Source organism: Martes martes, assembly GCF_963455335.1.
Source record: "Martes martes genome assembly, chromosome: 6".
NCBI lineage: Eukaryota > Metazoa > Chordata > Mammalia > Carnivora > Mustelidae > Martes > Martes martes.
In genome coordinates this window covers 122,908,114-122,980,202 of record NC_137893.1, presented here as the reverse complement: position 1 = coordinate 122,980,202, position 72,089 = coordinate 122,908,114, and the positions used below count along the sequence as shown (strand labels likewise).

Sequence of the window (72,089 nt, the reverse complement as noted above, 5' to 3'; positions counted from 1 at the left end):
CAATTCTTTTTGTGTTGTTGCTTTTTAACGTTTTATTTTGAAATCATGTAGCTTTGCAAAAAAAAGTTGCTAAAATAATGTAAAGAATTCTCATATACATTTCATCCAGTTTCCCAAATGGTAATACTTTATTACTTGTTTTAGCATTCTATCTCTATATATAGTTTTTTTCTGAACCAAGTGAGAGAACATTGCATACATTGCCCTCCTTCCCCACTAAATTCTTCAGTGTGTGTTTACTACAATTAAAACAAAGACATTCTCTACATAACCACAGCATAATTATCCACATCAGGAACTAATATCTTATAATCTTAACTCTAGACAATATTCCAATTTCAGCAATGATCTCACTAATGTTCTTTACAGAAAGGAAGAAAATCATTTTTTCTGGCCCAGAGTACAATCGAGGATCTCATAGGCATTATCACCTGTCTTAAGCCTTTTCTAAACTCGGGGACAGTTTGGTATGTCTTTTGTCTTCATGACTTTGACATTTTTGTAGAATGTCCCTATTCCCATCATTATTATTATTAGCTGAAGTTCAAAAAGCCATGTCATTTCACTTGTAAATGTTTCTCACAGTAATACGTACTTTCCCCCTTGATCCCTCAGCATTAGGGGCAAACTGCTTCCTACTTGTGAATTTCTTATATTCTCTGGGTGCAGAAGTATGGGTCTGAGATGTGGCTTTGTCCACTTCTCAGGGCTTGAGATCCCAGCAAGCCGGGCCTGCCCTCCTCACACAGCACACAACTGGACTTTAACTTGCTCTGTTCTCAATAACATACTCCATTATTGCTCATCTCTAATGATCCCCAGGGAGATGAAATACAAGACTGGTGTTTTAAAAGTCTTTTCCCCTTCCCCTCTCTCATTTCCCCCACTTTGTCTGCTTCAGTTTGGGCTCCCAGTTAGTCAGCTAGAAATTCTAAGGAAACCAAAAGCTGGACAAGAAAGCACCTGACATGGCTTGCAAGAGTGGTCCTCACCATGGCTCTGTCAACTGAGGGGCCAGGAGTTAATTATGGTGACTGAACAGAGTTGGTGGTGAAGCATTTGATTTACCCACATAAAATAATAGTGCAGGTTACAGAGGAGCTGGAGGGGATCTCTGCCTGCTGCAAAGGAGAGGATGAAGTCTTCCTTCCCGGGCTCAGTGAAAGAGAAATACAAGTGTATTTTTTAAAGTTAGATAACCAGTAAGAGAACTACAAATAGAGGGGCAACAATAGGAGAAAGTGAGTGAGCATAGGACAGGTTTAAGAAAAGAAATCCTCAGGTCCAGTCCACTGGGGAAGTCAGTAAAACACTGCTTAACATTAATAACCCAGAAAATAGTGGTGCTTGAATGTTACAGAGGGACATGGAGGTATTTGCCAGGAGGATACGTGAAAGAATGCCAAATATAGCTTCTGGGAAGCAGGCCTGGGGGGAGAAGATGTACCAGGACTGTTTCTTTCCATTGTAGGCCTTCTCTTATTCTTTGATAATTTACCATGCATAAATTATGTTGAAAATTAAAAAAAAAAAAAAGACCAGTGAACTAAGAATTAGAGAAACTGAATTCTTGTCTTGGTCTTACCAGTTACTAGCAATCAGCTATTATCTTGGCAATAGTTTTCTGCCTCATGGATAATGACTACTTGCCTCGCCTACCCTCTCAGAGTCCATTGTAGGGGTCAAGGAAGATAAAGTGCATTTAGGTGTTTTGTCAGCTGTGTGTTGTAGGTAGTAGCAATAGTAGTAGTAGTATTGCAATATTGTCATTATTAGAAGAGGGAGAACAAACATGTGAAAAACAGTCCAAAAATAAAAATAAATAAATAAGGTCACTAATGAGAACCATGCAATACCATTTAAACAGAGGGAGTAGGTTTACAAGGGAAAATCTGAAGCACCCCAAGATAAGGTGGAGGTGATGGTCTCAGAGAAGACTATCCCACCCTTGGGTGGGATAGTCTTGGGGAAAGCAAAGCCTCAATATGTGTATATAATCACTCCAACGGGCATGCCTTTGACCTATCATTCCACTTGTGAAAATGTATTCTTTTGGAAATAAATATTGATATACAAGAAAATATCTAACAGAGCCAATGTAAATGTTAAATAGAGAACTAAGTAATGAAATATGGTACTTAATATCACCATAACATTTTAGGAATACTGTAGCAAAATGGAAAATGTTTATTATATTAGAAGCAGACAATAAAATTACAGTTATGATTTATACTACAATTCCAACTATGCAAAAATGCATGAATATGGACAATGAAGGGAAAGGTATAAAGAAAGTTAAAATATTTATTGTGTTAGAAAGTATATAATGGGAGATTGTGTTCTAAATTTTCATTCATTTCTCTGTTCAAAAACCATTTAAGGGGCACCTGGGTGGCTCAGTGGGTTAAAGCCTCTGCCTTCAGCTCAGGTCATGATCCCGGGGTCCTGGGATCGAGTTCTGCATCGGGCTCTCTGCTCAGCAGGGAGCTTGCTTCCTCCTCTCTCTCTCTCTCTCTCTCTCTCTCTGCCTGCCTCTCTGCCTACTTGTCTGTCAAATAAATAAATAAAATCTTAAAAAAAAAATTTAAATCCCCATGCTGTACCAAGCACTATGTGGGCCAACAGAAACAGCCCTGCACTTCTGGGTCTCAGGGTTTAGTAATGCAGTTTTTAAAATTATTATTATTCAACAGAGACACAGCAAGAAAGGGAACACAAGCAGAGGGAGTGGGAGAGGGAGAAGCAGGCTCCCACCGAGCAGGGATCCCAATGTGGGGCTCGATCCCAGGATGGTGGGACCATGACCCGAGCAGAAGGCAGACGCCCAATGACTGAGACACCCAGGCACCCCTAGTAACACAGTTTTAATGCCACTGTAATTGTGCTAAGAACTGCAAGAGAAAGGATGAGGATGCCATGGCATTTTCTTCACAAAAACTTTTTAAAAAGAGGAATAGTCTTTGCTATGGAGTGAATTTGCCACCCCCCAAAAAAAATTTATATGGTGAAGCCTTAACCCCCAATGTGATTGCATTAGGAGATAGGGTCTTTGGCAGGTGATCAGGTCATTGGGGCCTTCATGAGTGGGATTAGTGCCCTTCAAAGACGTTTTTGAGGATACATTTGAAGACAGTGGGAAAAGAGCTGTCTACAAAACAGGGAGCGGGACCAGATACCAGGTCAGCTGGCACCTTGGTCTTAAACTACCAGCATCTAGAAATGTGATAAATAAATATTTAATGTTTAAACCCTCCAGTCTGTGGTAATTGTGTTATAGTAGCTCAAATGGACTAAGACAATTTCTGATGAGGGAACATGAAGACAAGATTGGCTGTCCTTGCAATTAGGAGGTGACAGTGGGGATGAAGGCTGGAAGAGACACATTTAGAATAGAGTATTTCACAAATAATGCAGTGAAATTATGAACCTTATTTTCCCAAGAGTTCTGAAATATGAATATACAAATACACTTTCGAGGTACCTGTGCGGCTCAGTCAGTTGAGTCTGCCTTTGGCTCAGGTCATGATCCCAGGGTCCTGGAATCGAGCCCCACGTTGGGCTCTCTGTTCAGTGGAGAGTCTACTTCTCACTCTGCCTGCTGCTCCCTCTCCTTGTACACATTCTCTTTCCCTCTCTGTCAAATAAACAAATAAAATTTTTAAAAATAAAAAACAAAATAGGTTCTCAAAACTTTAGATACAAGATATAAAAAAATTTTTAAAATGACATAAAAAATTAAAAAAAAGAAAAAGAAAATAAAACATGGAAAATTTCAGTAAGTTATGTACATTCAGAAGCAAAAGCACTACAATTAAAGAAGTACTATAGGAACCAATATCAAGCAAGGTTTTGTTTTTTTCTTTAAAGATAGAGTTGAAGCACGATTGTTTATATTCTGTTTACCAGAGACTAAAAAGTCGATTATCTCTTTGCTCTTGAGATAAATAATAAAATCGAATGAAAGGTCACACTTCAAAACAAACAAACAAACAAACAAAAACAAAAACAAAAAAAAAAAACTTTAGATATACTTACCCAATAATAGACTCATCCATGATGACTGAGGGAGGGCCTGTTGTCCCCAGATCCTGACACTGAGACAAGAATCATGAGCAAGTGTCTGGGAGGTGATGTAGGATGGGTAGTGGAGAGTGAGGCAGGGGAGGGAGGAGGTCAGTTGTGGAGGTAGGTGTTGGACACTGAAAGTAGTTGGCAGTATCAGAATCCACCCTCTCAATGAAGGCAAGGAAGTTAGGGCATCTGTTCTCCACTCCCACATGCTGTGGCCTGGGGGTTCCCTTTCTGCCTTCCTGCATACAGGTGGATCTTAGGTCAGAAGCTGATGGGGAGCACATGGATGATATGGGCAGGACCCCATAGCTAAGAGGAGAGTGCCTGAGCTTGAATGGGGACAGAACAAAGGGTGGTCCTACATCTTTGGGAATTAGGCCAGACCTTTGCCTAGTGGAGTCGTAAGCTGGGAGGCTGCCTGCTTGGGGCAGCACCCTAGGTCCACAGGCAGGAGTACTTCTCACTGGTATTTTTCAGCTGGTAGTAGTGGTAGGGGTTAGAGTTTCCCTGAAGTAAATTCCATCTTATTCCATGCATTGACTTCATCATGCACTGTTTGCGGATGGATACATCTGGAAAGATCTGCAATAACCTGCCCCAAGGGAGTCACTAAGAGGAAAATCAGAAACACCTGCTCCTGCCTGCTAAACCCATTGCCTGTCCTCAGACCTGGGCCTCTCCCAGAAGGCAGCCAGGCACACATGGCCCATACCTCCTTAGTCTACTCTGAACCTGCCTCCCACCTGCACTCCAAACATTTGCAAACAGGATGTGACTAGTGGGCCACACCATTTGGAGAGGCTGGTTCTGCCACCAGAATAGTGGATGCTGGACAATGAAGAGGTCATTCTTGAGAGGAGAGGATTGAAAGAGATTGGAGGAAAGGATTTATGGCAGGCCAGAGTATGTCTCAGGAAGTCCTTCAGTCTTGGGCAAAGTGGGATAGGTCATCCTGCACAGCTGAGAAATCCTAGTTGTGGAATATTCTAGTATGGACATGGTATTGTCAGAGAATGAAAGCCTTCCCAGGGCCCTTTCCTGTAATTCAGGGGATTTGAGAAATCTTCCCTCCCAAGTAGCACTTCCACCAAACTTTCACCTGTTAGAAAGTTCTAGAACATGGCTAATCTTGTCCTCAATTTCTCTGATTACTTGAATATAAGCTACCTGAGAAGGTCACTTAGCATTTATACTTCCCATTTTTCCTATTGCATAACCACAACCTGGGAGCAAGTAAAGAAACAAAGGAAACGTCATATTAAAGGGGGAAGAAAAGGAATATGAATGTTGAAATAGTTAATTATGCCTATGACAAATGCAGTGATGGGGGCCATAAACACATGAAAAGAGTGACTGACTAGTTCTGATTGGCCTGGGACCTTCCCATTTTTACAACAGAAATTCCTGGATTACCTGGATGGCACAGTCAGTGAAGCGTTTGACTATTGGTTTTGGTTCAGGTCATGAACTCAGGATCTTGAGATCAAGCCCCAAGTTAGACTCCGTGCTTGGTGCAGAGTCTGCTTGAGAACCCCTCTCCCTCTACCCCTCCCACTCATCTCTCTTTCTCTCTCACTCTCTCTCCGAAATAAATAAATAAATCTTAAAACAAAACAAACAAAATAGAAATTCCTGAGTCCCAGAACCTCCTCAGTCAGTCCTGGGCAATCTGGGGTGTTGGCCACCCTACATCTATGAGAGATCCTTGTGGTGGCATGTCTTGGTGTGGAGGAAGTACTAACAAAGAATGGAAATCAAACCAACAGATTCATTTCAAGCATCAGAGGGAAGGACAGCAAATGCATCCCCTACCTGTTGCACGAAGGGCAGGCAGGTCTGGACTAACTATCACTCAGCCCTGTCTGCCCTCCTCAAACCCCCCTGTTTGATGGACTCATTTAATCTCCTCCCTAAGCATATAAGAGGTAAAACAGAAAACAAAAAACAAAACAAACAAACAAAAAAACACATGTTTGGAGCTCAGCTGGGCAGCTCTCTGCAGCTTGAGGACAGGAGCAGGACATGGGTTGCTTGGCTGGAAGGGCAGTAGGATCAGAGGAAGGAATCCCAAGGAAGCTGGCAGCAGAACTTGGCTATGATGGCCACTGGTGCAACAGGTGGAAGAAGCCCTTGTCCACACACAAGTTTCCAGGATCCCCTTGGTTAGGGAAAGGAGACTATGGCTACTGCATATTAGCTCTTAAAAGGCCTACCTGGAGGTAAAATGTGTCACTTGTTCTCACACCTCATCCATCAAACTAAGGAATATGGTTGTGCTAATCTGTAAAGATAACAAGGGAGTACAGTCTTACCTGGTGCTTGCAAGGTGAAGAACCAGAGCATTTGTCAACAGCCTGAATGATATCCATGAGAGGAAATTAATTTTGTCTTCAGCAGTGTGAGGGCAATGCTTCCAAACCATAAATGGCAGGATGTCCATAGCCTTACCAGCAACCCAGCTTCTCAAGGCACCTGCAGAAGGAAGCCTGCTCCCCATGACTGGGGATGTGCCCAGACTGGTAGTTTGAAAGAATGTGCTATAATCTGAACTGCACCTATGTTTTGATACAAGATTCCTCTTGTGAACCTCAAGGGATAGAAATAAATACATGCGGTAAAAGTAAAAGTGCTTTGCTGGGTGAAATGTTTGGGACAAATTTTAGATACGTCATTATTACCCAAGTCACAGTTTACAGGTTAAAAAGTGCTAATTATTACAGAAGATTTTGATCTCAACTACACTGCATGGCGGCTATATTGAGTCCATCTTGTTATAACTGTCTTTTCAGAAGAACTGCTCCAAACAGTCTTTCCTTGAGTTTCTTTCAGTTTCCACAACCAACTTTGGCAGGGAGTGGTTTTGTTACACCCCTATCAGCAGATAAATAGAGCTCTCCTGGGAAATTAAATTTCCTATGTTTTCTAATATTGCATGATGCTCTTTTTGGCCATATTTTTGGAAAATGAATATGCACTAGAATCTGATTTTCAATGCAACTAGATCAACAGAATGTATTTGGTGTATTTATATCAGGAAATATTAAGGTTATGTTTTTTCTGGTAAACCCAGATGAATCTAAACAATGCAAACTGATAGATTTTTAATATAATCTTCAATTGGTTTTCATGATGTATTTATGTTAAATAAAAGGTTTTTCAGGGGTGTGTGTGTGTGTGTGCTTAAGATTTTATTTATTTATTTGAGAGAGAGAGTGAGTGAGTGAGTGAGAGAGAGCGAGCATGAGCAACCGGAAGGCAGGGGGAGAAGGAGATCCCTCGCTGAGCAAGGAGCCAGAAACAGGGCTCATTCACAGGACCCTGGAATCATGACCTGAGCCGAAGGCAGATGCTTAACAGACTGAGCCACCCAGGTGCCCTGAGGAATTGCATGCTTCTAAAATTAACTTATTTCTCAGTGAGATGACAGGGATTTATTTCAAAACAATCCTGGGGTTGGGAGTCAGTGGGATGCTCACAAATGGAACAAGACTGGCCATGATTAGAGAATTATTGGAGCTGGTAATGAGTTCATAGGCTCACTGTGCTATCCTCTCTATGGCAATATATGCTTGAAATATAATAAATGATTTAAAAGTCATCGTATTGACACTTTGAGCAGATAGGTTCGTTTAAGGCAATTCCTGGTGCCACTGTCGGTAATGTAAAGTGATTAATGAAGTCTAATACCAAGGGACCAAAAATAGTTTTCATGTTTTTTTAATGGTTGAAAAAAATAATCAAATCCTGTGGCCTGAGCTGAAGTTTGCTGACTTTTTATATAATATCACATAGAGACAAATCTAAGACAAAAATGAAGGTATGAGTCATCTCCAGTCAGCATAGCAGCCCCATTCTGGTGCCCAGTCTCATAAAACATAGAAAATTTAACATCCACTAATAAAGTTCAGTTGGAGCCATGCTCTCTCAATTTCATGTATATTTGTCGTTGCTTTCACACTCCAAAAGTGCCCTTGAGTACCTGTGACAGAGACCTACATAATATCCTCAGTTTTCCGTCTTGGCCTGCAAAACCTAAAATATTTACTATCTGGAATGTTATAGAAAATATTTGCCACCCCATATGCAATATACAATATCATGGCATGTATATTATAATATATATTATGATATATATATATCATAGCTACTTATTTATTTGTTTCTTTATTATCTATATCCCCAACTACATTGCAAGTACCTTGATGGCAATTGTCTGGTTGTTTAATACTCTTTTTTTCTGCAGAGAGGACAAAAAAGTGCAAGAAGACCTTGGGCTTTGGGGCCAGACTGCCTGGAGTTGAATCTGAGTTCCTCTTTAAAAACTGTTTGAACTTAGGTAATTTATCTGACCTCTCTGTGACCATCTGTAAAATAGGATGATCATCCCATCTGTAAAATGGGATGATGATAGTACCTCCACAGAGTTGTTTTCATGAACTGATAAGTTAATACCTGTAAATAATTGCTTTTTATATGTTGCTATGTTTATTATCCTCAAAGCAGCCTGAATTCACATCAGCAGAGCGCTGACAACAGCAGAGTGCAATCAGTATCCCTTTAGTTAACTTTCCTAGATCTACTTTCCAAAGCCAATCTGTCCAAAAGGAATATTGAACTTTCTAATTCTTGCTGGGTTCAAGCTGCTGGAGATTTCATATAACGGGATTCTCCTGACATCACGAAAGAATGGCAACCACTGGCTGCTGGGGCTCCCTGGGACAAAAATGCAGGGGTCCCTCTCTGGACACAACTCTGGGGAGGTCCATGCAGTGTGTTTGTTTTCACCACTGTCTCCTGCTAATGTTCCTTCCTACAAAATGTGACTAAGGACACATGTCTTTGATGAAGCCTGCCCTGAAAATGTCTGCAGACTAGTGTACTGACTCTGGGCTCCTGCTGGCACTGCACACACCCCTCCTTTCCATGAACTCTATTTGGTTAAAATCACATCTTACATCTGTCTGTCTCTAACTTGAAGAAAATAAAATCCTTGTGTGTTACAGGAAAAGTGCCTGGTTCCCCCCAAAATTCATATGCTGAAACCCTAATCCCCAAGCTGATGGTGTGAGGAGGTGGGGCCTTTGATTGGGTCATGAGGTCTCTACCCTCATGTAATTAGTGTCCCTGTAAAAGAGACCCCAGAGAGCACCCTCTACCCTTCTACCATGTAAGGACACAGCAAGAAGACAGCAGGAAGCTCACACTAGGCAATGTCTCCAAGAAAAGAAGCAGAGCTAAAATAAAAATAAAGCAATGATTGGGGTCTCAGAATTACAATTATGAACACAGATTTGGACAGCAACCCACATAGTGACCCCTTGGGGAATAAAAGTTAAGGGTTTTTAAAGACACAGGGGAGTACTAGTATATATTATTTATAAAGAATTTGTTGGGTTTTGTTTTGCTCTGTTTTGTTTTTCTTCAAATTTTTACTTAAATTCCAGTTAACATACAGTGCAATATTGGTTTCAGGAGTAGAATTGACTGACTCATCCCTTACATACAACACCCTGCGCTCATAATAACAAGTGCCCTCTTTAATACTCATCATCCATCTAACCCATCCCCCTGCCCACCTCCCATCTAGAAACCCTCAATTTTTCTCTACCTTTAAGAGTTTGTTATGGTTTGTTTCCCTCTCTCTTTTTATCCCCCTCCCATGTGTTCATTTGCATTATTTCTTAAATTCCACATGTGAGTGAAGTCATACGGTATTTGTTTTTCTCTGGCTGACTTATTTTGCTTAGCATAATACACCCTAGCTCCATCCATGTCATTGCAAATGACAAGATTTCATTCTTTCTAACGGCTGAGTAACATTCCATTGTATATATACACCACATCTTCTTTATCTATTCATCAGTTGATGGACATTTAGGATCTTTCCATAGTCAGGCTATTGTTGATAATACTGCTATAAACATCAGGGTGCATGTGCCCCTTCAAGTCTGTATTTTTGTAGTCTTTGGATAAATATCTAGTAGTGCAATTGCTGGATTGTAGGGTAATTCTATTTTTAACTTTTTGAGGAAGTGGCTGCACTAGTTTGCATTCCCACCAACAGTGCAAGAGAGTGCCCCTTTCTCCACATCCTCGCCAATACCTGTTGTTTCTTGCATTGTTAATGTGAGCCATTCTGACAGACATGAGATGATATCTCAGTGTGATTTTAATTTGTATTTCCCTGATGATGAGTGATGTTGAACATTTTTTCATGTGTCTGTAAGCCATCTGGATATCTTCCTTGGAAAAATATCTATTCATGTCTTCTGCCCATTTCTGAACTGGATTATTTTGGGGGGGGTATTGAGTTGATAAGTTCTTTATAGATTTTGGATACTAACTCTTTATAGGATATGTCATTTGTCAATATCTTCTCCCATTCCATAGGTTTCCTTTTAGTTTTGTTGATTGTTTCCTTCATTGTGCAGGAGCTTTTTATCTTGATGAAGTTCCAATAATTCATTTTTGCTTTTTTTTCCCCTTGCCTCTGGTGACGTGTCTAGTAAGAAGTTGCTATGGCTGAGGTTATTTACAAAGAATTTGGATTGGTGTTGACTGCAAAAAACTAATCTTGACTGAATATAATTTGTTGCTAAGGCTGTCACTAAGCAAAGTTTCCTACTGTAGAAAGTTACAGGTGTAAATTTTGGGCTGAGTCCTTGGACTACTTGTAGTTTGGCCCTGTTCAGAAGTTCATGGTTCCTCCTGGGAGCACATATATTTAAGACTCATCTCCTTCATGGCTTCCCAGCTCCATTTTAAAACTCTTTGGCATAAATGACTCCATTTTATTTCATCTTACACAGCACCAAATCTGCCAGCATCATCATCTTGGACTCCCAGCCTTCAGAACTGTGAGAAAATAAATGTTTGTTGTTTGTAAGCTACATAGTCTGTGGTATTTTGTTATACCAGCCCAAAATGATCTAAGACAGAGTGGAACTTTAGAACAGTATAGCTAGTGTGGAAAACAGTATGGTGGTCCCTCAAAAAATTACACATGGAATTAACATATGATTGAGCAACTCCACTTCTGGATATGTAGCCAAAAGATACGAAAGCAGAACCTTGAAGAGATATTTGTGACCCCATGTTCATAGCAGCATTATTCATAATAGTAAAACATGAAGCAACCCAAGTGTCTATCCATTGTAGGATAAATGGATAAACATAATGTGGTACATGCATATAATGGAATAGTATTCCATCTTAACAAAGAAGGAAATTCTGACATATGCTACAACATGCATGAACTTTGAAGATATTGTGCTCAATGAAATAAGCCAAACACAAAAGGACAGAAACTGTATGATTCCACTCACATGAGGTACCTAAAGTAGTCACAGTCATAGACACAGGAAGTAGAATAGTTGTTGCCAGGGGCTGGGGGTGGGGCAAAGGATGAAGACTTAGTGGATACAGAGTTTCAGTTCTGTAGGATGAGAAGGCTTCTGTGGTGTTGGTTTTACAACAATTTGAATGTACTTGATACCACTGAACTGTACAGTTGAAAATGGTAAATGGTAAATTTTACGTTATGTGTATTAAAAAAAAAGATTAAAGTCCAAATTTCCTTCCTATCCCTATACTCTGTACCTGGCACAGAGCCTGATATTCTCCTTTGGAATGCTTTCCAGAGCAGAATTTAGCATGCTCTTTTGAATATTCATGGTCGTTGCCAATAAAATTGATTTGAAGAAACAGCCAAATATTACTCGGGGTCAAATCAGCAGAGAGTGTTTAGTTCAGAAGTCATGCGTGGCAACAAACTGATGTAACTGTGGAGCCCAGAAGCAGATGCTCACATGTGTGAACACCACAAAGTGTTTGCAGTTTCATTCATGGAACAAGTGTTTCCTGGGTCAGGAGCCTACGACCAGGCCCTGACTGGGTCCCAGAGATCAAAGAGCATGGGCTCTTTCCTGGAGGGCTTCTCAATCCTATATGCAAAATTTAGTTCTCTGATTCTCAAGGTGGCATCCAATGCCCACTGGCTTTACTCCATCTGAAACTCTGGAGTTGGAAGTCCTGCCTCTGCAACTTTGCAAACCTGAACGTGAGCCATAATACCTTGTATTCATAAAAATTTGTTTCTTTCCCTTTCTAACCCAAAGTAAATGTTAATCAAAAACAAATGAGGCCAGGGTGTGGGCAAATTGCCTCTTGCGTTTCAGCTTATGCCAATGAATAAGGCCAAGGATTTTGGGGAAACCACACAGCATTTCTAATAACTGAAGAACTGTGTTTGACCTGGGCGTTTTCCCTGTAAAAGCAGACAGTTGATCAAGTCTTCATGAAAAATGATCATTGGTGGAGGAATGAGTCACTGATCTCTGACCACTCACATTGGCTATGGGACAGCTACCTCTTCATTGGTCTTTGTTGCCTTGCACAACTAGGAGGGTCTCATAGACAACCCCACTGGCATAAGGAATAGCAGATAGAGCACAGCAAAGAAAGGGTCTCTGTGTATTCTTGATGGCCAAAGTGAATTGAATTAACTCTCTTTAGAAATCATTTTGCTCATTCCACAATTAAGGGAATTCTCATTTTAACTATAAAAGATTCTGAGTGCATGTGACCTGAGGTCCTGCCCAAATAATCCAGCTAAGATTAGTTACCTCTCCCCAAAAAGATGTCATCTTTTAATGTCTCTGGAATCTCCTCCCCACCTTCACTTGTGGGGCAGAGCCAAGTACAGCAGTTCAAGCCCAGTTTCTCTGCCCATCTTTATTGATTATCAGTGATATCTCACAGCATTTGTTGGTAGCTGGGGATATAGAATGAGGAAGACAAAGCCTGTACCAGCAGCAGCTCCAACTATAAAAGTGGAAAGAAAATGTTGAATGGCTAGGGTCCTCACCGCATCTTCAAACCAAAGCTCTGTTTCTACACTTCTTGGGGAAACCAGCAGGTAAGTGGGCCAAGGAAAATGTGGAATTTTGACTTTTCTTGAGAATACCTGGCTGGGGCTGCTGAAGATTTACTGGGTTCTGGCATTTTGAACTTTGTTCAGCAAGATAGAAATGCCAAGGAAGGAGAAAGGAACATGAGGGTTTGATGATGGTTGCAAAACAGCACTAGGTGGACACCTCAGGGGTACTTGTACCCTGCCATCCACTTTCCTCCTTCCTTTCTCTGCCCCACCCCATCCCACAGCATACTAGTTGGCAGTCATGGCCTCAAAGAGCTGATGTCCAGGCCCAACTTTATGCTGTTCAAATGTGGTCTCAGCTTCCACATCTATAAAGAACAAGCAAACTAACATTTGATCTTTGAGGTGCCGTCCAATGTAAACTGCTCAAGGTACTCTGCCGTGGCCTGCTTAGAAGTTTGCTTCTGTTTTCTGATTATTTCTTGACCTTGAAATGTATAAGCTCTGCAAAAATTGTTAAGGACAGCAACTTCTGTCTTTTTTTTAAAAATTTAAGTTTGGTTCTTCTAGGAATATTAGATACTAGAAAAATAGAATTCTATGACATTCTTCAGAAGGGAAAATTATTTTTCTGAGATCTGAAGCCACCAGAATTAACTACCTTTGATGGAGATTAATTAAAAAAAAACTTACATGCATAAAATTCACTCTTTCTGGTGTAGAATTGGGTAACCACCACCAGTTAGGAGTCTGGACAGTCCCATCATTCCCCCAAACTTCTCCATTCTCACCCCCAGCATCCACTGATTTCTTCTCTGTCTTGATAGTTTGTTGCCTTTTCCAGAATGTCATGTAAGTGGAATCATCCAGTAGGTAGCTTTTGAGTCTCACTTCTTTTACTTAAAAAAAAATTCATTTAAGATTAATTTATGTGTATGTGAAAATAAGTTTTCAGTTTTCTTGGTTAAATGCCTGGAAGTAGGTTATTTTGATCATATATTAAGTGCATGTTTAACTCTATAAAAAACCAGCAAACTGTTTTCCAAAGTGGCTGTAGCATTTTGTCTTCTTACCAACAACATATGGGGGTTTTGGTTGCTCTACATCCTTGCCAGCATTATTTTTGTCAGGTTTTTTCTTTCTTATTTTAGACATTCTAATAGGTATATGGAATCCTTTGTAGTTTGAATTTGAATTTCTCTGATAACTGATTATCTAGAACATCTTTGTAGTGCTTATTTGCCATCCATATATCTTCTTTGATGAAAGTTTATTAATGAAATACTTTAAACATACAGATACTAATAGAACAGATGTCCACCTCCCTAGCCACCACTAACCTCTATGAGATTTAGCTACTGCTCTGAAGTTACTATCAATATCAAGTTCCCATCAATATTTTTGTTCACTTACTATTTTTGTAGATACCCACAAACAATTTGCTGGAGCGGTAGAATGAAAATGGATTATTTCTGGAAAAATACAATGGAAATGGAGATTGCTACCCATTTTAAAGATTACCTCTTCAAGGCAACCCACGGAATGGGAGAAGATATTTGCAAATGACAGTACAGACAAAAGGTTGATATCCAGGATCTATAAAGAACTCCTCAAACTCAATACACACAAAACAGATAATCATATCAAAAAATGGGCAGAAGATATGAACAGACACTTCTCCAATGAAGACATACAAATGGCTACCAGACACATGAAAAAATGTTCATCATCACTAGCCATCAGGGAGATTCAAATTAAAACCACATTGAGATACCATCTTACACCAGTTAGAATGGCCAAAATTAGCAAGACAGGAAACAACATGTGTTAGAGAGGATGTGGAGAAAGGGGAACCCTCTTACACTGTTGGTGGGAATGCAAGTTGGTGCAGCCACTTTGGAGAGGCATCTCAAGAAATTAAAGATAGAGCTTCCCTATGACCCTGCAATTGCACTACTGGGTATTTACCCCAAAGATACAGATGGAGTGAAAAGAAGGGCCATCTGTATCCCAATGTTTATAGCAGCAATGGCCATGGTTGCCAAACTGTGGAAAGAACCAAGATGCCCTTCAACGGACGAATGGATAAGGAAGATATGGTCCATATACACTATGGAGTATTATGCCTCCATCAGAAAGGATGAATACCCAACTTTTGTAGCAACATGGATGGGACTGGAAGAGATTATGCTGAGTGAAATAAGTCAAGCAGAGAGAGTCAAGTATCATATAGTTTCACTTATTTGTGGAGCATAACAAATAACATGGAGGTCAAGGGGAGATGGAGAGGAGAAGGGAGTTGAGGGAAATTGGAAGGGGAGGTGAACCATGAGGGACTATGGACTCTGAAAAACAACCTGAGGGTTTTGAAAGGGCGGGGGGTGGGAGGTTGGGGGAACCAGGTGGTGGGTATTAGGGAGGGCACGGATTGCATGGAGCACTGGGTGTGGTGCGAAAACAATGAATACTGTTACGCTGAAAATAATAAAAAATTAAAAAAAAAAAAAGATTACCTCTTCAAGCCCGTGTCTTCTGACAACCTCTGTGAGATTGGAAAGACTATGTCTGTTCTGTTGTTTAACAGCTCTGATTTTTCTCTCGTAGTTTGATTGTTTGCATGGTGGCTAGGATGTGAGCGTAACCTCTGGTGGATGTGGTCTCACCAAACTGTCTCTTCTCAGTTCTTTGCAAGGCCATGACTGTTCCTATGAGGTTGTGGTTTGAGGTAGCTACTGGATTTGACCCTGGCTGCATGAACGCTAAAGGCAAAGTTCTCTGGAACTCTGCTTCTCCTACTGCACTGCAGCAGGATGTAGATGTCAGGGCTCCACACTCCACTTTCACCTTTACCATAGGCATGAGTCCTTGCCTCATGCTTGAACTTTTGCAACTCATTAGGAAAGACTCGTATGGAAATGGATTGTGGTAGCAATTCTCCATGGAGCTGAGGCTGATTTAATGGATTTGTCTAGTGAATAAGGATGATGCCATGGTATTGACACCAATGGGTACCGACCAGGAGTCGGCTAGCTGCAAAATATATATTTCCATGGGCGTCTGGGCAAAAAGACATAGATGAAAGAGCCCAAAGTCACTCATCACTGGGAAAATAATTTTGCTCAAGCTCTAGTGCTAGTAGGTCAAGGTTTCAGCCTTTGTGGGAGCCCAGCATGTTTCAAGGCCTGTTTTAGGTAGTGGTGACACCCAGAGGAGAGAAGAATCATTTCCGGTTATAAATGTTGTCCTAGGAGAGTTATAAGGTGGGTCTCATTTTCACTTGGCTTTGTGGTACAAGTGAGGCAACCTCAGTCCTCAGAGAAAGGCTCAGGAACCCATAAACAGATACACAACTTGCACAAAACAGTGATAACAGAATCATGGATGAGTCACAGTGAGCCAAAGCATTTAGCTGGAATCTAGCACAGATGACTATTTCATTCATCTACTCCCCCCGTTTCTTTCCTGACCTCTTCCAGTTGTCTCCCCAGGCCTGTAACTTCTTTATCCTCTGCCTTCCCATTGTTTTATCTTCTCTCTCTTATTGGACTTGTTTTATCATTTTTTTTTTTTTTAAAGATTTTATTTATTTATTTGACAGAGAGAGATCACAGTAGACAGAGAGGCAGGCAGAAAGAGAGGGAGAGAGGGAAGCAGGCTCCCTGCTGAGCAGAGAGCCCGATGCGGGACTCGATCCCAGGACCCTGAGATCATGACCCGAGCCGAAGGCAGCGGCTTAACCCACTGAGCCACCCAGGCGCCCCTGGACTTGTTTTATCATTTTAGTCTAGTAACTGATTTGTCTGTCTACCTTCCCCAGTGGACCAATGGTAAAGCAGGGCCACTGTGCACTGTTGTGAATGTTTTACACAGTACAACTCTAAGAGCACCATTCATCTCATCGTTAATGAAGATGTATTTATAAATACATATATAATATTTATGTATTTGTTAGCACAACTTCCTGTTTGTTGGTGATAAAATCCTTTAAGAAAGTATGCCTATGTCTAACTTGCATGAAGGTCAAGTCAGGTTAACAATGGTGCTGATTGTAATCAACCAAATGGCAACGTCCCTGTTTTCTTTTTAATAGATAGGCTTTATTTTTTAGAGCAGGTTTGGTTTACAGAAAAATTACACAGACGGTACAGAAAGTTCTTAAATGTTGCCTTCCCCCCACCCTATCCCTTATAGGGGAACTTTGCCTTTTTAAACATCAAGCTCCCATATCCAGGCCCACAGTCTATAACACAGGTTTTCAACACAAGTTTTTATTTTAAAAATTGAGGAACTAACTGAGGGTTTTGGAGGGGAGGGGGGGTGGGAGTTTGGGTGAGCCTGGTGGTGGGTATTGCAGAGGGCACGTATTGCATGGAGCACTGGGTATGGTGCATAAATGTTGAATTCTGGAACACTGAAAAGAAATTTAAAAAAACAAATAAAAATTTAAAAAAGTTGAATGAAGGTACTTAACACCAGTGATCTCTACCAGAGTGTGGTCTTGAATTACCTGAATGATAGGAATTTTACCTAATGAGAATACTAGCTTTAGTGATAGTTTTATAGATTTAGGCATGCTACTAGGTACCAGGAACTAAGAAGGCTGCTTCCTGGATATCTTGGACTTGGCTGGATCATTTCCTCATTTTATATTTGATGAGACCTGAGTTCAAGGGGATTAGGAAATTGTCTAAAATTATACACGTAGGAAGTGGCAGCACCAGAATGGGAAATCAGGGCTCACAACCCCTGGGCCAAGTCTCTGTCTATATGTTCACAGCCTAGTACAATAGCCACTGGCCACATGTGACCATGGAACACTTGAAATGTGGTTAGCCTGCACTGAGATATGCATGCATAAGAAAAGAATGTAAAATGTCTCATTAACAACTGTTTCATATTGAGTACATTAGAAGGATAATGTTGGATAGACAGGATTTTATATAGAATATATTATTAAAACTAATTCCATCTGTTTCTTTTTGTACTTTTTAAAATACTTTTTATTCTTTTTCAGGAAATCTAAAATATGTAAGTGATTCACTTTTGTAGGTTCTATTATAATTTACTGGCTAGCACAATGGACCTTGCACTGTGTTTCTACTGGACAGCCTGATTGCTAAGAGAAACTAAGAGAGTTCATTTTCCTTGATGGGAAGAATGGGACAGGGAGGTTGAAGACTTGGTGTAGTCCCAGCTCAGTCAGAAATCTGGTCCAAGGCAAGCCTCTATCCCATTCTGTGCCTCAGTTTCCTTATTTAGAAAAGTGAAAAAAATGGCCAGGATAGGTGGCAAAAAACTCTCTCAACTATAAGTTTTATGGAAGCCAAAGGGACATTTGTGCCATGCATCTTATCTTTTCTTGAAACACATCCAATTACCCTGTGGTTTTGTGGTTTAGATACATAACCATTCAGTAGAGAAAATAATTTTTTTAGCATGTAAAAGAAATTGTTATTAACACTGTTGCTGTTCTTTTAACCTCCCTCCCACTCCCACCAAGGGCACAAAGAACATTCTGCTCATTCACCTGGAGGATACTTGTGGGTGAAGGAATCTTCAGATGCAAAAAAGTCATGCAGCTTTGGTTCTTAGTGACTTTTAGGATGTTGTTCCTCTCATACACTTATTTCTTTCTTGTGGTTTATTTCATCAATAGAGGACCTTGATGTAATCATTTCCCTGTAATTTATAGATAACATCTCTCTCACTAAATATAGAACACTGTCTCTGTCAATATATTTTACAGGCAAGCCCTATCTTGCATGGAAATTAAACAAGAAATTAGAATTACTAATAATGACATAACAGTGGTGTGGACATGAAGTTGAATTTAAGATGTCTAAATTAAGAGAATAACATCATTAGAATAAAGAAGTAGAAAAACATACCCATTGCAACACTTTCCATTTGATTCCAGACACATACTTTCTGAAATAGGCACTTTCCATTTACATAGTAACTTGCATATTATTTTAGCTGCCTTGGTAGAAATATGGTATCTAGAAACAGCAAAGTGATAGTCCTTCCTTGTTCTGTGGTGCTCAGTTAACACCTGAAGAACCATGTTTGACATTGACTATTTTGGGAACAGGATATGAGGGAGGCAATAGAAACTAGTTCATCCATGCAGTCAGCACAATCCACTCGAAGGTGTTGATGCTTCTCTTGGGGTCAAGGACTGCCCCCCCCAAATCTTTACTTAAGAATATCAGATCACTCAATGGGGCATCTCATTGCCATGTGCCTTCTATAGTATTAAAGGTATTTTTCTCAATCCTGAGTGATATGCATAAGAAAGAGAATTAATAGGTAACATACTCAAACCAGGTGAAAGAGAATTAGTGGATGATATAATGGCAATGACCAAAGAGGGAGGTGGGATGGATCCCACCATTTTGGCTACATTTCCCTTGAAAAAAATTTTTTTTAATTCATACCCTCTTCCCTATCTTGTTAGATTTGGAGAAAAGAAGGCTCAACCAGCACAGAAGAAGAGGGGCCAAGTGTTTGAAGGCTGTTGTGATGAGAAGGGCTCTGCTGGGCCCAGCCTACTACATTTAACTAGATGAGCGGGTAACTCAGCAAGTCTCTTCTGCTGCCTGACCTCCCCTGGGGCCATGGGGCCCATCAGAGATATTCCATAGGCAGATGTCAGCTTGCATCACCTCCTCCCAGGGGCTTCTGGCCCTGTGGGAATGTGTTCACAATGTCCAATTCTCCAAGAGAAATATAAGGAGGAGTGTCCAGTGTCCTGTGGACCCTTCTCTCACAGCTATCTGCTATCCTTGCTCTCACCTCTAATACCCTCTAAAGCAGCTCAAACCAGATACAGGAGAAGCAGAGAGTGAAAGAGCAAACCAAACTCCTCCCAGTGGTGTGCTGGTAAATGGTTTACATAGTTTACAACAGGCTGGAAGGGATCGTGGAGGGGAAGCCCTGATTTGTATAAACACTCCCACCGTGGTCAGTTTCAAGCTACGACATGATGCCACAGAAGTGGAGTTGGAAAAAGTGTTCAGTAGCACCATACAAATACAAAATATAAAATAATGTGCAAGACAGAGATAATAGTAAATTTAGTCAAAGAATTTGGAAGTAGTGAGTATTTTGAGGATTTGTTACCTTTATGTTTAATATAATTTATTATACATTTAAACAGTTTGGTTTCCAATCATGGCTTTGTTTGATAACCACTGAAAAGTGGACACTTGGCTATTGAAAGCCAGCTTGAGCCAGTTCCAGTACATCACAGTCCAGCCAGGGGACAGGAAGGAAGCAGAAGGTGTGTCAGTGATTCTCAGCATGTCAATGTAAGGCACCCCATTTGACCACCTTCCTCCTTCTGTGCCCCTCATCCCTTACACAAAGTGCAGAACTAAGGGGCTATTTCTCAGGTCAGAGAGAACACAAGAGATTCACAATAAAGCCCACTTTGCAGTCACTGCTATCTCCTCCCTGTAAGGAGGCAACAATGACAGTAGGGAACATGCAAACATGTACCTGAGGAAGCAGATCTGGGAGATTTTTGGTTTCTGTTCAGCCTGACATGTGTGAGAGCTTCCACATGTTGGCTCCCAGACTGGCTTCCACAGGCCTTGGCTCTGAAAGTCCATCTATATCCAGGCCTTTGCCCGGTAATCCTAGGGCAGCCCTCCCAGCAGCTGCCCAACTGCTGCCCCTCAGATCTCTGCTCCTTTTTAACCCACCTCAGGCTTTTGTCCTTCTCTGTAGCTGCCTTTGCCTTCTCTACAGGTCCTGTATTTGTCCTCTCAGGCCCACCCCATGCAGGCTGCAGCTCCCCTCTCCCCTTCTGCCCCACAGAAGCTCCCAGCCTTTCAGCTGTGAGGGTTTTCCTGCCTAGGGAATAGACACCAGAGCCACCACCATGGGAAAACATACGGCTTGAGAAATCCTGCTAGCTTCCACAGACTTCCAGCAGCTCTCTACTTCCTAGGGAGAGAGTTGACATCCAGACACCTGGCAAATACCAGAGCTCGAAAGTGGCAGCAGTGGGAGGAAAAAATCAATAGTTCCTTGAGTTGGGGGACATGCTAGTCAACTGGCAAGGGCAGGGAGTAGGTCTTGCCCCAGAACTCACCAGTCCCCACAATGGGGCCTATGGCAGCCTGTCAAGTGGTGGCCCCAGGGATGCAGAGCTATGTGGGAGTACATGCTGCTGGCACCAGGAGAGCCCCAAAATCTCAGTTGTCAGATGAGTAAAGGTTTGTTTTTCCCCTGACCAGAGGTTTTGCTTCTGTTGCTAGCATTGTGCTTTAATTGCAAAGAAGTTATTCATCATTCTGGACTGGTGGAGAATTTGCTGGGCTTACCAGGAATAGGCTGGCCAGGTTTCTTGCACTTGCTCAGGCCTATAGCAAGATAGGGTCCTCAGAGACTCTCTTTTTGTCTTGTACCTAGGAAAAGTAAGCAAATTGCATATAATTTCATACGAACTGTATGCTATGCCCTTCACAAATACCATTAAACACTCTCATGACTCCTCTCTGATCTTTGCTGTCCACAGATGGGCTGACATGTGGAGTAGGGCTAGTGAGGGTATGGAGCTTGCCAACATCTTAACTATCACCTGGCTGTTGCCAGATATCTCCAACTCTGTGCCAATGGAAAATGTTGAAAGTTCCTTTTAACTCAGTACGTGAAATTGATTGAAGGCCCAAGTTTGCTTTTGGAGTTCCCATGCTTCCACCCCAAAGCTTGCCCTTGGTGTGTGCCTCCATTCTGTTCTCTACTCTCTTTTCCATTTTGGCCATGCCCCTTCACAGGCAGTATTCCTCCCCAATATCTCTCAGGCTGAACCTTCTGTCCAGATTGCTCAGGATCACCCAAATCTCGTTCAGAATATCTGATACCGCAAATCTCTTTCCACTCTCGAAATAACTGTGCTAAACAGCTGGGCTTTTCTTCTGCATTTCCAATGGAACTCTTCACCCTAAAGAGTAGGTGGCAACATAACCTGCCTGAAGTCTCTCAGAACTGAAGAAAAGAATCTGGAATTAGGAAGTAAGGAGGGCATTCCTCTGCTCCTCACACCCTGCCCACCCCTTGGGGTCAGACCCATGTTTGAGGAGAGCAGCCAACCATGAACCCACTTTTCCCAGTACATGAGTCCTTTCTCCCCATTCCAAGTTTCTCAGGCAGGAAGGAACTCTCCTGAGAAATCTTCTCCGCTTAGATCCCATTTTGGTCATTGTGGAGACAAGGGTCTCATGAACTAGAGCCATGTTCTAGCTGGAAGGAAGCCCAGGACAGTTGGCCTATTATAGAAGAAACAGAGAAAAGTGACTGGAAGGTCCCATCAAGGCCTGCCACAGCTGAGGGCAAAGTTCACACAGAGAACACTCGTTCTGCTTCCTCCCCCACTTTCTCTTCAAAAGTAGAAGATAAAATAATACTTTTGTCTGAACCTAAACTTTTTTTTTTTTTTAAGTTTAATGTTGTCTATGATGACTGGGATCCTAAATGTCGGAAAACTTTCAATTTTTCCTTGCTGTTTTTTAATATAATGGAAAGCAGACCATTTAGTTGCATTATAGAAATCATTGAAGCACTGGCAGGAGTGATGTGATAACGAAATCACACAGTGGTGAGTAAGACCCAGGGTGAGATTGCCCAAGCAACACAGTACAAGAATGACTGAAATGTTTGCACACTTCTTAATTTAATGTCTCAGCTTTAATGTTTGCATTTCTTGGTGTTTTTGCCAGGAAAAGTCTCTAACATGTCATCATTTACAGAGAAGAGTAATATTTTAGCAACATGAAAAAAATGTAAGTCAGTACATGAGACTAACCATCAGCATTTAGTTAGGGTTCTTATCCCGAAGAAAAGCAGCATTGGAGCCCTGGGCTGAATCACATCTCCATGCTTCTCAGCAAGACTGGAATTGAACAAAGGGATCCAGCCAGGTTTCAAAGAGGGACTTGCTTATTTGCTTGAGATTTATGGTTGGTCAGAGAAAATGTTTTCTAAAGAGTAAATGCTCCCTTCTAGTCTATATAATCTGACCATCAGATGATGGAAGATGGAGGGAATTAGCACTTACTCTAGATTCTGGTGTTCAGAGGGTGCTTAGTCATTTGGGGGAGGGGGAGTGGGTTTTCTTTAGGGCCTGCAATGCTCCAGTTTTGCAAATGTAACCCTTGAACTGTCTTTGAAAAAAAAAATCTTAAGTGTATTATACTATTTTCATTAATATAAGATATAATTGATTGAGGTTATAGGGTAAATGATGGAAAATCTCCCATGAAGTCAATAATCTATCAAGAAGTTAATCCTTCTTAATTAATTAAATATGCCATTCATTTGGTAAACAATTTGCCACAAAGCACCACACCAGGTGCTGTGGGAGATGGGGAGACAGAGATATTTGGTATCTCCCCAATGAATGGTGTGTCCCACAGGTGGGGGATACAGGTAGTGTGAGGAGTGTTTTAGATGGTGCAGTGACGGAGATTTTTATTTCAATCATTATTATTTACTTTATTTTTTTAAAAATTATTTATTTATTTGTCAGAGAGAGAGAGGGAGTCCAAGCTGGGGGAGTGTCAGGCAGAGGGAGAAACAGGCTCCTTGCTGAGCAGGGAGTCTGACGCCAGACTCTATCCCAGGCTGGGATCATGACCTGAGCCAAAAGCAGAGGCTCAACCAAACAAGCCACCCAGGCATCCCATTAATCTTTATTATTTAATTTAAATGGATATTGGAAAATGGATTTACAACAAGCACACCAACTCTCTGTCTTTTGCCGATTTTTATTGATTGCAATGATGCTAAAATAGACATTTAAATTTGAAAAGTGAGTCTACTTAAAAATTTTAAGAAAATAACAATATTTTAAAACACATTTTGAGAAGTCAAATTTTAAATAGATATTGAATGAATAAATAATATTTATCATAAATTTTAATTAGGTAATATATAAAAATCATAAAAGTTTGAATGCAATATGTGACTGTAACTTAGGAAACACTGAAATAAGCTCCTTCTCTACTCTTAAAGGAGCTTATAATAAATACTTAAAATAATAAATAAATAAATAAATACATAAAAATAAATGCTTAAAATAATAATAATAGCTAATAGTTCCATAGCACTAACTATGCCACAGACATTATTCTTGGCACTTTGTTTATTTTACAGAATAAATTGAAAGACAGATAGTGGTATAGCAGGAAGGTGGAGTACCTGGCATAGGATGAGCTGGATTTGTGTGCTTTCCCTGACACCTGTTAGCCATGAAACTTTAACAAGTTACTTACCTCCTGGCCTTCAGTTTCTCCTTTGATAAGATGATAAATACAATGTCTGTCCTCTAAGATTACTTCAAAGATCACATGAGCTGAGACATGTTAAAGCACTTAGTACCCAATAAATGATAATTTAAAGATATTTTAAACAGGGATTAGCTAGATCATAATGCACAATCTCAAATCCTTGGATTTTTCTCTTTCTGGAAGTCTTGGTGTTCTCTTTGCTTCTGGTCTCTTTCCCCATCTAAAGGGATGGGCTCCCATCTGTGGGACTCCTTTTGGTGAAGAAAGGTCAAAGGTCTTAGAAAGGTTTGATGCTGCTGGGCAGCTCCACCAGCCATGTGAACTGCGTAAACTGTCATCTCTCTGACTCAGTCCCTCAACTACAGCTTGGCATCAGAATTGACAGTTGAGGTTTTGAAATCAGAAAGATCTGGATCAGAATCCTGGCTTTGCTTCTTAGCAGTTCTTCAACATTAGGCTAATAACTTCAGGTTTCTGAGCCTCAGTTTCTTCACCTGAAAATGGGGATGAAAATAATTCCTTCTCAGAGGTCATCACTGACCACTCACACCCCTCGCTGATGAATATGCCTTGCTAACAGCACCTATGTAGTATGCTCCACTTCCTATCCCATGACGCCCTCAAGGCCAGGATGTTGTTCTGTTGAAGTTGTGTATCCCTGGAAACCAGAAGAGGGCAGTTTTGGTGGATGGTGGATCTTTAGGAGATATTTGTTGAATTAATAAATTTTTAAAATATGTTCTTCAGAAAGTAAGAAGTGTTTGAGAGGATGTGGAAAAAGTGGAACCCTTTTGAACTATTTGTAGGAATGTGAAATGATGCAGCCACCATTGAAAGTATGTAGGGTCTTCGGTAGGTTCTTCAAAAAATTTAAATGAAGAGTTGCCGTATGATTTAGTAATTCCACATATATCCCAAAGAATTGAAAGCAGGGTCTTGAACAGATATTTGTACCCTCATGTTCATAGCAGCATCATTCACATTGGCCAAAAGTTGGGAACAACCCAAATGTCCACCCACAGAAGGGCGAATGATAAACAAAATGTGGTATATACATGCGAAGCAATATTTAACCTTAAAGCAAGGAAAGCCTGACACATGCTACAACATGGATGAACCTTGAGGACAGTGAAATAAGCCAGTCACAAAAGGACAAAAACCGTATGACTCTACTTATACGAGGTACCTAGAATAGTCAAATTCAGAGACAGAAAGTAAAATGGGGGTTACTAGAGGCTGGGGGGGTGGGAAAGGAATATTTAATGAGTGCAGAGTTTCAGTTTTATAAGATGAAAAGAGTTCTGTGGTGGTGGTTGCACAATAATGTCAATGTACTTAGTACCATTGAATTATACACTTGAAAATGGAACATTTATTTTTTGTGACTTTTACCACCATTAAAAATATATATCAAGCTCTGGCGAGAGAAACAAAAGCAAAATTAAACGATTGGGACTACACCAAAATAAAAAGCTTTCATACAACAAAGGAAACAAAAAGGTAACCTATTGAATGAGAGATGATATTTGCAAATGATACAACTGATAAGAGGTTAATATCCAAAATATATAAAAAATTATACAACTCAACACCAACAAAAACCCCCCAAATAATCCAATTAAAAATGGGCAGAAGACCTGAATACACTTTTTTTCCAAAGAAGACATATAGATGGCTAATAGATACATGAAAAAATATTCAGCATCACCAATCATCAGGAAAATGCAAATTAAAACTGCAATGGGATATCATTTTACACCTATCAGAATGGTTAAAGTCGAAAACACAAGAAAAAACAAGTGTTAGTGAGGATGTAGAGAAAAAGGAATACTGGTACACTATTGGTGGGAATGCAAATTATGTAACCACTGTGGAAAACAGGAAGAAGTTTCTTCAAAAAATTAACAATGGAATTACCATACAATCCAGTAATTCCACTACTGGATATCTACCCAAAGAAAACAAAAAGGCTAATTTGAAAAGATATATGCATACCTATGTATATTCCAGCATCAATTACATTATATTAGCCAAGATATAAAAATAATTCAAGTGTCCATGGATAGAGGAATGGATAAAGAAATGTGATATATATATTCTAATATAGATATTATTGAATATTATATATTAATAAATATTATTCTGTCATGAAAAAGAATGAAATCTTGTCATTAGCAATGACATGGATGGGTCTAGAGGGTTAGGGTTAGGTTTAGTAAAATAAGTGAAATAAGTCAGAGAAAGACAAATGCCATATGATTTCACTCATGTGGAATTTAAGAAACAAAATCAATGACCAAATCAAGAAAAAAACCAGACCAACAAAAAACCAGACTCAAATACAAGGAACAAACTGGTGGTTACCAGAGAGGAGGAGGAGGTGGGGGTGGTGGTGAAATATATAAAGATTAAAAGTACACTTATCTTGATGAACACTGAGAAATGTACAGAATTGTTGACTCATTATATTGTACACCTGAAAGTAACAAAACACTGTATGTTAACTATATTGGAATGAATGAATGAATGAATGAATGAAGTTTACTTTTCCTTCTTGTTTTCAAGAAACCCCAAGCCTTGCCATTCATATGAAGGTAAACAGTGGAGCCAAAGGCAAAGTGTAGGGCCTAGAGGAGTAAATAGGATGGGGTTGATGGAGGGCAGTCTCCCCAGGAAGGGTGGGGATGGAGGTGAGAGAGGGCCACAGCCACAGCCAGGAAGCCAAGAAAGGATTCATCTTCAGTACTGTAGCAGGACGGGACATACCATTCATCTTGGAGAGAAGTTGAATAGGAGGGAAAAGACATCCAAGTGGAAATAGGCAAAAGAACTGAACCCCAGAGAGGGGTAAGGAAGAAAGAGTTCTCTCCTCTATCTCCTCCCAAGCCAGGGAGGAGCTTCCTGTGGCAGAGAAGGTCACTCAAATACTTTGTCCCCTGGAAAGACAATGAGCCTATGGGGTCCACTGGGGACCCCACACAGAAGTGTAAGAAAGGAAATACACACACAGGCACACATACACAAGTTTAAAGAAACAAAAACTTAGAAGAATTTCATTTTGTGCTTTTTTTTTCTTCCGATAACAAAATAAATGATCATTGAAGGAATTTTGGAAAATATACAAGAGACACAAGAAAATTTAAAAGGAAGATGTGGTGCATATATACTATGGAGTATTATGCTTCCATCAGAAAGGATGAATACCCAACTTTTGTATCAACATGGACAGGACTGGAAGAGATTATTCTGAGTGAAATAAGCCAAGCAGAGAGAGTCAATTATCATATGGTTTTGCTTATTTGTGGAGCATAAGGAATAACACGGAGGACATGGGGAGCAGGAGAGAAGGGAGTTGGGGGAAATTGGAGGGGGAGACGAACTATGAGAGACTGTGGACTCTGAGAAACAACCTGAGGGTTTTGGAGGGGAGGAGGGTGGGAGGTTGGGTGAGCCTGGTGGTGGGTATTATGGAGGGCATGTATTGCATGGAGCACTGGGTGCGGTGCATAAACAATGAATTCTGGAACACTGAAAAGAAATTGAAAAAATAAATAAAAAATTTTTTAAAAATTTAAAATTGCCATCACTCCACCATTTAAAAAAAAAATCTATCCTATTGTTTGGAAACCTCCTTTCTTTTCACTTATCAAAGTAACATACATTTTCTGTTATAAAGTACTTGTATGCCATACAAATTTTTAAATGGTTGTATAACATTTCATTCCATAGATGCCCCATCATTTAGGTAATACCCCTTGGGGCACTGTTGAACATATTAGGCAGATGCATGTGAGTTCATGCATCTGGGACCTACTAAGGGCCAGGTGCTGCTCCAGGTACTGGGTATACAATGATAAACCCAGGGTCTATCTTCAAGGGAAGCTAGGGAAGAAAAATTAATAAACAGGCAATTACAAAGAAGAATGGCCAGTGTTGTACTATAGATACAGCAGGTACAAATCTAAGTACATAGTGAAAATTTTTAAGAACTCTAATTCATATTTTCTTTTACAATGTAATTTTCATTTTAGCTTTTATTCCACTAGGACAATGAAAACTCGATGCCAATTCATTTTGTATCTCTCCTCTTTCCTTGAGTTGGTACTAAATTTGGCACTGCTTCTTTGACACCCAGGCAAGTGGTAGGGGGAGAAAGTGAGGAGGGGTTCTGGTCCTCAGTGTGATCTCCGGTCAAACTCATCCTGGGATGCATACCATCCAGTCTGATGGTCATTGGCCAAAACAGGCTACCATGGAGCTATCTTTCTGTCTCCCTCCCCGCCCCCCACCATTCCATAACCTGTGTTTCCTCACTGTTCTTTCAACAGACTTTTCTCAGGATTACTATTCCCTAAAGGCTTTCTCCAGGAGGCAGTGGATAGTTCTCCTTTATCAGGGAGCTGCTGAAGTTCCTACATTGATTTCTTATTCTTCTTTCCTGATGTTCTGAACATTTTTCTCTAATCTGGGTTGGGAGACCAGAAAGGGTGAATGGATTTATCTTGCTTAAATGCCCAGCTTCCTTGAGCACCCCCCTCCTTTTTTTGGTCCCCAGAAACAGTATCTTTAGAAGACAAATGCCAGGAGCAGAAACCAGGTTATTTTCTTTCTGCCCCGCAGCAGTGATGGCCTAACTGCTTGGGAATAGTCAAGGCAGGAGAGTGTACATAGTGGGGAACACTTTTCTCAATACTCCAACAACATGTTCCTTTACAGGGCCAATAGAAGGTACAAATAAAAAAGCTTCCTAATCTAGTCATGGAAGTTGAAGAAATGCTTCCAGAAAGAGAAGACATCATGGTTAAGACTTAGTAGAGAAAGAGGTGTTAGCCATGTGCCCAGGCAGCAGCAGGAGAAGTCTTCTGGGAGAGAGAAGAGAGGTGCCTTTGGGCACTGCAATAGTTCAGCAGAACTGGAATGTGAAATCAGAATGGGGGATGGCAAGAAATAAAGGTAGAGGTTTCAGATGTGTTGATTTTCTTCCAGATAAAGATTGCTATGGAAACCTGACTCAGAAAGAGAGGGAAAACAAAGGCAAAGGAAATTATATTTGCTGGAATGATTCTCTTTAAAGCCACCATCATGTCTAAGCCCATAAAAAAAAGGGGAAAGAACTGAGAATTATAATTTACCTAAAGTAGAGAATCAGTGAAGTTAATAAAATGTTCATAATTGGAACTACACCGATTCCAAACTTTTATAAGTCACTCAAGGATGAGGATAAAATGAACTTTACAATCGATTATGGCAGACAGATGGTCCAAACAAAGATGGCAGAGGAAATATTTAAAGACAGCCATCTGCCACAACATACTGTCAACCTAGCAGTAGCAGGGGTCACTGAAGTTGACCTGAAGGTCACTGAAGGATACCTACAGCACCCTGTAATTCATAACTCTGCTAATTCAGAAGATACCTATCTGCCTGAGTTAACTTAGGCATGGACTGTCCTAGAAAAAAAAATGAGATATTATGACCCTTGGAGTGTCTTTCCAGAGAGATGATGTAGAACTTGATGATGTTTTTTTCTGGCATCAATAAACACTGCCAGTGAACTTTATGTAAAAGTATTTATTTGTCAAAGTAATACTTGCTTTAAGGAAACTGAACCCAATACAGTGAAACTTCCACTGTGTAAAAAGAAGGGCTTGTAAACATTGGTACCTGAGGGAGGTGTGAAATTACTTAAACAAGTTTAATTGCTCAAAATCTCTTTGAAATTCTTTTTTAAACATAAAGAGTTGATATACTACTTGGAAAAATTTGCTTATAAATACTGACTCAAGTTCATCCTTACTTGTTGAGCAGATAGAGACCCAAAAAAACAGTACAATAGTTTATATTCCCACTAGCTCTATTTGATTACCACCTAAAAAATTCAAAATTATTCTAAGCTAGTATGCTGGGGCCCCTAGACACAGATTACATACACTTCTGACAGTTCCACAAAATCTTGGCTGCAAGGTATTTTAACATCACAACCTGCAACCCTGTCCTTCTAGTGTTCCCACTAGACTTGTGAGCAGTTGATAGGCTCTTTTACTACACAGTTTTATGTTATATTTCACATTCCGGATGCTGGTTAACCTATATCCCCTCCTCTTTAACAGCAGTGGCAAAATCAAAGAAACTATGAATATAAAAGGAAACATTAACAATTTCCTTGGGTCTACTAGGCCTTTTAAAACACACAAGGGAGAAGAAGGAAAGGATTGTTCAATACTCTGCTTAGATGTGTTTCCATGCACTGAGAAACTGCCCTATGCTGGGACAAGTTTTGCTATTTTTTTTAAAAACTAGCAGAGCACTTTGAGATCTGATTTTACAGACGCATATGACAACCAGGAAGGAAGCAGGCTGCCGAAGCAGCCTCTCTGAAAGAACACAACAGAAGGAGGAAGTATTTTAAAAGCTATCAAGATGAGTGTTTAATAACACACACAGCTCATAACAAATTACTTTTTTAAAAAGTCTTTATTTAACAACTACATAAAACACCAGATTATCACGAATATCAATCTGTTTTGAAAAGCAATTTACAGCAAAAATTCATGACATTATGTACAATCATTTTCTACAGAATGATCTGCCTAGTTCTCTAGACACCCTTGTCTGGGAGGCCTAGAAGCAAGATGGAGCCAACATAGCTATGGATTGAAGCCAAGGAAGCTGCCTGGTCCTAGCCACTTATCTGGATGGGGTGCAGGAAATGAATCCCACTACCCATTAAGTTCCTTCCATCTCAGACTGTAAAGCAAAACAGGAGTTTATATTGGAGGAGGCCTGCTGGAATTTTTGGTTCTTGTCCACATCCTATCTTTCTTTTCCCTCACTTCAACTACACTTCTCCTACATTCTCTCCTGAAAGCAGTGAAAATAAATACCAGGAAAATTGACCTTCACTGCATTCATGTGACAAGCTATTTGACACCAGTTAACAAGAGATGGATGAGACCCACCTATGTTGACACGGATCAATCTCAAAGATGGAGCTATGAGAAGAGTAAGTTGTAGAACAATGCATATGGCAGGACAGCCCTAATGCAATCTTTGAATAGATGCCAGTCTACTATAAACTAGGGAGATATATAGTAAAAATATAGACTTTAAGGAAGCTCACCACTTCTAGAAAAATATGTACCTGTGGAGAAAGGGGAGAAATGTGATCAAAGAGGAATGAAAGGTGGTTTGGCCAAATATATATATATATATATATATTTGCTAGAAAAAAAATTGATAATCACTGGTACAGCCAATACAGGAGCAAGTCTTCTCTTGGGATGCATGTGCACCTGTTGTTCAGCTTCTCAGGCAAAAGCCCATGCCAGACCCTGCCCCAAGACTCCTACACATAGTGACATGCAAAGAAAACCTTGCTCATACCCTAGCCCAGTGTGTGCCTTTTTATAAACACAAACCTGGGCATATCTGTGCTTTGGTGATAACCATATTGTCGTGTTGTTCGTTCCATGCAGAATTTTAAACTTTATGTCCCAGTGGAGCAGAGTCTTCCTAGCTTAAAGGCAACAGTCTTGCTGGACTCTCAATAGGGCTCCTAACTCTCCGGTTTTGCCCGGAACTGAGGAGGTTCCAAGGTTTGGGTTTGAAATGGGTTGGTCACCCTGGTTTTTACAGTGTTCCAGAAGACATCAACTACTGCCCACTGTTTATTAAATACACAGAACAAGAAACAAAACATTAGTACATGCACCTGTGAGACTTAAACAGTTTTTAACCTTGCCATCTGAAGCTTTTTAGCATAATAAATGCCTGAAGTCCTCTATAGTATCTTCCATTGACTACAAACTAAATTCTACTTTATCAAGTTAAGGAATGAGGCAATCATTCATTTTCAAAGTCCTGAGACAGCTGTCAGGATTCTTTACCCTGATTATTTAATAATTCATTCATTAACACAGTCTGGATTTCTCCAAATTAAAAAAAAAAAAAAGTCAAAGTAGATGGGACTAAAGAAGAGAAAGTGGAAAGTGGCCCAAGTCAAGAGTATTTTCCAGAAAATGTAACTCCAGTGTTAAAGCAGATTAATATTAAGAAAGAAAGAAGAAAGAAAAGAATTCACAACAATAGAAATCAAGCATCTACTTTGAGAATTCAGAAGACACAGCACCCCTGGGACTGATAACAGAGAACTTCTCTGAAGCGCTGGTGTGGGGTTAAATATTCTCCAGGGAAGAGGGCCACATACACTGGGGCCTGTGTCACAGTTGTTCCTAATTTTGTTTTCAATTCCCCCTGAGGATAATATATCCTAAAATACTTTGCATCTATAAGATGTATAAATTACTGCAATTCACAAAATATAATCTGCTGTCCATGTGTATTCCCTTTTAGCTGCTGATGAAATTCCTTAAACTGTGCTATGGACTGCATGGTGGTGGAGTTCTGTAACGAAAATGCCTCTAAAAAGAGTGAGGTAAATCTGTGTTGTTAGGTTAAGAGAGCACTGCATAAAAGTGGTTGCAAGGTGATACTATAAGGTTTTTTTGAGCTGATGTATATCTATAGAGAAACTATTGGAAGAATAAGTCAAACTGTTCTTGTGGATATTTTAAGGGAGCAGGATTTGGGCTGGAAAAAAGAAAGAGGATGTTGCTTCATTTTTGCCTGTCTATATTTACATTTTCTGTAGTTAATATGTATTATGTTATTAAAAACTCTTTGGGGTTCCTGGGTGGCTCAGTCAGTTAAGCATCTGCCTTGGGCTCAGGTCATGATCCTGGGGTCCTGGGATCAGTCCCACATTGGACTCCTTGCTCAGCGGGGAGTCTGCTTCTCCTTTTCCCTCTGCCCCTCTTCCCTGCCCATGCTCTCTCTCTCTCACTTGCACGCTCTCTCTCTCTCAAGTAAATAAATAAAATCTTTGGGGAAAAAAAAACCCTCCTTTTAAAAGTTAAAAAAAATGACATTTCCATGCTTAATTGCTTACTAAACTGGATAAAGGCTAAATATAATCTGTCTAATGCAAGGAATACAGTTTGTTGAATGAATTTTAAAATATAGATTAGAAGAAGAGTGGCATATATTTGAAAACTACTAAGTCTTTTGCTGTGCCTGAAAGTAATAGCAGTTTTTTTGTAGTATATAAAAATATCAGTTGCCAGCATCAGTCTCAACATCTGTACTTTTCCAAAACAATCAACTAGGAAGTGATCGGGTTTACTTAAGCATGTGGAGATCTTAGTGATTCTATAAAAAGATGTATTTGGAAAAAGCCCCGTAATTTTAAGGCCCTGTCAAACCATATTGGCATGAGGAAGCATATAATATACAAAATAAGCAAAAACAGCGCACTGAGTCTGCAGTTATGCAATCAGTGAAATCCTGTCATCATCTTTCCTAACAGAGTTCACCAAATTGAAAAGCATCGGCTCCTCCTCTTTAGTGTTGTCATGGATAACTAACTGATAGCCAAACAAAACAAACAGGGTAAGAGGGGAAATGTCACCGAGTTTCAAAAATACATCTTTAGTACTTGGATTGTTGATCTTTTTTTTCTTTTTTGAGAAAAAAGCTTTAGCAATAATTTCTACAGAATGAGAAACAAAAAGAAAAACAAAAAATATCTTAAGCAGTCATTACAAGATTGTAGAACTGACAAAAATATACTAATCAAGTGTAGCCCTAATGCTTTCTGGTTCCAGAAAATACAACTGGCTCCCAGGGGCACCCAAGGAAAGAGAGCAAAGAGGGGGGCAGTGAGAGACAGGGCAGGGAAGTCCATGCTGGGGTGAGACCCAGGCCGGGGAGGGATGATCAGCCACCCCAAAGCTGGAGGCACTGTGGTCGAACCTCAGTCAAAGATTCTCTTTCTAACAGCAAGTATTTTCTACAAGAGCAACATCTTCTATGTGCATTAATACATTTCTTTTGCGGGCAGAGTCACTTCAAATTTAGATATTATTTCCCTGAGAAATAGTACAACACTTACGTGCTTTTATCCATCTAGTTAGTGGTCAATACTGAAACACAAGTTTTCTCAATTTTCAAGCAAAAAATAATACACATCAAATTAAAGATAGCATTTAAGTAAATGTAAACACACCCTTTGGTCAATTTTCACAGTAATCATCAACGATGGCAGTCTGTGGAAGACCCTGAAAACCATTCTTCCTTTTTGCATAAGCCCATCTGTCAATTAGATGGAGCTGGCCTTTTTACCCACATTCTTGCTGAGGTTCTCCTCAAGTGTTGAATTGAAGCCCCAATTTCCAAGTTTCTCAAAAGAAGAAGAGGGATTTCAACCAGCTTTTCCTGTCAAAGTCAGATATTTACAATGAAACAAAATCACTTGTCTTGACATTTTTCATTCTTGAATGGACGAGTGGCGAATAGATCTGTGATAATCCTCTGGACTGTTAATGTGTTCAGGTAAATCATAGCCCCTCAGGAAATGTCCACTGTTTTGCTGAGCAAAATAATATAGTTGTCTGGCTAGTAGAGGTTCGACCTTTAATAAGAGATTTTAAAAAGATATTATTGAAATATTCTTTTTAACATCCTGTAATTGGCTCATCATTAAATAACTCAGTATCTGAAGATATGGTAAAGTTAAATCCAAAATTAGGTGCTACACAAATCAAAACATTCTGAAGAAGTAATATTTTGTTAACTCTTACATACACCATAACCTATAAATAGATGCTACTTAATTCTGAGTTTTTACTCTAGTTAAAGTCAAAGATGGTGCTTTCAAATTAATAGCTAAACATAAAATTTATGTTTAAGCATAAGCAAAGCAGGTAAAATGACAAAATTAAAAGGAAGTTTGAGGTGATTAATGAAGTTTGAGGTAACTCAGAATAATTTAGGCCAATAAATTTTTCTATAACCACCATTTGACAAGGATGAGGGTATAAATCCTGAACAATTTACAATTCTTGGATGACCTAGATAATCTGTATAAGATAAAGGAAAAAGAAAGGAGCAAAATCTATACAAACAACAACACTGTTATTATGGGGAAAAAGATTGATTCTTCTAGTTTGGTGATTTATGTGTTCATATTCACTAAAACAATTCAGCTTTCAGAATTTTCCTTAATTTACAGCATCTAAGAAAATTGAATACTTTGTTAATTAATTCTGCTATTAAATTGAGCTGCTGTTATTTGATATATAGAAACTTAAGCATAATTCATATGAAATACTTGAAATAAATTAAATCCATAATAAAAAGAAGTAGGAACTCTTGGGTGTACACATACTCATTTTTCTTTTCCATCCCAGACAACTCAATTCCAGGGACCCTTGCTTGAGGAACACATAGTTGCCTAACCCAGTGGAGGGCTAGTGCACCCAGCAAACCCTTAAAATCAGACTGATGCAGGGGGTTTTCACCAGATTTTGAAACATTATTTATCAATACCAAGTTTACTTGGTCATTTAATAACCCTAGCTGTTAATAAGATATCAATTATTATATCAATTACTAGAGATAATTCATGAAAAAGCTCTAAAGTCTACAGGACTATATTTTTGTTGGTTGGTTGTTTGGTTTTTGATTTTACAATCAAGAGGGGGTACTGTGTGTTTAAAATTAGATAGTGTTTTATTTCAGTTGTCGATAAAAAAACATTATGAGAACTAAAATATGGCCTGAATGTTTCTATTATTGGGTGTATATATATATATTTTATCTGTTACTGCTTATTGTCTGGGCTCATTAATAATTCTTTTTTTTAATTCTTTTTTTTTAAGATTTTATTTATTTATTTGACAGACAGAGATCACAAGTAGGCAGAGAGGCAGGCAGAGAGAGAAAGGGAAGCAGGCTCCCTGCTGAGCAGAGAGCCTGATGCGGGGTTCGATACCAGGACCCTGAGATCAAGAGGCTTTAACCCACTGAGCCACCCAGGTGTCCCGGGCTCATTAATAATTTTTGAATGTATGTAGCAATGTAAAGTTTTCAAATTCAAAATCTTGTGTATTCAAAACTCTGTTTTTTGTGACAAATTTATTCCAAATGACCCTATTATAAACTCTGCTAGAGAACATTGATCTACTTAAATTCGTTGACAGAGTTAGCCTCCTCCAAATAACATAGGACTCTTGGTTTCCATTAGTTAAATAATTTCTAAAAATCCAGAAATAAAAGAGGATTTGGAAAAAATTGGAGGAAACTGCAAAATACTTAAGTCAATGGACAGCTTCCCATTTGGGAAAAGCTTCTCCATCAAGTAAAGATCAGCTAGACAGCATTTTAAAAACAATATTAAACATGGAGAATTTTAAAGGGAAACTTTTTATTGCTAGTCCTTTTAAATCCTCATAAAATGGGAATAGGACAATATCTTGATTGATATACAAGATGGGAAGAAGGAAACCCAAGATTGCAGGTTTGTGATGAGTAAACCTCTAGGGCTGGGAAAAACATGTGGATCCCTGAGCTGTGCTTCCTGCACCATTCACTGGGCCATGTTTTTTCCCTCACAATTTTCCTGTCACTTGACATATAGTTTTCATTTGAGACTTTTCTAACTGGGACACTGCCCTTGTTGAAAAACAGGGAAAGCCAATCATTTGAATGTGACTAAATACCCACGTGAGCAGTGATGAGCTTCCTTTGCCTCTGAGGATCTGGAAACTCTTCTCCGAAGCACAGAGTTACCTGGAATCTTGGCAGAGGACGGCCATGGTGAGCAAAAGCTTGCAACTCTGGAGAAGCCCCAGAAAAAAAACAAAATAAAAAACAAACAACAAAAAAAAACTGATCAGAAACCATCATTGAACATGCCAGGTTAAAGAGGAAGCAAAACTAAAATAGGAGTGAGTATTTTTCATTTCTCTAAGTTGGGTTCATAATTTATAGACCCCAGATATGGAATTGCATGTACGTGTTCATAGGTGTGCTTTTCCTGAGAGAGCTCCAGGTTTCACTCGATTCTTTTTTTTTTCTTAAATTTTATGTATTTATTTGAGAGAGAGAGAGAGAATGGGAGAGAAAGTTCGAGCAGGGAGAAGGAGAAGGAGAAGCAGGCTCCTCACTGAGCAGGGAGGCTGACACAGGGCTCAATCCTGGGACCCAAAGTGAAGGCAGATGCTTAATCAACTGAGCCACCCAGGAGCCCCTCACTCGATTCTTTAAGGGAAATATGGCCTGCAGATTAAGAAACCTTCATTTGCAGCACTGGACCCATGAGAGTGCAAAGGGTAGCAGAAAGGAGTGAAGGATGAAGAAAAAGGAAAAGAAATGTAGCCATGTTGAGGCAAAAGAATAATTTATACTAAGGAGAAATTGTATTTATTTAAAAAATAAAAATTGTCTGATTACTTAAAAATGTCATCTCAAAATTGCTGAGCCATCATAATCCAATATCTGTGCCACTCAGGACCTCTCCATGATTCAGGCATCTCTGAAAATGCTTTACTGTTATCTTGGGGACTGAGCACCAGTGATGGGCAGCTGTCTTCTCCTTGGCACTAAGCCTAAACTGTGGGACTTTGAGCTGACTTCTTGCCCATCTTCTGGGACAGATTTGAAATGAAAAATGTAGTGATGAGACACTAAGGGCCCCACTTTTGTGGATATGTATATCCTGAAGACACCACTCTTACTCTAAGGATGTAGAACAAAGACTGTTGGAAAGACACATGTGCAATCCCTGACATTGATCCATGTTGCTTTGCCCATATTCAAGATGACTCTTAAGCCTCTTAGCTGCTCCTATTCTTTCCTTTCCACCAGAGTTAAATGTTGTGTCCCCAAGAGAAACACACATGGTTGTTGCTACAACTTCTGCAGAACAGTATGCACATGCATCTTGATCAGATATGCACCCTTGGGCTTTGCCTTTAGGGGCTGTCCCTAGTAGTTTGCAAATCCTGAATGGGGAGATATCAAAGATCTTCACTGTTCTCTTCAACCGAAGAAAAGTTTCTAACTAACTCACTGGACTGTTTGACTTCCTGCTTCTTTTTTTTTTCTTCCAGAATTCAAATCAAACCTAACTGACTTAGTCAGAATGTGTAAAAGGCGTTCACACTACTGAGGTCTGAGACTACACCTACCCAAGCTAATCAGAGTGGCGAGTTGGCACAATTCTCCGAAAAAGTCATGTCTCAAATGCTTGATAACATGAGAACATTCTGTGGGAATCCTTGATTATGCAGAAGCTGGTCTACACAGCAGCAATTTTTAAGTTCACAGGTTCCTCCTTGAACCTCAGTGAATACTTCAAGGTAAGAGGTGGCAATGAGCAAAAAGCACAGCGCATGGTTACAGGGGAAGAAAAAAAACAACTCTTGCTCAAAGACAAATACTAAATTCTAGGCAAGTGAATTCACAACCTACAGATGTTCACAGCTTGTGCATCACGCCTTTCTGCTTCTTGCCTGTATCCAGCTCTCAGCGACTGTGACTCAAAGAGTACTTATAGCCTACTTAGAATGGTAGGATTCGAACTTCCTAAAACATACATGGTAAGGAAAAATCACAGAAGCAAGTGTCATTCCTCTCGGATACCTTAACTAAAGCCCAACCCTGCGGCTCTGAATCCAAAGAGACCAAGATTCACAGTCTCTGAGCTGATCCAACCAACCCCTCCCACCCCCGCATTGACTCTTTCAGACCCTTTTGCATACTTAAGAGGTGCAGACAAGATGTCCCTCAGTAGCTCCTGAGACTCTTCCTTGGGTTCCCACCATGACTGCCATACTGGACCCCAGGATGGACAAAACAGTCGTGGCACAGATTTGGAGGCAGTTTTGCAGCTCAGAGGGAGAAAGGGGTGTTCAGGCCCAATTGCCTTTCTCACTCTGGTGCTGCCTTGGGGAACCAGAGGCTCAGTTCTCCCCCTTCCTCTTGTTATACATCTTAGTCAAGGGTTAGTCATGTAGGGACATATTTGTTTTGGGGCATCAAAAGAGAATTTGGATGTGCCTACATGAATTTGGGCAACTTAAACCCAAAAGGCTAAGCAAATGTCAACAATGTCAAAGCACATAGATGCTTCATATTTTTATTTTAAATAAATTGAATCAGGAAGCATATTCAGGGAAAGCAGAGGCACATGAAAACCCAAAGACACAGGGTGTTACTGAAGGGGCACTTATAAAGAATAGCTTAAGGATAAGGTACAGAATAAGGGACAGAAAGCATTGGCAGTTAGCTGACAGAACAGCTTTCTCCCTCCAAAGAGGCATCATCAATATAGATAGCTAAATTAGTATTCTGGATGAAGCTGCAACAATACTGTGGCCAGTGGTTTCACAAAAGCCAGTCTGGGGCTAATTTAATTGTCATGAAATCAAAACTAGAAAAACAAAACTTACTGGTTTTAGAAAATATTATTTGAAACACATCATAGAGATAACTCAGAGCTTTCTCAAAAATTTCCCCTTTGCAAAATTGGTTCCACATACTCTATACTTAGTCCCACCTGCTGGAGGGCATATGCATAGGGATAACACATCACATAACCAAGAAAGTTAACAATACACTTCTAACCTTTATGATTTTCCTAGGAACCCTAAAAAAGCTGAACTATCAGCAGACATGTTTGCTGAGATCATACTGCCAATAAAGTGTGAACCTTTTTAGTCTGTGACTATTTGTTGAATACCAAATTTCAAGTTATCAGCCTGAACCACAATCCCCTTAACCAATCTCTCTCCTCTTCACACCCCTTTGTTGCTGGAGAGGACCAGGTGGCAGAGGCAGAGGTGAGAGATGAACAAACAAAAAACCTATTCTCAGGTCATGCCAGGTCAGCTCAGGGGTTAATAGAAGGAAGACCTCTGTCTGGGATGGGAGTGACCTTCTGTTTCGACCATGGTGGCAGGGTGTTGCCCCCTCCATTCTGTCTCTTAGGCTCACAGGTGTGGGATGCTCCTTTCTAATAGATCACTTGGTGCATTACCTGCTAAAAATTGCTGTGTGTCAAAGAGCTTGCAAGTCTGGTCCCTCTCCAGTTTATTGGGTCGGTCACTGCAGAGTGCCAGAGGCCCATCCCAGTAGATCCTGCTCTGGCACAGTCTTTTGGCATAAAGACCGTCGGGGGCCATCCAGAGGACCACACCCCTTTCCAGGTGGCTCAGAAGTTTCTCGATGTTTTTCCTCTGGCCATTGTCTTCTGGGTAGGGGAAAAGGACCTGGTCCAGGTTACTGGCATCGTAGGTATGCCCATGGGAGATCCGACAGCCTTCTGGGCTAGACGTGGTCAGCTCTTTCACCAGGATCTCCCGGTAGTACAAGCAAATGTGGAGTCGACAGTCTGTAAACACAGATTTCAAGGTCAGTGCTAAGGGACCAAGGAGCATTGGCTATACATCAGGATGCCAAGCTATTCAACCAGAACATGTGTATTTGATGGGACACTGGTGTCCCAGGATACTCCATTAAAAGCAGAAAGTTCCAGGGTCAAGGAAGTGTAGGAAATGCTGCACACTCCCATCTCCCTCTGGGAGTCACAGACAGTAAAAGATATTAAGGAAATCCTGCAAGAAATTTATTTAATGTTGTCTAACTCAGCATTTTCCAAATTTGTGTGACCATGCATTTTTTTGTGGAGGGGGATCGCACCGTACATTAATTTTCTGCACAATATATTTGACTTGTATTAGAGAGCACCACTGGTTAAGAACTTTCTGTGTCATTGTTTTGGTGATAATGATAGTAGTCATGACAACAATTATGTCTAAAATAGTAAGTCATGTACCACTGAACAGAATTCATCTTTAAGCATGGCATTCAGTTTTAATTTTGGAGGAAATAAACCCTAAGTCTAATTTCTATTAGTAAAAAGAATATAACGGTGTTTCAAAAAATTAACAAAAATGCTTACCTAAGAAACTACCCTAAAATATCAATATGATTCCACTTACATAAAAAAAAAAATTATACATACAAGTGCACAGTGGTGATTTCTATGTGGTAGGAATATGATGTTTTATTTTCCATCTTTTCTTTTCTGATTGTCACATTAGTTTTTATGCTGTGTATGTATGTACTACTTGTGTAATAAAATCAATTCATGTGGAAAGAAAAGAATCAATGAAAAAAATGTTCTAAGGTTAAAGTCCCACTAGGCTTTCAAAATCTGCCTTGAAAATAACTATGCTTTTTAAAACATTTAACGAGATGAGTTCACTTATGAAATTTTTCTTCAGAATAGGACCCACAAACTGAAAGGACAACAAAGCTAGGTTTGCAAAGGGTCCCTTAACTGAAATGCAAAAGGGCTTCATGTATAGGCAATAGCTACCCACCCATAACTGTATGGGATTTAAAAATAAATGGGAATTACAGTTCTCCAACAAATATGCTCAAGGTCGATAATTAATTTGCATTATGCACACCAAAAAAAGAAACCCACAAAACCCTCTTATTCCTCAATGGCAGGTTTTGAGACTTAATCCACATCACTATCTCAATTCTCCACTTCAGTTTCTGCTGCTGTAAACACACTAGTGGAGAGCGAGCACAGACAGTATACTTTGATGACAGTGAGTGTTGGCCATTTGAGGTGACTTACAGGGCAGGTTTCATTTCATTTAATGTTATCAGAAATTATGAGGTCACAGTGACATAAATAGCTGTTTATTTCCTACTTTCCAGGCACCCACATAGGTCTTCAGTGTTTAAGAGAAGGGTTAGAAAGTTTCTAAAATTAAGCATGAGATTTCCATCTCAAAACATCTCCCCTCCATCATTTAGGAGCATCTAAGAAGAAAGGCAGCAGCCTCATTCAGAACTTCAGAACTGAAAAGAAATGGTGAACCTGGAAGCAAGAAAGTTACCCACAACTTTCTGAAACCTTCAGAATTTACTTCATACTTTTCTATCATTGATTTTTAAAAAGCCCAAGGGGCAAGGTCAGAATTCTGAGGCTAACTTAAGGTATTCATTTTTAATGTAATTACAAATCTCATTTTAAAACAACTCAAAATACTATCTAAAAAATAACTATATACACACCACATACGCTTAGTAAACCTTGAGGTGCCTTCCTTAAAACAGGTAAGATCTTTGAGCTTGCAGAGATTCTTCTAGAAATGAAACTTTAAAAATCAGCTCTAATCCAATTTTTTTGCAAAACCCATCGAATTTCAGAGGAAGACTGACTGCAAGGCTCACAACTTTTAGGCATATGAATGTGATAAAGAGAAAGGAGTCAGAACTCATGTTCCCAGGATGCCAGAGAGGAAGAACTATTTGTAGCTAAACCTGGAAGGATGATCAGCTTTTTAAAATGAGAAACCTTTGCATATTCTTCTAAGAAATTATGCTACATTGTGAGGATGTTGGCTGAAGGGGGGTGGATCCCTGATATATAAAGCTGAGGTGTTCACATTCTTGGAAATTCAGATAAATGTCAGTGGAAACCTTAAAATGACTCAGTTCAAACCAGCATTTAGAATTGGCATCAGAATCAAAAGCTAGCTTCCTAGTGCTAAATCTTCTAATGATGTTCCTCATTGATGGAAGTTGGGAGTCAGATTATGTCCATACCCACTCTAGTCCCCAGATGGAAGAAAGCCAATGTGCATGGTCTATGCTCAGGAATACCCCCCTCCCCAATCAAATATACCCAAAGGTGAGGGCTGATCCACAGCAGAAGCCAGCCTCCTGTGGGGGGCCTCTTGAAGGGAACACTGCACTCACCTGAGAGCGCCAAGGCTTCAGCAGACCTTATGCTTGGCTCTATGGGGATTCCAGGGGCCTGGGACTCAGGCGGGGCACAAGCATAAAAGGTTCCTGTCACCTGGCAACCTGCATTTGTAAATAAGAATCAGATGATGTCTAAACAGAGTGAGTCCCACGACGCATAGGAAGGTCTCCTCTCCCTGGGGGTGCACCAACTCTGGGAGGGAGGGGCCGAGTGCCCTCTAGAACTGACCGGTGACATTCTCAAGTGACAAAGACAAGTTGAAGTCCAATCATAAAAAACAAGATTGAAAGAGGAAGGAGACTTTTCATAGCTTTGGAAGGAAACTTGGAATAGTCCCTCTATAATTTTCTCTTTCTTTTTTTAAGTTAGTTAACAGCTTAATCACCTCACATAATTACCATTGTATGTGTTCATGTGTGTGCTATATAGTGGGAATATTTAGATCTACTCTCTTAGCAGTTTTAAATACAATAGAGTATTGCTAACTATAGTCACCATGTTGTGTTTAGATCTCCAGAACTTACTCAACTTTAATTGAAGTTTGAGCAACTTAGAGCAACATCCCTCCATGTTATCTGATAAACAGGATAACTTAGGCTCAGAGAGAGTCATCCTTGTTCACACCGCCAGTTCACAGTAGAGCTCAGGTCTACCTGAGTTCTGATGCCAAAGAGTCCAATTAATAACTTACAAATTGTTTAGTACACATTTATTTAGCTTTCTATTACTGGCTTCAGGAAGAAAATTGAACCATAGGTCTTGGCAGCATAATAGCTGTGTATCACAGTTATTACAACAGTAATAGAGAAAGAATATGTGATAAAACATAATTTTGGTGATTCTTCATTTAATGCCAACTATGCTTCAAAATATATCTACCTATTCCATATTTTTGTACAGTTTGAGGCATTGCCTTGTTAAAAAGGTTTAGTTCCATATAGCCTGATGCATTAGACTCAAGTCTGAATTTCAGAAACACCAGTTTAATGTTAGCGAACTCCTCCACTATGGAATGGAAAGCAACCTTTGTTGCAAATCACTCTTGAAAAGCTAATAAAATCAAATTCTGTGCTTTTTTGTAAACATGCCACTAAAAACAAATTTTAAATGACAGTATACTTCATCAATCCCATAAAGCCAAAGGTGACCCGAACATGATTAGAAAAACAGGAACTGACCAAATAGTGAAGAAACAAATATTCCTAGAAATACTGAAGGATCTGAGTCTTGACCCATCTCAGGATATCTATATAAATATCTAACTCAAAAGTCCTAGAAGTTTGTGTTTTCCTGTATTTGATACACTGTGTGAAGTCTTCTCTGCACTTAGCTAATTAATGCTTCCACTGAGTGATCTCATTTTGATGTCTGGGAAACTCCTATGAGCATGGGACCACATCTAATCCAGAGTGAACAAAGCTCTTTGGACCCCAACACCAGCACTAGTCACCTTACGGAGACTGTTTTCTTTTCTTAGTATTTATTCATTCCATTCTTACTACCACTTCTAATCCCCAAAATAACTATGATAGGCACACTATTTTTTTAAAGTAAACTCTACCCCCATGTGGGGCTCAGACTCATGACCCCAAGATCAAGAGTGGCATCTTCTACCAACTAAGACAACCAGATGCCCGCTGGGCACACTACTGTTTAAGAGAACTACACTAGCTCAATAATTTGCTGACATCCCAATAGAGGAAAGGCTTGAGCACAGCTATGTATGCCCATTTTGCAGATGTATAGAAAGAAACAGACCAGTGAGATTATCGGCCCTGTCAACATTAAGAGATAATCCAGGAGGGAAGACTGACAAAATCTATAACTTTTTGTCAAAGATTATTCAGGGAAATAAAAAATATTAACCTATCAAATGGATAATTAAAAAAAATATGGCCAACTAGTTTGACATCTGAGACCCTCTGTCTTAAATGAAAGAGATCTGAGGTTGAACTCCAGCCCCTCACTTTCACTGGGTAACTTTCAGCATTACTTACATTCTGTGAATTTGCCTTAAGGGGGGGGGCAGTTTTTAGTTGCCTAGGATGGATCTCTGTGATGTTTATTATTTTTATTTATTTACCTATTTTGAGATTAGTGTCCCCTTTATTTTTTTTCCTGTGGTGTTTATTTTTTTTTTTTTTAAAAGATTTTAATTCATTTACTTGAGACAGAGAGAGCGAGAGAGAAAGCGCACGAGTGGGGGGATGGGTTGCAGAGGGATGGGGAGAAGCAGACTCGTCACTGAGCAGGGAGCCTGATTCTCAATCCCAGGACCCTGGGGGATCCTTGGTGGATCCTGGGAACCATAACCTGAGCCAAAGGCAGACACTTAACTGTCTGAGCCACTCAGGTGCCTTTTTCTGTGATGTTTAAATAAGATCTCATGTAAGGCAGTTCCCAGCATAGATCCTGGCACAAGTAGGCCAGGTGTCAGTAAACATTGGAGTCCTTCCCCTGAGGACTTTAACTCTCTCCTTCACTGTACATGAGGTCTTTCCTAGCAGCTCTGAGAAGGACAGATCAGGAGAGACCAGGGCCCTTTGGCCAGGTTTGTTCTGTTGGGTGAGCCACAGGCCTAAAAACCAGCCCCAGCAAACTCCTTACCATTTTCTTTTTCTTTTTTAAATTAAATTAAATTTAATTTAATTTAATTTAATTTTTTCAGTGTTCCAAGATTCATTGTTTATGCACCACACCCAGTGCTCCATGCAATACGTGCCCTCCTTAATACCTACCACCAGGCTCACCTAACCCACCACCCCATCCCCTCCAAAACCCTCAGTTTGTTTCTCAGAGTCCACAGTCTCCCCCTCCGACTTCCCCCAACTCACTTGTCCTCTCCTTCTCCCCATGTCCTCCATGTTATTCCTTATGCTCCACAAGTAAGTGAAACCATATGATAATTGACTCTCTCTGCTTGATCATTTCACTCAGCATAATCTCTTCCACTCCTTACCATTTTCACAAGCTGGGCCTTGCCAGTGGTGGCTGCGGGATCCAAACGTCACAGGACATTGATACGGGATTTCTGGGTGGGGCTGATCAGGGACATACTCTCTCCAGCTTCGGTCATGGGGTGGCATCATGTAGTTATGAACCTGCTAAAGGAATATGAGGGAGCAGCTGAGATGAAAGGCAACCAGCTGGACAAAGTTCAATTGCTTGGTACTGGGAAAGGAGGGGGGCAGATTCTTTTATATTCAGACTCCTCACAGAATCTCTAATTTGGCTGAGAGCCAAATCATTTTACCATCTCAAAAGACTTTGGAATGAATAGCTCATCACACTAGGTGGAAAGTAGCCATAAAGAATCAAAAAGCACAATGAAGACAGTGTTATAAAGTAATGATTTGTGTAAAGCTTCATCATATGGTTAAACCTGGCACCAAAAGTACTGCAGGGAAATTTGCTTTCTTCTACCCACCAAAGTGAATAAAACAGAGCTGTAATTCACATGAGAAAAGTCTGAAGACATCAGCTGCCCTGTGGTTTCACATGATAAAGCACTACTTCCAAAATTTTCATCTTCCACAAAAGATCTGTTTCCCAGATTTCAGAATCAGTAGCATAGGTCCATGCTAACAGGCAGACACATCCACTTCTCCACTCCTTAAAACCAACACCTACAGTAACACCAGGCAGAAAGTGAGACATTCATCCAATGATTGGGGATTTGGGTTGGCTGATTGAGTAACAACAAAAACAAAGTGCTGCTGTTTTGTTTGTGTATTTTTCCTGGCATGTGGCTCTAGCCGGCTCATGTGGCCTCACGCATACCCAGCCTTCCCTTCTAGAAGCCCTGTGTCCTCCACCATACCTGAGCTGGGAGTGAGGTATAAGGAGACGTCATGGTGTAGGGGTGGCTCATGGTCATCTGTGGGTCCTCCAGGGTGAGCTGCTTTGCTCCTATGTGTTTGGGCAAGAGGCAAATGGCAAAGTGTGAAAAAAAGGAACTGTCTTAACTAAAAGTGAAATCTTAGAAAACACCTGAGAGTTTAATTCCTAGAATGCATAATGGTGTTGACAAATAAGGTACTTTTCTAGTAATTCCCATGGGCAATTACTTGTTCAGGTTATTAAACTGATTTCTACAAGGTCTGACCTATGTAAGACAGGTAGAGAAGGGAATGAAATGTGTGTGAATGCACTTTGTCACATAAAGGGCCCCACCCAGCAAGATGTTTCAGAAGTGAAGTCATCTGTATGGACTGCTTAAAATGCAGATTCTTGGGCTCTACTCTGACACACTGGTCAGAAACTTGGAAAGAGAGGATCTGAATTTCAATAAGCATCCCAGCTGACCAGAGTACACTCAAAAAGTTGACATTTTTATTACTATAAATAATAATATATGGATATATGTACACTTCTTTTCTACAGAATGGTTAATCATGAAACACTGTTAAGTAAAGATAAAACTCTGAACAAGTTTTCCATATTTTGTTTGAAAAATTTGGCCCATATCTTACACCAATAGAACTAACTGAAAAACACGTGCACACACATGCATGTGCAAACACCCACAGGTAGAGAGCTGGAATCTGAGAAATCAACCTATACCAATGCCACAAGAATTTCAATTTATGACCCTGAGAACTTGGGCAAAGAGCCTCGTGGGCTTGAACATGAGGCAGAAGGAAGGAAGTATAAAAGAAAAAGAGAAAAAGAAAAACAGACCCTCAGAATGAAATAAGGCCTGAAAACTGAAAATTGTCAGGCTGCCTATATTCTGTGACCCCAATCCAGTAAGCCCTACCTTTTTTTGCACCCTCAGGAACAATCCTGTATACTTTGTAGGGGTCTGAGATGTCCAGCTGGCTCCTCTCCACAAGTTCCTCGAAGTCATTGCTCTTGTTCAAAGCACACCGCAAACGTGTCTTCCAGGTAGGAGGGTCTGGCTTATCTATGCCTTCTCGAAACTTTCCTTTAAATAGTGCCCAAGCCTTGTGGGAAAGAAGAGGGGGAAAAAAGTTAAAATACAGGTCTTAAAAAAAAAAAAAAAGAGAACCTAAGCATAATATTTCTAAAGGAAAGAACAATGCTCAGTTGCCTCAGATTTCTACTGTTGCTCAAAACATGGGACAGAAATACACCAGGTCTCCTCCAGGTAAACTACTTTCCCCCTTGGACACTATCTTTGCTGAATTGAAGACAAACGGTTTGAGCATTCTCTAGGTATTTATAAGAGGTAGGTGAGATGTGGAGGGTCCCTGGAAAGGGGCCCTAATCACCCTCTCCCCTCACAGTGTCTGAAGTGAGTTCCCCTGGAACTAGGGGTGAGCTGCTACACATTGAGTACATCTGAATGGTCAGATACTCTGAGAGCAAATTCCAGAGGAAGTCCCCTGAGTCTGTTCTGCCTGCAGGTGGTGGGGCTGGGTCCTAAGGCACAGTTCATTGGGTAAACTGCTCTAGGGGAAAACAATCATCATACACACACACACACACACACACACACACCCCTAGAGAAAAATGTCTAGATACTTGGAAAGAGGGAATCAGACAGAAACAGATAGAAACACATATGGAAGGACCAAAGAGAGCTAGAAAGATAGAGAGACCGACAGAGAGGTAACTAAAGAAAAAAATATATATATCCAGAGAGAAAGACCTGCAGAGAAAAACAGTGAAACGGAGAAAGACAGACTAGTGAGAGGGACAGGAAAACAGAGACAGACTCAAGCACACCTAAGGGTGCTCACAGAAAAGAAACTGGGAGACAAAGAGAGACACATGTTGACAGTACAGAAAGATGCTCCGATGGAGGCAGAGGAACCCACATAAATGCAAACAGGAACCCTCAAGTCAGCGCTGCTCTCCCGGGGGCTGAGCCGCCAGACATTTATTTCCCTGCTGCTAGAGCCATCCGACTCCCTTGGTACTGCTCATGCCACACGTTCAGGATTGGTACCTGGTCCCCCGTTTCCAAAAACACTACAAAGGTTGAAACCTCTCTTCTTCTTTCCTAGCTTCTGCGGATTGCCACCTGATGCTCCCGGACCGCCCGCCCTGCGGGGCTCATCCCATCCCGTCCTTCCCGCGCCATCCCCTCTCCTCTAAGAACCGCCAGGCGCCCACTGGGATCGCCAACGAGTCTCGGTTGGGGATCCATCCGCCTCTCTGGGGCCTTCCCTCCACCCCCACCTTGGCTGGGCTCCCCTCGTGCTAGTAACCTTGAAGAGGGCGGCGTCCTCCTCGCGGTTGTAGTCTTGCTTGCCCGCGTGCTTCCAGGGGATGCGGAAGATGCTCTTCTCCTCGTTCTCCCACACCAGCCCTGGGTACTTGCCGCTGTCGATCTGGTCGATCAGCCACTGGCGGAGTTTCCCATTGCCGCAGCTCACCGAGCTCATGCCGAACTCTCCTCCTCGGCCGCTGCCCTCCAGGTTCATGCCCCGCACTCCGACTGTCGCCCTCACGCGCCCAGGATCCGCCTCCTGCACTCACTCTGCGCGGCAGAGAGGCGGGCCAGCCGTTAGCCACCCAGGCACAGCGCTCGGAGCACCTTCTCAAACCCTTCTGACAACGACCACGAGGCCCTGGAGTCTCCGAGATAGCTAGGAGCGCTCCGTAAAAGTCGGTGTCACCAAAGGCCCCTGAGAGAAAATACCTTCTCAGTTGGCCCGGTCTCATCCCCTTGTCACTCCCAGTCCTCAGTCTCCTAAGCGTGCCTCCCGCGTAGTTCATCCTGCTACCCCACCTTCTGGATTCTCCATTCTTGTGTTACACACTCCACAGACCAAACCCTGCCCGGGCAATACAAGTCTTGCCTTTGCGCACACTGCGAAATCCAGCCGCCACCCCTCTGGCACCGTTTCCGTGCTCACTCAATTCCCGCTCTTCTTTGCCCATTCCCAAACCGTTGCCAATCCATTTCTCCCATCATTGTCAGTTACCGCTCTTGCCCACTCCACCATTCACACTCCTTTGGTGGGCCTCGCGCACCAAGAATCTCGCGCGTGTCTGGACATTCCAGGTGTTCAGCACCAGCAACTCCTGCCTGGGCCTTCTCCTCCCATACCTGCACTCTCTGCCCCAAGAGAATCCCCGAGCATTCACCAGCTAGCAAGGACTAAGCGGGCACTGGGAGCAACACGCGGCTGAGACCCGGCCCAAGGCAAGGAGCGCAGCCAAATAGCGGGAGATTCTGGCGCGCAGAGTATCAGCCAGACCCAGGAGGCCCTCGAGAGAAAGCGGAGGCGGGGAGGGAGCCAGAGGTTCTCAGAGGGCACGGGTTGAGGCAGCAGAGCGCAGGGCCCCAAGTGGCCCAAATTTGGAGCTCCTCCTCCACCGCCACCAGTCGGGGAGCAATGTGCCGGAGGCCAAGGTAAGTTTGGGGCCTTACGGGCCGCAGAATAAGGAGCCCCGGATTGAAGCTTCTGGAGTAAGAGACTGTCCTTCATCAAGAAAGCCTGCCGTGCTGTATAGGTCCTTTGAATGGCCCCGCCTTGGCCACTCCTGGGGCCCTGACAGCCTCTTTATCCCATCCCGTCCAGCGCGTGGTCTCCCCCGGGTCTGGGCGGGGCGGAACCACAAAGTGGTGAGGGCAATGCTTGGGCATTGTCCCGGGTGGCCCTCCACAGAGCTCACACAAAGGTCCGGGGGCCCAAAGCAGACGTAGTGGGAATCGGGGCTCCTTCGAGGGGCATGCTTCCTCTCGGGTCCTAAACTAGGGGCCCCTGAGCTGCCTCCGAGATGGACTCCGGGACCTCTAGTCTCGCGCTCCCGGTTCTCTGTAGTGCCAGCCTCACATCCGTTCTCCTCCCCAACCCCAAGCCTTACCTCGCCCCCAACTCGGAGCTGAGGGCAGCAGTGAGTCCCAAGTTCAACTGGTGAAACTAAGTATCGGAGGTGGGAAAGAGGAACTTATAAGGCTTAAAAGCCCGCTGGGGCGGAGCCTGGGGCGGGGCTGGGCGGTTACGAAGGCGCCTGCCGGGTTGGAGCGGGGTAGGGGGTGGGGGGGCGCTGTGAGCAGAGACTAGGGCACCGCGGGAGAGTCCCGGGGCCAAGACTAGAAGAAGCATGTGTTGACCTTAGAGCCCCCTGCGATCCACCTCGCGTTGCGCGGGGCGAGCGCACCTCGAGTCGGGCGTGCTCGGCTTCGGGGACCCTAATGTAGGGAGGTTTCCTGCCAAGGGGAAGGCGCGAAATGGGGACCTCGCCTGAGCACTAGGTCCTACGGGAGCCCGGTTGATAATAACTAATAACAGCTAAACAACTGCGATGTGGTTAGGACGGGAAGTGGGGGCGTGCAGGAGCGGGAATCTGGAGTGCAGGGGACTTCACTTGAAGAGCATGTAACCAAAAACGGAGGAATTGTCCACATCGTAGAATGGTGGGTGGATGGCGGCACTCTTGGAATCGTTAACTGTTGCTGAAAGCCTGCTCTCCTAGGTGTTTAGAGAACATCCTACCATTAAAAATAAAAAGAAGAAAAAGCATGGCTCAGATACTTTAAGCTAGATATAAACTGTGGCTCAAATACTGTGTGTCCGTATGTTTGAAATGCGTACAGACTTTTGGATCTACTGAACTGGTGACTTGAGTTTACTCAGAAAGACAGTGCATCGCCCCTAAAATTTCAATTTGGGCAACACGAAAGAGTTGGGGGGGGGGGGTCACGAAGTATCCAAAGGCTTAATTGCTTCTGGACTTCAGTTCACTTTAAAATGACATAGTTTTAACATCAGTCTGGTAGGAAGCAAATTTCTACTGGGATGTAAATGTTCAGAATAGAAATAATATTTAAAAGGACATGCGATTTTACTTAATTTTCCAAGATGGCCTTAATACTAAAATTAACTCCCTGTGTGCCTGTCCACTAAGTTTTCACCAGAGCATCTTGGATGCTGCCAGCATGTTTATGTACTTAGCAATTTCAGGTAAACCGTCAGATCACTGGTTTCTATATGATTTTAGACCACCACCACCCTAGGTCAACTTGCAACTTTTGAAAAGCTTTTGATTTCACTTACTTCTCATTTTTTCTCTTTTAAACTTACATCTTGGCTTAATGCCTCCTATCCAAAGAAAAAACTAAATTGAAGCTAGAGCAAAAGAGGCAGTGAGGCACAGATTAGGTATGCTTTTCCTAAAACTAACGGACTTTCTCAGAAATTAACAGGATGCCATATTTTTATTCACTCAAGCAAGTTTTCCATTCTCAGAGTCTATGTAATAAACAACAGAGTTTTGTTCAAAGAAAATTCTGGTCACAACCTGTTTTTCTTCCTTTCTTTTCCTTTCACAGATTCATTCACTCAACAAATATTTTTTTGAGCACATGCCACATGTCATAAACTGTTGTAGGCACTTGAGATACTTAATTGTACACAACAAAGATCACTGACTTTGTGTTGATTACATTTTAATCAGTGTGTTACTTTTTCCAAAAGTGTTCTCAACAGACAGAAAGAAATTGCTAAGAACAAGAATGGCAAATGAGCTTTTTGCACTTTCCTCCACGTGTCTTCTGCACCAGGTTTAGTTTCAACATTTTCTTCACTCATCTACTTATCGAAGTGCAAAACAACAGTCACTGTATGCAACTTTCTGAGACTTCACGTCTACCTTGCTTTAAAATGTGACTGCTAATCTTCAACGCCATCTTCTGGTTTACTCATTTGTCATGTTGATCTGCTAGAAGCGATTTTTGTTTTGTTTTAATGATGAGGGGAATACAAAGAATAATACATTTTAAACACTAAAACTCTTGATGTCCTCATTACCACTACTCCTACCCAGGTAGGAGTTGCCAGTTACTCACCAAAGACTTACAATTTAGTCATAGTTGAAACAAAAATGACAAAAGTTTTTAAAGTTGAGCATCCCCCAACCCTCCTCCCCAATACATACACTTGAGTAAACCAAAGGTTTCTTCAGTAACAGTAAAAGACTAGACATTTATCGTCAAATGCCACAACTTGTTAAAAAGTGAAAACAAATAGGAAATCAGTAAATTGAGTGTCTATCTCAAACAGAAGCTGATCACTACATTCTGTGAAGAGATTTTTCAGTGAGTTGCCCAGAAGTTGTAAATGGAGCCTAATCTGAATGGAGCATTGTAATTTTCAATTTACATGACCATAAAAAGACTGTTAGACAGGTTACATTTACTTAAATTCAATATGTTAACAAGTTAATCTCTTAAAATTCACATGCAAGAAAAATATTTTTTAAAATTTTATTTATTTGTGAGAGAGAGAGAACCTGTGAGAGAGAGCATGAGCAGGGGGAGGGACAGATAGAAAGGGAGAAGCAAGCTCCTTAATGAGCAGGGAGCCCCATGTGGGGCTCAATCCCAGGACCCCAGATCATGTCCCGGGGTTTGTGATCCGAACCAAAGGGACACACTTAACCAACTGAGCCACCCAGATGCCCCAAGAAAAATGTTTCTAAAAACCCATACTATACACAAAAAATAAATTATGGAAGTCTTAGGGTTTGTTTTTTGTTTTTTGTTTTTTTAAGATTTTTTATTTATTTATTTGAGAGAGTGAGAAAGAGAGAGCACAAGCAAGGGAAGGGCAGAGGGAGTGGGAAAAGCAGACTCCTGGCTGAGCTTGGGGCTGGATCCCAGGACTCAGGGATCATGACCTGAATGGAAGACAGATGCTTAACCAACTGAGCCACCCAGGAACCCTGAAATCTTGTTTTGTTTTTGCTAAAGCTATTTTCTCCCTAATTCATTTTTTTTAGTGTATTTTTTTTAAAAGATTTTATTTATTTATTTGACAGAGAGAGATCACAGTAGACAGAGAGGCAGGCAGAGAGAGAGAGAGGGAAGCAGGCTCCCTGCTGAGCAGAGAGCCCGATGCCGGACTCGATCTCAGGACCCTGAGATCATGACCTGAGCTGAAGGCAGCGGCTTAACCCACTGAGCCACCCAGGTGCCCCCTAATTCATTTTTTAAAGGGGGTGGCACTACCTATCTATTAGTAATATTATATGTATTATATGTAGTACTAATGGTATTACATAATAGTATACCATATACTGGTATAGTATTATATAATATGCTACAGTAATATAGTAATATGCACTATATACTGTTCTCCTATTCAATATATTATAGTAATATAGTATTATTGTATTACATTATATAATATTATAGCATGATTATTTTATGATACTATTGATAATTAAATACTCAAGTATGAGGGTCCGCTAGATCTGGTCTAAATCCATGAGGTCTTGGGTGAACCATTTAACCAAAGTCTTACCTTCATATATTCAAGGAAAGTAATGGCTTTCTTACTTGTGATAATGTGTGCTGTGATAATGAAATGATGCTTAGCCCAATGCTTGACATGTCCCAAGTGTTCAACAAATTGGGACTATTATCATTTATGTTGTGTTTCCACATTTAAGGAAGTTTCATAGACTTTATCTCATTTGATCTTCCAACCAAATCTGCCTAGAAGGCAGGGCAGGCAATATTCAGCCCCATTGCACAGATAAGGAAAGAGGTCTGCTGAGGTCCAAATAGTTTGCCGAGGGACACATTCTGGCCAATAGTTCTTTCTCATAGTCTACAGGCATTTGGCTTCTTGTTGCATCGATATTTCAGAACCAGCCTATGAGTGCAGGCCTGTCAGTCTGGAGGTGGCATGTTCATTCCAGTTGGGCACTCACTGGTTAGGACAACTTGGGTAAGATGTTGTTTTCCTGACCTTGTTCTCCTTGTCTGTGAAGAGGAGGTTGGCAGCAGGCAATCACTGAACCTTCCAACCCTAAATAAATTTTTTTTCTGCTTTAACTTGAAACCATTAATGATATTCCAGTGGCCTTTTTGGTTATGGTAAATTCCAAGTAAGAAAAGCTGTTTGTTTTTGTTTGTTTGTTTTTAAGTAACTGACTTAACCATTGGTCTTCACTCTTTGTGAAGTCATATTCACTTTGAGGAAACTGGAGGAAAAAAGTACTGCTTCTCAGCCACTACTCTCAAGTCTTTAATCTTTTGGAAAAAAAAAAATCTAATCTTATAAGCAACTTAAACAGGAGATGGAATACACTGGAAGTGAACTTATATGTTAAATGCTTTGACTGAACACCCAGTTTAAAGGAATTGATTTGATCTTTCTTTGTAAAGTGATAAATTTGAATACCAATATGGTATGTAAACATGATTTTTTTTACACAGAGTAGCATACACTTTCCTAATTTAATTTGCAAAGTGCTCTGAATTTCTTCAGTGAAAGAACTTTGCAGAGTTCCATCATGAGCATTTCCAGAACACAAGCTGTTCAGGACTAGTTTGTGAACTCTTTTAGGCCACAGAACTAATATATGTGGCTTTTCTTAGGCAGAGTATAACCCACTTTCAGGCTTACAGGAAATTGTACTGGTCATTTTTATCAAATATTTAATAAAAAGTCACAAAGTCAAAGAGGTTAAGACAATGTTGTCTCCTTTCCCTTTGTTTATAAACAACTATTCCCTTTTCGTCTCCTCTTCTTGCCGGTATTCCAAGAAGTCTCTTTGTGACATTTCTTTTCTCTCTGACTTGTTATGTAGAGACATAAGTAATGACGTGGTTTTTAACAAGGGACCACTTGATACTGCCGATTCCCTTCACCAAGACAACAAAAATTCAAATGCAATAACTCTGGGTATTTTCTGAAAATTGAAGCAATAGGTGAAAACCAAATAGGTTTATCTAATTCCACCCATTTGTAGCAGTTCATAATGCTGGTTCGTCATCAGCTGTTTTTTCAGCTGAATATTGTGGAACAACACACCATTATTTTTAAATAAAGTTCTGCTTCTGAGATTTAAGGGCATTTTGGGAGGTAGAGTATATCTTCAGGAAAGGTTAGATTATGCTCTGATAGCAAGTCCCTGAAATCTCAGGGGCTTACTACCAAGCAGGACTACTACTTGTTTACATGAGTTATTTGCTGGCTGGTTATCACTACTCTTGAGAATATGCTTTGGTCACATAGCATAGAGAAATAATACAGGTAAAACCACACACTGATTCTCGAAGCTTTAGATCACCGGTACTCATGTTCCCATTATGAGGTAAGAATTACACTGAAGAAGAATTGCCTGTAAGTAGCATCTATAAGGTAGGAGAGAGGAATGGCCAGGAGTGCTAGGAGGACCCAGGTGAATGACAAGTTCTCAGACAGGGGCAGATGCAGAGGTAATTAGAGGGAAAGAAGAGTACATAAAAGGTTCTGTGGATATGGTATAACAAGGTCAGAGATAACTGGAGATTTTCCAGGCTCAGAGATTGGGGGAATGATATGACCAAGAACCTAAATAAAGAAATCTGGAGGAGGAAAATGTTCATGGGGGACTAGACAGAAGACATTTGAAATGACATCCCAACATCCAGGCTGATCTAGGTAGGTGCTGTAGTTCCTTTAGGGTCACTGTACCTTTGATCTCTTAGCATTTGAAAACACAGAATTATTCCTTGCTCACTTTGAACCATAGCATTTAAATGTGCTGAGTGCCTTGTAGCAATGAGCTCTAAAAATGAATGTTGTTTTGCCTTTAAGGGCATGCTTTTGGGGACAAGAATACAATGGGATCCTCACTTAAAGACTGAGGACTCTCTGGTGAAACAGTAGCAGACCTGTGGATGGAGGTTAGCTTGTGGGACTTATAGGAATTAGGGAGTAAATACCTATAGGCTAAATACCTATGGAGTCAGGAGAAGGAAGCAGGACGTGGCAGGAAGAGAAGCTAACTAAGAGGCAATGTCTACCAGAAAGGTCTCAGCCAATGCTGCAGAGAGGTTTAATGGAAGAAGTGATCTTAGAGCCTAACTTTGCTGGGAGATCTGGGGTTTCTCAGGCAGGGTAGGGTGGAGGTACATTACAGGTAGGGGAACTGTGGACAATGACCAACAGGCTAGGGAACCCAAGCTTTGGTGTAGGAACTAGAGGGAGATTTGGCACCTGGAGCAGGTGGAAGAGGAATGGGTGGGAGAGGAAAGACATTCTGGCCGTTTGGGGAGGATTCACAGAGGGTGTTTTAGAGTGAGAAATTGTTAGTTCCTCCTTTGCCCCATATGGCCTCTGTCACACAGGAGTTTAAGGGCTTTACACACATTAAGTGATTTTTTAGCAAGAGTGACTAAGTTTATTTTAACTTGGGTATTAGGAAACTCAAAAAATCCTCTTTTCAACACTCCTCCACACATGTTTAACTTAAAAAATCTGAACATATTTTCTTTTTAATGTTCCAAGGCATTAATAAAGGCAGCTGATTTGTCCTGTTCCAGAAGTGTGAGAGGGCTACCCAGGCTAAGTCAAGTGGAAATTTGATTTGGACAGTGGTTTTGATACGTTCTCCACCTATCCTATAAAGCCACCGGCAGCTTGGAATGGACATCTTTGGAAGTTTGATGTGGGATCCCTGCTTTGGATCTTGAGCTAGAATAAAGGGCTGGCCCTCCAAGGGTCTTCTGTGTCTGCCTGGGGGTGAGTGGGTATTCCCCTAAGGCAATGTAGCAAGGCACATGCCCACGAGGCCACACACTCATTCAAGTCTGGATATTTGGGGGGAACACAGAGGGCAAAACGGGATTAGATTAGAACTTCTGCCCTTTCAAGCTCACTGATGCAGCTTGGAATTTTCCCTTTAGACTCTTGTCCACCAGTGTCAGCCTGTTGGCAATGCCAAGCCTCATTTCTGATACTTCAGAGAGGCTTGTGACATATTTGAATATAGTCTCAAGAATTTTTCACTATAATCCAATGGAGAAGTAAAGCAGGCATTACAACTCTACTTCAGAGAGGAACATTTGAGATCAAGGGGTTTTTAGAGGTGTTCCTGTCAACAGAAGGAACTGGGCAGCAAAGAAAGCCCTTGGCCACATGGCTCGCTGATGTCCACAACCAGACCTCTGAATTTGCACCCGCCATTCTGCCAGTCTTGCTTTCTCTTCTCAGGGTGGTCCTGAGGAAACAAAGCCACTCAGACTTGGCCTTTCTTGTGTTTTGGTAGTCCTGCAGGCTTGGCTTTTGCCCCCTGCTTTTTCTTGCTAACTTACTCCTCACAGTGCAGAGTGCTGCATGATTTTGCCCCACTTGCCCCTCACCCCCATGCCCCTCCCCTACAAAGATGAGACAGAAGGTGGGACTGCCCAGAGAGCTTCCCTTCCGCCTTATCTTCCTGTCCCAGAGGGAGTTTCTGCTTCCACTTATAACATGTTGATACGGCTGAATGAGTGAATAAAGTAATAACTGGAGGTGGTACCATGATGCCAGTTCTGTTTCCCTCTGAGCATTGCAGTCAGGTCCAAGTGCTTGGTAAGATGTATGTTTGGACTCTGCCTAGCCATCTCACCTCAAACTTTCAAAGTTTTGAAAGGATATGTGTGAACAGGGTAGTAAGACTTGTGAAGGAGCTCACGGTCCCTCAAGGATGGACATAAGTCATGTTGGTGGCATTCAACTGACAAGGTACAGTTGCACAAAATGTTTGGGCATTCTTGAAAGGCATGTGTTGTTATAAGTTGTTTTCCATAATGCTTACCCCATAGCACCAGATAATGGCACTTTTTATGAACAGCAGAGGGCTTTAAGAGACTGATTCTGCTCAGAAGTGCCTGCTGCCTCCAGTGAGAGGTGAGCACTCCTCCCTGCAGACCTTGTGAGTGCCTCACCAGTCCTTCTCTCCTCCCACCCATCTGGGTCCTTTGTGTTAGCCCCACCCTGCTATTCAGGCTATCTTTGTTCTCCTGCAATACCTCCCAGGCACCCAGCTCACAGAACTAACCTATGTTAGTGAACTAACCTGTGTCCTTCTTCCAGTTCAAACTGAAATTGTGGTTTTGAAACTCCCTTCAAAAATTCCCCCTTTCCTCTAAATGTAGTGTTTTTTTTCTTCAACTCTTTACAAAATATTATTCAAAGCCAGTAGGCAGTACATTTTGAATATCCCATGGATTCATCTGTCCTTTTCTGCTCTCCAAATTTGATTCTCCGTTTTTTAGTCTCATCTGTCAAGTGTAAAAAGGAATCAACTTCTATAAAAGATAAGGCCTCAGAGGGGTTATGCTGTGAACATTTCAATTAAGCTTCTTTGGCAGATGTACTTTGCTTTTATCTTGAACAATTAATGTGTCACTATAGTCCCTAACAGTGTAGTCACAGTTCATAAATGAATTCTTAAAGGTTGTACTTGGGTGTGTTCATCCTGGGTGACCTACACAGAACTTTTGGGAGGCTTAACATGCTGTATTTTGTGAGTCTGTGATATATATGAACTCTTCATTTTATAAATTAATACACTGTACCTTGTTTGGGTAAACTTTTACTGTTTATTGGCTTCTTTCTGTAGCATTTGTAACAAGAGTCCCACCAGTACATCCTTTTTTGCCACCATCTTTATAAATTTGAAATCAATATTCTTTTTTTTAATGGAAATTTCCCAATTCCTTCAATGTTTCCTCATTTTGAAAATCAAGTTTAGGGTCCATCAGTAAAATTGAGTTCCAGGATATGTTTATTTTGATTCCCATGCTAAAACACCCTTTAGATAAATGTATATTTTGTAGGTGCTATTTTTCTATTGACCTATCAAATAATTTTTAGAAAAAAAGTCTATTCTTGAAATACTGAATTACCATGCACAGATCTCGGGAGTTTTAGCACTCTCCTCACCATGGGTTTTGTAGACACATATCTCCCTACTATTTTGTGATCAGACTCCACGAACTCTGCTGCGGTGCATTCCGCCCGCACCCTCAGCCTCAGCTCTTCATGACTATCAGAAAGAGATTTCTGTTCACTTTCCATTTGTCCAGTTGCAGAGTTCTCAGTGTGCAAAAGTATAGCCACAGGAGGCACTTACCTTTCCAGGGGCTGCAAACCCCATTGTGAGACCAGGTCTCTTAGAGAAATAGAATCAGGTGCCTACATTATGTGATTTGGGGGCATTGTAAGTCCCACTCAACTACCACACCATTTATTCCCTCTTCAGTGGTGTCCTGGGCTGTTCTTTCCATGTGGTAGTAAATATTCCACTGTGTTTTTTGGGTCTCTTCTCCAGAGTGGTTGTGTGAACTGTCTAGGGCACCCATTCTCTCTCAATAAGACATTCTGCTGCAGGTTCCCTCCCTCTTCTCGGGAGGCAGAGCTTGCTAAAGCAGAGTCCTGAAATTGGCAGCAAGGACACAACATTTCTCTTGTATCCTTTCAAGCTGGAATTACATCCTGATTCTCAAAAAAGCCCGATTTTCTTCTGAGACTCTCATTTATTTCAGATAGGGGGTACTTTTATGAAGCATAGTGCCAGGCACCAAGGAAGACATAAGGATAACCACTACATGGAGCCTACCACACTATGGGCCTGGACCATGCACACACAATAAACCCACAGAAGGAAACACAAAGCAGAATGAAATATAATTATGACAAAATGGAAAAGGAGAAGGGCATGAGGGAACTAGAGAGCTTCATGAAAATGGCATTTGACCTGAACCTTGAAATCACAAGATTTCAATACCATAGAAGAGAAAAGAACACTCTAGGCTGAGACCAAAATGGACAAAGTCCTAAAGTATGACAGAGGGTATATTGGTAGAAGAGCATAGTCCAGGGTAGAGGTGAGGATTCAAGGTAAAGGGACCAGAAAGGAAACGTGAAGCCCATCAAGGGAGACCATGGAAGGCCTTGAAACCAACTATTTTGTTGGCAGAATGTTGGTTCTTTATCGTCACTGTGATCCTAGAGATTCAGACTCAGTCAGTAGGACTAGGAATCTGCATTTCCATCAGACAATGGAAATTTTGATTCAGAGGTCCCAGGACCAACAGACTTTAGACAACATATAGCAGCAGGGAGGTACGTTAACAGTTTTGGAGCAGGAAGTGTCACAACCCAACTCAAGTTTCAGACACACAACTTTGCAGTGGATACAGCATGGATTGCAGGTACAAGAGCATGCAGGTGGAAGGTCTAGGTGTTTCTGGGTCTGGGGCACACCCTGGGGACCAAAGAGGTCACAGAGAAGGAGGCACTGGAGCAGTCATGGCTCTGAGGTGTGGCAAGAGAGGGAGACACCAGACATACTGAGAACGAGGAACAGGAAATGATGACAAAGGAGTGACATTTAGGATGGAGGGTGTTAATTCTGTCTTGGGAATTTGGGCTTGAGGCACCAGATATGTTTGGGCCGATTATGCTATAAAAAGTAGTTGGAATTCAACTTTGGAAGCAGGTTAGGTAGGGGATAAGGCATATATGGCCTACTGGCAGACAGGGAGATAGTGGAGTACTCTTTAACTATCTTAAACATAGTGGATATTTCAGTTAACAGCAGGCTTCTCTATTTGCCTGCCCCAAACTTGTAAGGTTGGGGGCAGTGGGAGGTCAGGAGGAACTAGGTTTCCTCTGACCATGGATGCTGATCACTTCCCTCCAAGGAGGTTTCATTCAGTGTGGCTGTGGAGTGGCTCTGGGTGGGAACGACCCAAGGTAACTTCCTTTAAAGGCTGCTGTAGGTTCCTTTGTCCTGGAAGGTAGTGCTGCTCTATGCCATGCCCAGTCAGGGCAGACTTGTTGGGAGTTGTGAGGGAAAGAAGGAAAACAGGTGCCAAGTGTGAGCAGGCAAAGGAGGGAAGATGGGGGAGCTTCCTATGAATACCGTGACTTTTAGGAGGATTCTTCTCCCAAACTGTTTTTGAAACATGAAACTGTTCTGCCTTGCCCTGGAATGAGGGCGTCTGGGAGCCAAGCATTTAGTCAGGGACCTGTTTGCATGGTCTAGGTGGATTGTGGGGATCAGTGTTCTGTGACAAACTGCAAAGAAGCCGACCTAACACCTTGTCTACAGCTTACTACGTGCGTTTTTTTTTTTCCACTGATTCCTCAATCATGTTTCACTACAACCTGATGGAGAAGTGAAGCAGACATTATGATCCCATTTTTAGAGATGGACACATTGAGATATATGGGGTTATTAGAGGTGCCTGATGTCAACAGAAAGAACTGAACAGTGAGGACAGCCCTCAGCCACATTCCTCATTATGAAATGAGCCCAAAATGATCAATATTGAAACAAACGTTCAGCTTCATTAATAACCTCTCTGTCTGGAAAATTCTTTGCACTTATTTGTGCCTGCTCTCTGCCTTTCATCAGGTGTTTATTCAAAGAGCACCAGGCAGGGGAACTCTCCAAGCCAACACTAAGACACTTGCCTAATCTTCCCACGTGGCTCTTCACAATCTACTTCTGTAACTTGACTTTTTTCTTTTTAAACTTTTTAATTTTAGATTTAACAGAAGAGTTGCAAAAAATAGTACAGAGAGTTCCCATACACCTTTCATCCAGCTTCCCCTTAGGTTAACATTTTATTTATGTATTTATTTACTTACTTACTAACTTAGTTACTTACCTATTTATATTATGTTCAGTTAGCTACTGTATAGTAGTACACTGTTAGTTTTTGATGTAGTGTTCAATGATTCATCAGTTGCGTATAACAGCTAGTGCTCATCACAACATGTGCCCTCTTGATAACCATCACCTGCCTACCCCATCTCCCCACCTGAAACCCTCTGAAACCCTCAGTTTGTTTCCCAGAGTCCAGAGTCTCTTATGGTTCATCTCCCTCTCTGATTTCTCATCCTTCAGTTTTCTCTCCCTTCCCCTATGTTCCTCTGTGCTATTCCTTATGTCCCACATATGAGAGAAACCATATGATTAATGTCTTTCTCTGCTTGACTTATTTCACTCAGCACAATCCCCTCCAGTTCCATCCATGTTGATGCAATTGGTGGGTAGTTATCCTTTCTGATGGCTAAGTTCTATTCCACTATATATATGAACCACATCCTCTTTATCCATTCATCTGTTGAAGGGCATCTCGGTTCCTTTCATAGTTTGGCTATTGTGGACATTGCTTCTATGAACACTGGGGCAAAGGTGCCCCCCCCCTTTTTTTTACTACATCTGTACCTTTGGGGTAAATACCTAGTAGTGCAATTTCTGGGTCATAGGGTGGCTATATTTTTAACATCTTGAGGAACCTCCATACTGTTTTCTTGAGTAGCTGTACCAGCTTGCATTTCTACCAACAGTAAGAGGGTTCCCCTTTCTCTACATCCTCGCCAACATTTGTTGACATTATTGATGGCTTATCTCAGCTTACTAAAGCGTGAGCCCCATGAAGATAGGGACTTTGATGCTCTTGCTGATTGGCATAGCCAGCGCATAGAACAATTTCCACCCATATTAGATACTCGATCAGTGTTTTCTGAATAAATAAGCAAATGATCACTAAAAAGAGAAAGTTCATACCCATTTAAATGAGATCAAAGACAAACCATATGAGACCCTTGACTCTGAGAAATAAACTGAGGGTTGCAGAAAAGGAGGTGGGTAGGGGGATGGGGTAACTGGGTGATGGGAATTAAAGAGGGCATGTGATATGATGAGCATTGGGGTGTTATATTCAATTAATGAATCACTGAATATTATATAAAAACTAATGATGTACTATACCTTGGTTAATTGAATTTAAATAAAAAATAAAAAAAATAATAAATGATACTTTATGAAACAACATCTGTATGGCTGAAATAAACAGTCTTTCTAAAAAGCAACTGAACATTCTTGAAAAATGTTTATCTCAGCATTTGTTACATAAAGCTTGGAATTAATTTAAATATCTAATCATTGAAGAGCAATTAAATATATGTTAGTATATTCACAGAGTTGGGAAATTTATTTATGAAAATTTTTGTTAGTTTGGGGGAAATGCTTATGATATAAAGTTAAGGGAAAAGAGCAGAATGCAAAATCGTATGCCTGATATAATCTTAACTGAGAAAAATGCACAAGAGTTAGGGAAAACCCCAACATGTGCGGTGAGGTCACACATTATTTATATAAATTGTTTTTATCTCCATTTTTTTCTGATGTTTACACTTTTAGGGGCATAGAAAGATATTATAATAAAAACCATCAAACAGTTTCTTAAGAACAGAAAATTAACACATATTAAGATTCACTGACCATGTTGATTTCTGTCAAATGCTGTGACAGTATCTCTTGACCTCCACTTTTACTCAATCCCTCAATCTATGCCAGCCCTCCATTTTCTTCCTTCTTACTATTAAGTTCATTTCTTAAACACATCTTTGATGCAAATTACTCCTATTTTCACATATGTGTTTTTTCTGGGTTGCTTGCAATCTGGTTTGAGTTGAAGTTCTTGGCAGGGAAATATAGAACTTCATTGTCAAAATTCGAAGATGATATTCTGGGTTAGGTATTTTGGGGAAATACAAAGATATATTAGAGCATGGTTCCTTTCCTTAATAAATTTTCAGTTGGGAGCTCTAGTTCTTCGGTCTTTGCCTTGGAGGAACTACTTTTATTAAACCACCAATGATATTTATGGCAAAAATCCAAAGGCCTCATCTCTTTTCTGAGCTTCTGGGCTTCTGAGTTTTGTTGCTTAAACTGACCAGCCCCTATTCTGTGACATCCCACCTAGTCTGGTCTTCAGCAGGAGTCTGCACCCTTAATCGTAGCTTTCATAATCCTTTGGGCTCTAACAGAACTCCTTTCCTGCTTCTCAGAATCTCTAGGGCTCATAGCTCTCTTGAATCAACCCCAATTATCTGACCAAATACTTCAAAGATGTTTATCTTCATGACACCAATTACTCTCATAACCTTGGGCCCAGTGGCCTATGCTGCCCTCTTCAACCAAAAAAAATAATCCTCAAAGTTTGCCACTAACCTCAACCATACCCCTGTCTCCTAATGATTCAAGTGCTCTGTCTTTAGCAGGAAAAGGCAGGTCTCTCTGCATCTGGGAATATTTTCTTCACAGCCATAATTCAACCATTCAACCACAGCTTTCTACTTCCTCTTCCTGGACTAATCCTGTCTGTTCTACTCACCTTGATAGGCTGTCCCTTTTCTTTACACAAAGTCGTATCTTAGAATATGTGTAATACCTATGGGCATGGTTTTTTTTTTTTTTTTTTTTGAGGGTACAGTGATACGTAACTTTTTAAAAAAAAATTTTATTTTTAATTTTTTCAGTGTTCCAAGATGGGTTTTTTTTTTAAGATTTTATTTTTTTATTTGAGAGAGAGAGACTTGTGGAGACAGAAAGAGACAGAGAGAACAAGAGCAAGGGGAGGGGCAGAAGGAGAGGCAGGCTGTCTGCTGAGCAGGGAGCAGGACACAGGGCTCTATCCGGGACTCCAGGAAAATAACCTGAACTGAAGGCAGACACTTAACTGACTGAGCTACACAGGTGTATGGGCATGGTTTTTTAAATTGATTTTTATTTATTTAATTTAAAAACCACTTTATTGAGATATGATCAACATGTAAAAAGCTATACATATTTAATGTATATGACTTGAGTTTGGGGGTAGGTATACATCTATGAAAATCATCATCACGATCAAGGATGTAAATACATGCATCATCTCCCGAAGTTTCCTCTCATCCATTACTATTGTTGTTGTTGTTGTTATTGTTATTGTTATAATTTTGTGATAAGAACACTTAACATATGGGATGCCTGGGTGGCTCAGTTGGTTAAGTGCCTGCCTTAGGCTAAGTTCATGATCTCGGGATTCTGGGATCCAGTTCTACATCAGGCTCCTTGCTCAGTGGGAGCCTGCTTCTCCCTCTGCCTGTCGCTCCTTCTGTTTGTGCTCTCTCTGTCTCTCTTACTAATAAATACAATCTTTTAAAAAAATTGAACATTTAATATAAGATCATCCTTTTGGCAAACTTTGAGTATGCAGTACAGTATTATTAGCTATAGGCGCTATGCTGTGTAATGGAACTCTAGAACTTACTCATCCTTCAGGAAACTTTGTACCCTTTGACCACCACCTTATTCTATCCCCCTCCTCCTGTCTTCTGGCAATTTCCATTCTACTTGCTGCTTTGATCAGTTTGACTATTTAGAATCTAATTATTATTGAGGTCATACAGTATTTGTCTTTCTGCATCTGGCCTATCTCGGTCTAATGTCCTCAAGACCCATCCATGCTGTCACAAATGGTAGAATTTCCTTCTTTTTTAAAGGCTGAATAATATTCCGTTGTATGTATATACCACATTTTATTTATCCATTCAATATAGGCATGTTTTTAATATTTGTTTTGTGTATTTCTCTTGTAATATCCTTCTTCCATCTAATAAGTTCTAAGGGCAAAAGTTGTGTTTCCTGTGTCTTTATTATTTTCCATAGGATTTAAATTAGCACTCTGTACAAAGTAAGCTGCTGACAGGAAAAATGAGAATTTGGGGAATTTTTCAAATAAATGTTACTTTTTCAACCTGCTATTGAGACAAATAAGATATTTGCGTTTGCACTATCTTAACGGTCCATCTACACAGGCCAAATTCAGGTCCTTTTTCTCTTATATTTCATTTTATCTCCATAGAAACCTCAGAGATACATTTTACTTGACTCTCAACCTTTCCAGATGGTATCCAACTCCACCAGAGTAAGATTAAGCATCTCTGTATCCAACTCTTTCCCTTTTGTTTTTCGGACAGCAGATCACCAGAGATTTTTTTTTTGATGTTTCCTCAGCCTTTCCTTATTTTTCATGGCTTTGACACTTTGATGGTGCAAGTGAGTTCGTAGAATTTCTAAAAATTTGGATTTGTCTGAAGTTTTCTCATTATTGATTCTATTGAAGTGATGTGTCTTTGGCAGGGAACCCATGGAAATGCTGCATTCTCCTATGTGCATCTTATCAGGGGTGCACCAGCTGACACATCTTCTTGGTGATGTTTCCTTAAGCACTTTGTTAAGGTGGTTGCAGAGTTTCTTCACTGCAAAGTTACTATTTTTCTCTAACTGATCAATATCAATATCAATATCTTTGGGGAAATAGGTTAAGACTGAAAATATCCTGTTTCTTCTCAGGCTTAAAAAATCAGTGATTTTTGTATGCATCAGAGAATCTTGCTTGCAATGATTATTAGGATATTTGTCTATTGGGGATTTTATATTTCCCTTATTTCTTCCATATTTATTAACTTGAATTCTTATGTAAGGAAGAGTTGCTCCTTCTCTGTCACTTATCTGTCTATCTACATCACTATAAACCCATGAATATTTATTTTTTCTGTGGATTAGAATACATTCTCTCTAATTTATGGATTAGAATCCATTATTTATTTGTGAGATTATCCGTTAAACTCAAATTATTCTAATCTTTGCCAATGGGAGCTCATTCAAATTGTCTCTTGTTCCTTCCCTTTCTTTTTCAAACACTTCCTATTTTCTGGCCCTGCAAGTCTCAGGTGTATCTGGCATTTTCCTTACTCCAAACCTGGAATCAACCACTTCTTTTATTTAAATTTAATTCCAGTATAGTTAATAGTACAGTGTCATATTAGTTTCAGTAGTACTATATAGTGGTTCAACAATTCCAAACATCACCTGGTAGTCATCACAACAAGGGCACTCCTTAATCCCCAAAACCTACTTAACTTTCCCTCACCTCCTCCCCTCTGGTAACCATCAGTTTGTTCTCTACAATTGAGTCTATTTGTTGCTTTGTCTCTTTCTCTTTCTTCCCCTTTGTTGGTTTGTTTTGTTTCTTAAATTTCACCTGTGAGTGAAACCATATGGTATTAGTCTTTCTCTGATTGACTTATTTCATTTAGCATTATACTCCCTAGTTCCACCCGTGTTTTTGCAAATGGTAAGATTTTATTCTTTTTAATGGCTGAATTATATTCCATTATATATGAGAGTCAACCACTTCTCCACAAAATCCATCCTTACATTTTAAAATCTCTGCTTCCCCATCATAGCTGCATTCTAGCCACCAACTTCTTGTGGAGACTTTGGCCCCAGGAGAGTGGGGACCTTGCTTGTCTGGTCATGGCTATTTTCATACCACCCAAAGCAGCCCCTGACACAGTTTAGGAGTCCACTCTTATCTCCTTTGGGGACTTCTCTTTACTCATTAGAGAGTTCTGGTGGGTGGCCATCAAAGAAATTGTGGCTTGAAGCAATTCCAGCTTTTGCCAGCCTGGGGAGCTTGAAACTAGGAATCAAATCTCTATACTCATTTTTCTAAGACCAGTTTTTAATGTAGCAGAATTTAGAAGAGCATAAGTCACTCCATATACTTGAATGCTACTTCAAGCAGTCAGGAAACAGGAATATGTTGTAGGACATCTCAGTAACTATTTATTCATTATGCATGGTATATAATATGCAGTATTGACACAAATTCCAAATAATTCATTGGCACACACTCACCAAATTTATAAGCCAACAGTTGAGAGCCAGGCTGTTCATTCAGGTTGTCAAAGATGTACAAGAGTATTTGGAGTAAGGATGACTCCAAATAACAAGGTATGAAGTATTATAGCTGCTTATTGTTGTTAAACTCATCGAAAATAAAGTACTTTAAAATTAATCTCATTGACAAAACATTCTAACTAAATGAATGTTTCAAAAATAAATTCTGAATGGCATAAGATAGGTCAGAACAATCTCTTCATTTGCTATTATTGCATTGTTAAACCAAGGAGTTTCACTGCTTGGATTCATGAAGATTGATGAATTGTGGCATATGACAATGTAAATAATAGTTCTATATACCTTACAATGAGGAGCCAAAGGTTTTGCTATCTTACGGAATTGGTAATTGTCAGTCCTGGCTCCCAACTCACATTGCAATATTGCAAGATAACAACTAGGAAGCTATTTGAGTTTTTGGACTCACCTTTGGGAGCTAGAAGTAAAAAAAAAAAAAAAAAAAAAAAAAAGGGCGGAGTTGAAAGAAACACTCTTATGTTCAAATCCCAGCTCTGCCCCTTACTAACTGCACTTCCTCAGGCAATCATTTAACTTTTCAGTCATCTGTGAGATGGTGATAATATCACAGTTCCTTCCTTTAAGTCTTATTCATTAGGCACCTACTATGTGTCATGTATGTTAGACCCTAGAGAGATAGAATAACGAGTAGTAGGCAAGAGAGGTGAATTCCTCCTCTCATGGGTCTATATAGACCCATGGACATTTATTTTATTCTATGGATTAGAATCCAATATTATGATTATAATTATTTTTCTTCTCTCAACTCTTCCTGCTTTTGCCATTGGCTTCATCAGGTTGAATTTTGAGCCCCTTTGGTTTGTCCCCATCCGTTTTTGAGTGCTTTGCTCTTTTCCAACTCCATAGGAGAAGATAAAATGTTAAAAGAGCAATTACAACAACTCAGCACTACCATGCCTGAGGTGCTTTCACCTAATAGGACTGACTATACTCTAAGCCTGTGGAATAAAGGAAGGGCTAGGGAGCTGGGAATAGTAAGACTGGTGCCTATTCTTGTGTACCATGCACAGGGGAGTGGACAGAGTGTGCAGGGGAACTGAAAGAAAGATGCAGACTGAGTGCTAGTGTGGCATGTGGCCAGAAGACAGCCAAGCGGGGCTAGATGCTGCAAAGGGTGTTGGAAGTCAAGTTAAGGAGCTCAGACATCATTTTAAGGGCAACTGAAGCTTCTAAGCATTTTAAACATGGAAAATTTTAGGATTAAACTAGATTATACCTAAGATAATGTTTTGCATATAAGAAGCATTCAATAAAGGGTGACTACAGCTGCCATCCTGCTGCCATATCTACTGATACTGTTGCTACTATAATTACTGTTGCTGCTACTACTATTACCACTACCACCACCACGGCCACCTTTACTGCTGCTATTGTACTACAACTATCCCTGCTACTACCACCACCACTGCTACTGCTTTTACTGCTACTACTACTACCACTGGCATTGTTGTTACTATTATTGCTACTTCTGCTGCTGCTGTTGCTATGACTATTACTACTTTTATGCCTTTATCCCCATTTGGGAAACTATAACCAAAGTTTTTTGTTGTTTTTTTTTTTAAGATTTATTTTATTTATTTGAGAGAGAGAGAGAGAGAGAGCAAGCAGGGAGAGGGGCAGAGAAAGAGGTAGGGAATACTCAAGCAAGCTCTCACTGAACATGGAGCTTGATGCAGGGCTTGATCCCACAACTCTGAGATCGTGACTTGAGACAAACTTAAGAGTTGGATGCTTAACTCACTGAGCACCCCAGGAGCTCCCAAAGTTTTGCTTTTAGTGAACTCTTTGCATGTCTGAAGGCCTCCAAATTGGATACTAGCCACTCCATTACCCCCTCTGTTTATTTATAGGGAACTTGTTCAGACTCAATGGATGTAGTATGTGAGAGTCTGGGGAGTTGGTCCAAGGTCCTTCCAGATTTGAAGGAGCTCCAGTCTGGAGAAGACTGGTCTAGACGTGAAGTTAGGACTCCACCTGAATCTTTATTACCTGCTACCATGTTAGTCTTTGGTTCATAAAAAGGTTATTTCAATCCAAATACATTTGCTCCCTCAGTAAGCTTGTGTTGAGTATCTACCACATGCCAAGTACTATTCTAGGGGCTGGTATACAGTTAGTATAGGGTAAATGCTGGCACCCTCAGAGCTTGCATTGTTAGTGAGCAGAGCATGAAAGGGGTGTCAAAATAATATATTAGAATATCTCTTTTGATTTGTTTTAATGTTGAACTCATCCTTAGCCTAGTGACAATGGCCCCATTTTGGCCACCCAGGTGGCCACGATGCTCTCTGATCCATACAGGGGTGTCGTAACAGGAGGTGGGCCTTCTTGAGGCAGACACTGGTAATGATAACTTCCTTGGTGATCATCTCAGTGCACTGCAGGGACCTCCTTAAGAGGATTTGCAGGTAAAATCTTCTGGTGTTAAGTAGACAGCCCCAGAAAGAACTATTTGCCAAGAAACTATGAACAAAAGGCAGTAGTAAAAAAGAGCAAGCAAATAGAAAATGGCAGAGCCTGTTTTCCTAAGTAAAATCTCTTTGTCAGCTGTCTTTTCAGATTAAAAACATTAGGTACTAATATGACAAGATCTGACAAGAAATCAACCTGCCACATTTAAGAGTCTCATGAATGGGATTAGTATCTCACAAAAGACTCCAGCACCTTCTATCATGTGAAGACACAGTAAAGCCAGGAAGAGGGTTCTCACCAGACATCAAATCTGTTGGTGCCTTGATCTTAGGTTTCCTAAACTCCAGAAACATGAGAAATAAATGTTTATTGTTTAAGCCACCAAGTCTGTGGTAGTTGGTTACAGAAGCTCAAGTAAATGAATACAATATATTTCCACCCTCTGTCATTAACATTGAACTTCATACTAGATATACATTTTACTCTAAGATATTAGCTAGTGATTTCAATCCTATCCCCGGGGGTGAGAAGTGTGAGCTCAAGCTTTTTCTCCCTCGACAGAGATGCATTATGTAAAAGTTTGAAGTACACTGGCTTAGAATCACCCCAGTCTTACACTCATCAAATGTATGATTCATTTGATAACACTTATGCCAGGCAACATGTTGGAAGCTGAGGGTGCTGAGATGAGTAAGACACCAACCCCAGCCTCAAGGGGCTTTCACACAGGCACACACACTGCATAATACAGTGTGACATGTGAAATGCCAGTAAGTTCCTGAAGGATGAAGTTCTGTGGGTGCAACAAATGATGTGGTGGGGAAGCAGGGAGGGTTCAGGGGATAAGGAGTTAAGTCCTAGAGGAGATGGGGCTTAGTTGCCTCCCTCTGAGACAGGCTTCTCCCATGAAACAGAAGCAGGCCACCCTGAGGTGTCAGTTCACTCAGAATCAAGGAAGATCTAGGATGTACAGCATACTTCAGGGACAGCAACATGTCCCAGGAGGGAAGCTGGCAACCTGCAGGCTATTGACAAGGGTACATGTTTATGGCCACCAGACTCTGTCAAATTGTTCCCCACACATCCCATTGCCCAGGGGCCACACAGCCTCTCCTAGGGAGCTGTAGGACTGTAACAAATGCCTGATGAACTTCCCAGAAATTACTTACAGACCTTGTGGTTTCCAGGTGAATCTCACTGTCCTGGGAAGGAGAGTGCCACACATCTGTATGAACATACTGGCTTCATGGGGAGCCACCTAAATTGCAGTTTCTTTCACCTCAGTCCTACCCCCAGACCCTCCCCCGGAGGCCACTACAACTGTGATCTGGGCCCCTCATTCTCTTAACTATTTCTAGCCTTTATATGTCCATGTGTGAAGAAAAGATTAAAATTTTTGTTTTTAAAGATTATAAAAATTATATTCATAACATTTTCTTTTATAGAAAAAAGTAAATATGACAAAATATTAAATTACTAATTCTTATAGTAGGAACCT

General features: G+C 40.8%; 1 protein-coding gene across 1 annotated transcript; it reads right to left on the bottom strand.

The window, feature by feature from the left end:
- Positions 1–33,771: 33,771 nt before the first annotated feature.
- Positions 33,772–49,278, bottom strand: IRF4 (interferon regulatory factor 4). The gene is made up of 8 exons (XM_080806404.1): positions 49,048–49,278; positions 47,631–47,817; positions 46,692–46,780; positions 45,831–45,975; positions 42,865–42,972; positions 40,121–40,474; positions 36,805–36,917; positions 33,772–34,711 (listed from the first exon to the last, which is right to left on the bottom strand). The coding sequence occupies exons 1-8, from the start codon at positions 49,261–49,263 to the stop codon at positions 34,568–34,570; spliced, it is 1,356 nt and encodes a 451-aa protein (XP_080662530.1). The 5' UTR covers positions 49,264–49,278; the 3' UTR covers positions 33,772–34,567.
- Positions 49,279–72,089: the final 22,811 nt, after the last annotated feature.

Bases quoted from the DNA above. Each gene is read 5' to 3' on its own strand.
- IRF4 (XM_080806404.1), bottom strand. From the start codon at position 49,263: ATGAACCTGGAGGGCAGCGGCCGAGGAGGAGAGTTCGGCATGAGCTCG. The intron at 42,973-45,830 runs GTAAGGAGTGGA...TTACAAATGCAG, and splicing joins AGGCCCAGCTTGTGAAAATG to GTTGCCAGGTGACAGGAACC. The intron at 34,712-36,804 runs GTGGGTATTTAG...CTCTTATTAAAG, and splicing joins GGAAGCTCATCACTGCTCAC to GTCGAACCTCTACTAGCCAG.